General features: G+C 43.0%; 2 protein-coding genes, 1 long non-coding RNA gene and 3 pseudogenes across 3 annotated transcripts; 1 reads left to right on the top strand and 5 right to left on the bottom strand.

Annotated features, from left to right (window-relative positions):
- Window positions 1-11,840: 11,840 nt before the first annotated feature.
- Window positions 11,841-14,791, bottom strand: LOC133754897 (dehydrogenase/reductase SDR family member 2, mitochondrial-like). The gene is made up of 3 exons (XM_062185245.1): window positions 14,738-14,791; window positions 12,624-12,701; window positions 11,841-12,470 (listed from the first exon to the last, which is right to left on the bottom strand). Exons 1-3 carry the CDS (start codon window positions 14,789-14,791, stop codon window positions 11,913-11,915), a joined length of 690 nt encoding a protein of 229 aa, XP_062041229.1. The 3' UTR covers window positions 11,841-11,912.
- A 14,480-nt stretch (window positions 14,792-29,271) lies between these two features.
- Window positions 29,272-31,578, bottom strand: LOC133754907 (nucleolin-like). The gene has a single exon (XM_062185253.1). The coding sequence runs from the start codon at window positions 31,452-31,454 to the stop codon at window positions 29,301-29,303; it is 2,154 nt and encodes a 717-aa protein (XP_062041237.1). The 5' UTR covers window positions 31,455-31,578; the 3' UTR covers window positions 29,272-29,300.
- A 3,295-nt stretch (window positions 31,579-34,873) lies between these two features.
- Window positions 34,874-39,375, bottom strand: LOC133754908 (uncharacterized). The gene is made up of 3 exons (XR_009865333.1): window positions 39,343-39,375; window positions 35,359-35,413; window positions 34,874-34,934 (listed from the first exon to the last, which is right to left on the bottom strand). It is a non-coding gene; the product is annotated as an uncharacterized LOC133754908 (long non-coding RNA).
- On the bottom strand, window positions 35,586-36,876 carry LOC133754912 (ras GTPase-activating protein 4-like; annotated as a pseudogene).
- Window positions 39,376-54,618: 15,243 nt separating the features above from the next.
- On the bottom strand, window positions 54,619-64,192 carry LOC133754896 (putative zinc finger protein 286B; annotated as a pseudogene).
- On the top strand, window positions 59,260-59,371 carry LOC133754914 (U2 spliceosomal RNA; annotated as a pseudogene).
- Window positions 64,193-72,089: the final 7,897 nt, after the last annotated feature.

Below are 72,089 nucleotides of genomic sequence, written 5' to 3'. Positions count from 1 at the left end.
CATCTGTTTCTGTACCAGTACCATGCTGTTTTGATAACAACTGCCCTGTAGTATGTCCTGAAATCTGGTATTGTGATGCCTCCAGCTTTGTTTTTGTTGTACAAGATTGCTTTAGCTATTTGAGGTCTCCTGTGTCTCCATATGAATTTCAGCATCATTTTTTTCCAGATCTGAGAAGAATGTCTTTGGTATATTGATTGGTATTGCATTGAATGTATAAATTGCTTTTGGGAGAATAGACATTTTGATGGTATTGATTCTTCCAATCCATGAGCATGGAAGATTTTTCTTTAAGAAATTCTGTAATTCTCATCGTAGAGATCTTTAACATCCTTGGTTAAGTTTATTCCAAGGTATTTGATTGTTTTTGTAGCTATTGTGAATGGGATTGATCTTAGAAGTTCTTCCTCAGCCATGGCATTGCCTGTGTATACAAAGGCTGTTGATTTTTGTGCATTGATTTTATATCCTGCTACTTTGCCAAACTCTTCTATGAGTTCCAATAGTCTCTTAGATTCTTTGGATCCCTAAATAAAGAATCATATCATCTGCAAAGAGGGATAGTTTGAGTTCTTCCTTCCCGATTTGTATCCCTTTAATTTCTTTTTCTTGCCTAATAGCTCTGGCTAAAACTTCCAGAACTATATTGAATAGCAGTGGTGAGAGTAGGCATCCCAGATCTCAGTGGAACTGCTTCCAACTTTTCCGCATTCAATAGGATGTTGGCTGTGGGTTTTTCATAAATTGCTTTGATTGTATTGAGGAATGTTCCTTCAATACCCAGTTTGCTTAGAATTTTCATCATGAAAGGGTGTTGTATTTTATCAAATGCTTTCTCTGCGTCTATTGAGAGAATCATATGGTTTTTCTTCTGCAGTCTGTTAATGTGGTGTATCACGTTGATTGTTTTGCAAACATTGAACCACCCCTGCATACCAGGGATAAATCCCACTTGGTCTGGATGATCTGATGTGTTGTTGCATTCTATTGGCCAGAATTTTATTGAGGATTTTTGCAGCTATGTTCATCAGGGATATTGGTCTGTAATTCTCTTTCAATGCTGCATCTTTTTCTGGCTTAGGAATTAAGGTGATGCTGGCATCATAAAAAGAATTTGGGAGGATTCCTTCTTTTTTGATTGTTCTGAATAGTTTGAGAAGAATTGGAGTCAGTTCTTTAAATGTCTGGTAGAATTCAGCAGTGAATCCATCTGGTCCTGGGCTTTTCTTTGTTGAGAGGGCCTTTATTACTGTTTCAATTTCTGTGTCAGTTATTGGTCTGTTTAGGTTTTCTATGTCTTCCTGGTTCAATTTAGGTAGGTTGCATGTGTCCAGGAATCTATCCATTTCTGATAGATTTCCCTGTTTTCTGGCATACAAGTCCTTGTAGCAATTTCTGATGATTCTTTTTATTTCTGTAGTGTCTGTTGTTACGTTTCCTTTTTCATCTCTGATTTTATTGATTTGGGTCTTTTCTTAGTTAGTTGGGCCAATGGGGTGTCAATTTTGTGTATTTTTTCAAAAAACCAGCTCCTCGTTTGGCTGATTTTTTGTAATTTTTTTTTATTCAATCCTGTTGATTTCTTCCCTGATTTTAATTATTTCTCTTCTCCTACTAGATTTGGGTCTGGTTTGCTGCAGATTTTCTAGATCCTTGAGATGAATTGAAAACTCATTTATTTGATGCCTTTCCAATTTCTTGATGTAGGCACCTATTGATATAAACTTTCCTCTTAACACTCCTTTTGCTGTATTCCATAAGTTTTGGTATGTTGTGCTGTTATCCTCATTTACTTCCAGATTTTTTAGACCTGAGGTCGCCCTGCTTATGACATATGTCCAAAATGGCGCCTGCTCCTTGTCTTGCTCACCTTTGAGAGGTGAGTGGAGAGAGAGAAACTTGTGTCCATATCGGTCACTTTTTTTTTTTCCTCCCTCTTCTAGTTAGCCTGGTGAATTTTTCCCCATGGGATTTCAAGCCTCGTTCCCTCTAGTCTCCTCTTTCTACTTGCCCACTGGTGTCTCGGGCTATTGAGGTTCAGCTTGCCTCATGTTCCAGTGCTGGTGTGTTGATTCTGCCACTGGTGTCCTGAACTGTGGGCTGCCACGCTCTCCATGTAGGTCCACTGTGAATCACTAGTTCCAGAAGAGTTTACTCTGCTATTTATTCCCCCATTCTTCCTTGAACCTGCAGTATCTCCACTTTTATGAAACTGTCTCTTCCCAGACTATCAGTGTGCTCCCTTCCTATTCTGCCATCTTGCCCTGTGAATCCATCCTTCAATCCAGGTTTCCCACACTGGCGTCAGGGACCCAACCAGTTGAGCCATCTCTGCCACTTCCAAGAGTCGTATGAGTAGGAAATGGGTAGGAGACAGAATCAGGGGCTGGAACCCAGAGGCTCTGATGTGGCTTGGGTATCTTAACCAGAGACTTAGCTGCAGAGCTAAATGCCTGCCCCTTGGTGTGGGACTTTATGCACATCTTGCTGGGAGAAGGTCTTAATGTTTCCTGCATCTATAGTGCCTGAAGCTCCAAGTTCCTACACTTTCCTTGCTGAATCGCTGTCCCCAGTATCTCAGGGTTTTCCTCACCACTTCCCACACAGAGCCTCCTTGCTGCTCTCTCAGCTGTGTTTTCTATTATTACATTGAAACCCCATCATTTTGTGGTACAAGGTGGGAGAATAAAAACATTCTAGAATCATGTGATTCAATTCAGTTCAGTTTCTGTCCACCTGAGCCCCTGGATGCTCACCTTTAGAGTTATCACTTTGTGTACTCTTTCTCCTAAGACAGCAAAGCCAGATGGGACTGGAGTTGTCCACAGCCTCATCCAGGTCACACAAGGCTCTGGCAGTTTCCCACTAGGGCTGTGACTTGTCAATGAGGATCACCTGGGAGTACGTCAACCTGGCTATTCCCCCCCCCCACCCAATATTTACAAATGAGGATTTTCCCTCTACCCTGGACCCAGGAGATTTTCTTCTACCCTTCACCATGGGCGCTAACCCTATGAAAACACAGTGGCCCATCTTAGACTGGAATGTCATGGTTTTTTGCTCTGAAGCTAATGTAAACTCAGCCTTGGCAATCCATCCAAATTCCCATTTGAATATTCCTACCAATGACAAGTTCCACTGTCTTCTGCTTTAGCTGATTTCAGCTGTGGTTCTCAGCATTTGCCTTCTGGAGGTTGAAACTGCACGGTGGTCACTTCCAGTTTGTTCAACTGTCCTTGTGAGGATAATAGAGATGACATTCACAATCTTTTTATGTCCAAGTGAAACTTGCAGAATTGATAACTTTTTATTTTATGGACATATAAATGAGTTTCCCCTAAAGTCACCTGTTTCCATATGCGATGACAGTAGTTTTTTATATCCACCCAGGTATGCAGACATCACCAATACTTTAAGAAGCACGTTGTCACCCAAAGGAAAACAAATCCCTCCACCAGTCCAGTTCCACTTGCTTCAGTCTTATGCCCTGGCAACCATGAAGGGGCTTCCTGGCTTTCCTCACTATCACTCCATGAATGGATAGTATACATGTCGTATACAAATACAGGAGACGCTATGAAGACACAAGCATGAGTTGAATTTTTATTCAGAATACAACACAGATGGACACAGTAAAACATGCTTATGAAATACAGCGGTCACAGAAAGCCAGTGAGCATTTCTTTACAATACAGTACCTACAACAGACAAATTCAAAAGAAGGGGAAGTAGAGACATATGTTTGTGTTGTAATTCAGAATTTGTGTTGGGCACAACGCAAATTGTTGGTGCATATGGTGGCGATGGGCACATGGTATGTCATTGTAATTAATGTCCCTGAAATCTACTAAAAAATTACAGAACAGTCAATATTACATATCATACACACTGTAACAACTAAATGCCCAATGGAATCCATGGCAAACGTGGTAGCAGTTCACGTAGATCCGCACAAGCCAAATGATCTTGGGACAGGTCAGGAGAAAAGCAGGGATTTCCCTGCCTGCAGTGTGGGCACCAGCAGGGAGAGATGCCCTCATCGTGTCACACAGTGCAGAGAGCATTCACCAACTTCTACATTGGTTCTTTTTTGTTTGTTTGTTTTGTTTTTTAATTTTTTTATTTTTGACAGGCAGAGTGGACAGTGAGAGAGATACATTGGTTCTTTCATACCGTTTGGTTGTCTATAGCAAGAAGGCCAAGACTTCATTTCTCACCACTTCCCTGATCCTCTCCTGGGGCTTCTTGACTACACCGAGGACGACGACCCAGCAGTGCCTGAGTCTGACTGTTCACTGACCACCTCCACACAACCTAGTCCCATGTCCGCAGCAAAAAGGCTCCTTGCCTAACTCTTCCACAAGACCAATTCACTGACAGTTACCCTGTGTTCTCCTAGTTGTCCCTGAGGACCTGGTGGAAGAGATTCAAAGTGAACGGCCAGGTGAGGAGGACACATCTCTTGTCAAGGTTGCCTTTCTGTGTCAGACACAGAGATGTTGTTTATTTTTGGCATCCTTTTTTATATATAAAAATATGTTCGTGCATATTTAACATGGCCTAAGCTTTTTCCTCAGTGGGGGAGATTCAAGTGCAGATCTATTATCCATTGAGACTAGATTCAAGATACTATTCAAAAATGACAGCCTGAGCCTACACCTCAAGTCCAACTTTCACCTCCCTCTCATTCCTAAGACCTCCACATCACAGCCACTGCTCCTGCACTCAAAGGGCAACATGGCAATGTGCAAACAGAAGGAAGTGAAGATTTGCAGGGAACTGAATTCCTCTTGACAGGTGATGATTCTCATCCTGAAGGACCGGCGTCACCCAGGCAGTGGATACACTTGTACTGGGGATGCAGCCCTCCTCTCTCACTTGATGAGCTGCCCTCACTCCTGACCCCCAAGTTGCACTGTGATGTCATGCTGAGCAACCTAACTGGCCCTGCAGGAGCTGTAGCAGGAGCAGGTAAGCTGGGCCCCACCAAGCTCAGAAGAGAGAAACCCAGGGAGTGTGATGGTGGCTTTGGTGCCCTCAAAACAAGGCTTAGCCTGTACTGCAACATTTGCAGCATGCAAAGAATGCTTGCTGTTTTCATTCCAGAGGTCTACATGTTCTCTCCAAGTGAATTACCCAAGAGCATGCAGGACATAGAAAACCTTGACCCAGAGGAGGGAGAGGGAATGTGAGGAGCAGGCAGATAGGGGTAGTGGTGAGAAGTCCACATGGACTCCACTGCTTCATGTGCTTTAAAGCACATCACGCAAGCCAAGGAAATGGAACTCCAAACTGGAAAGGTGACCATCTTGCCTAAACCAGCAAGAGAAGAAAAGTGGTTGTACAGGATCTGGGTAGGCAAGAGAGATATGTACCCTGGGAAGGTGCCAAGGCCAAATCCCCATTCTGTGTATGTCCCTAGGCCTGCTTGGCTGAGCCCTCCAGTAACCCTTAGGAGAGTCCAAAGGTCCTGGTAGGATCAGCAACTGTGTGAGAGCATTGAGGCCATTCCTAGAGGTTTGTGTGCAGAGTAAAGGCAGAGCTCTCAGACATCTCTGTAGCATTAGCTGTAGCTAATGCTTCACCTGCCCAACCTCACCAGTGGGGCCTGACCCAGTAAGTCACTGCAGTTTGTGAGATATGGGAAGATGCCCCTGACCTTCCCTATCTCTGGCCTCTTGGGAAGAGCATGAAGCACAGAGAGGTCCCCAGATCTTGGCTGAGCACTGTAGCTCTGTGGGCACTCAGTGGCTCCTGACATGACCTGGGGGAGATGACAGAATACAAGCACTACTGGCATTTGCCCAAGACCTGGGCTCCCCTCAGCCCCTTGAAGGATGGGGGTCTCCTCATGGCACCTTTCTTTTGAGGATCAAGGGAGTTTTCTATGTATAGGTCTTTTTTTTTAACTTTTGATATGATTAAGGTTTCTCTCTCTACCCATCAAATTCACTCATATCACTTGATGGCAATTCACTGCAATGTTCCTTTGAGTGAATTATAGGAATAGGACCACAGATCAGTTATGTTTCCTACATTTGTTTCCTAATTCTATATTTAAGTAAAGTAAATACTACTGGCTTCATTACTCTTTAAAAAGAAGTGTCTCAAATTGTCCATTTCACTTCAATTGACTGCATTATAGACACTCAGCAGTTATTTTGGATCAAGGAAAACATATTTGGGCTGGTTGTTTATAGCCCTCGTGTCTTCCATTGAGGAACAGTCCCTTTTTCTTCATATTATTTGTTGAACTCTTACTTAGTGTGGGGTTAACTTTACAACCATTAAGTGAACTGAAAATAGATCTTTGTAAAAATTAACAGTGGGAATGGGAGAGGGAGGATGAAGAATGGTTGGTGTGTTGATGGGAGGGAGGGAAAGGTGGGAATTATTATATTCCTTAATCTGTATATATAAGATACATGCACCTTGTATAACTTAAATATTTTTTTAAAAAAATAAGTGTCTTCCATAACTCTGTTGGTGCTGTAATATACTTCAGTGTCTTAAATACAACAACACAATTATTTTTCAACAAAACATACAGAGATCAGTTTTATGGTGCAGAGAGACACAACTTTACAGATGAGAAGAGAAAACCAAAGAGCTCTGGCAAGTTTTCCATAGTCAACACTCAGCTCTGTGAGGGATCGCATGGGCAGGAGCTGGATGCAGCAGTGAAGTCAGCACATGGGATGCCCACAATCCATACCTCAGTGCCTGGTTCTGATGTGGGAAGGGAAGTAGTGAGGGGAGGAGTCAACTCATGTGGCACTATGAGCCACTGCTGGGCAGCTCAAGCCAACACATGCAGCAGTGCCAGCCACTACATGACTGCTCTGGCCCAACGCATCATGGGATGGCACCATCGGGGGAATTGCGAGTTGACAGCAGCTGCAGCTCACCCCTGCAGGACAGCCTGGGCCAGCCCACAACTCAACACTCCCTTTATGTGCAGCATCCACTCACACTTCCCATGCACCACTAAGCCCACATACTTCCAGGTAGCAAAAGGAAACACAAAACCCACACAAATTCCTCAACGCAGCAAATGTACAACCAGTGCTAGCTGCAAATATGCAATACGGCTGCAGGGTATGTCCCCACAATACCTTTAGGTCATTATAATGCCATTATTTTAAATTTACCATGGCCAGCACTCCCATTCCCATCAAGCACCTGAAGTCATGACAATTTGATAATTTTAAATTCAATTAAGTCCTACCCCAGACACCAGCTCCCACACTTACCAATAGCATAAAAGCATGGTCTGAGCCTTGTTGAGGTTTCTGCAGTGTTGAAGTCTTTTTTCTATTTTGTCTGTGTGTTCACTCTCTCTCTCGAGCTGGCCTGACTTAGCTCTTAAATGTGCACTTTTCCTGTGCTTTACATGAATCCTGCATTTCTATGCACTTTTTGTCTCCACTTTGAATTCTTTCACATGTGGAGTGAAGAATCTGGAATAATCCCAGCCTAGGACCCCACTGCAAACAGTTTGAGTCCAAGGTTCTCTGCTTCCAATCCAGTGTCCTCTAATGTATACCTTTCAGTCTAGATGCCCAAAGGAGTTTTCTTCAAGGTCAAGATTTTACTGGAATATCACTTGCAATCAGTTACTCCCACTGAGAAACCAGTAATCTATTCAGATGGAATCTGAAAGTATATTTCCATTGACAGAAAAAATTGAATTATTTTCAACATTACCTTTGTATCCCCATTTTGTTTTTTTCCCCCAAGAACTTCATTTATACTTCACATTTCCTCTGGTTCCATCTGTATTCAACTATTTCTCTCAAATAGTAAGGAATCTTCTACCTGATTTCTATTCTTAATGTTCTCCAGGGTTATACAAGCACACTCCTGGCTTCCTGACCTGGGGATGCTCTGCTGCTCACTAACCATGGACTCCCTCTGGTGGGGCAGCTGCACCAGGATCCTAGCTGCATCTGAAATAACCCCCGGCATCGCTTCTCAGCAAGAGACAAGAGTTACTTCACACAAGCCCTTCCCACCTCTGGCACTCCATACCAGGGACAGGTGACCTGCCACAGAAGAGGCTAGTACAGGTTGGAAGGATGCATGGATGATGTGGTGCATCCTGGGACTTCAGAAATGCAGGCAGGGTAAGCAGTGGAGGTACTGGTCACGCAGAGTGGGCAGTGGAGGCACTGGTCTGGCCTCCTGGTGCACATGTGCATGACAGAGACAGTCTGGAAGCAGCAGATCCACACGTGAAGACAGCAGTGGGTGCAGCAGCAGCTAAGGCCTCATGAGACACAAAGAACTCCCATGGGCGCCCTCCAGAGTGTGCACTGGGATCAGGCTGATCTGTCCATCCAGGAACCTTCCCTGTGGAATCTGTACAAACAGAAATGTCCAACCTGAATGTGTGCCCAGACACATCCCAGCACTCAGTTTGGTCAATTAATTAATGCAAAGCAAAAATGCACAAATAGCCATTGTTAGGACATCTGGGAACTACATGAAAGCTTTTCAAATAGTTTAGAATCTCTGGCTTGAAAATTACAGCAATATTCCAGAGTAAATATCCACAAACTTACAAATAGTAAATTCTATTGAAATATTGCATCTGGGAGAAAAAAATGTTTGTTTCAAAAGCCTGTGTGTGAGAGGAACTATGTATTAATGGGGAAGACAATTCTAAGATTAATATTTCAGTGATTAAGGTGACTACAAAGCATTTTGAATTGTATACTAGAATCTAAGGTCACTTTTAAACTATGGCCTCTATAATGAAGGGCAGTGTTAGAGAAAGCACTAGATTTCAAAGCATGGATTTACATTTTAAATTAAATTCACAGGACGAAGGCCAATCAGGAAACTTAAGCTGACTGTTCCATAGTAACACCTACAGTGACACTGCAGTTACTGCCAAAATGCTCTGAAGCTCAGAATCGGCAGAGAACCTGAAGTACCAGGCACAACCTGAGAGCAGTCACATTTATAAGGGGTAAGAAGAGCAATTTCACTTACTGTGCATCATCCCCTCACCAATCTGGGTTTAGCAAACACAGACAAGGCTGCCTTCACCCCTGATTTCTGCAGGAAAGAACATGAAACTGCACAGCACACCTGGCCACCTGGCCTCTGACCTGCTCATGTTGCCCTCCATGGGGTCAGGGTATGAGCTGGCTCTTCCTGCACAGTGAGCAGCCCACAGAGCCTGACTGATGGGATAAGCAGAGACAAGAGGAAGGTCAAGGCCTGCACTCAGAGCCAGGGATCATCCTGGATATTTCAGTGAGGTTCAGAACTGAGTTCCTCCCTGTGAAATGGGAAGGGGAGCAGTGATGGGGACTTGCGTGTGCCCAGCCTTACAGAGCACACCCTAGGCTAAGTCTCTGTCTCGCCTCCAGCTGATCACTGCAGGGTTCTGTGGACATGCCCCATGAAGACTGTGTATAAAGAGTGGGAGTGGTGGTTGCTTCTCTCAGTGCTCATGGGGAGCGAAATGCACGATAACAAATCCCTAGTAACGGACCCAGAAATGAGAAGATCTGCAAATTGTTGAAAGAATGTCAAAAAGTCACTTGAGTGGAAGCTCACTGAGTTACACAAGGCATGCATAGACTAGCAGATAAAGTCAGGAAAAAGTACATATATCAGAACTCTTCAGATGTTAATGATAAAGAAGAACCATGGGGCCAGTGTCCTGGCTCACTTGTTAATCCTCCACCTGCAGCGCCAGCATCCCATATGGGTGCTGGGTTCTAGTCCCAGCTGCTCCTCTTCCAGGCCAGCTCTCTGCTATGGCCTGGGAAGGCAGTGGAGGATGGGCCAAGTCCTTGGGCGCCTGCACTCATGTCGGAGACCAGGAAGAAGCACCTGGCTCCTGGCTTCAGATCGGCACAGTGCGCTGGCCATAGCAGCCATTTGGGGGGTGAACTAACAGAAGGAAGACCTTTCTGTCTCTTTCTCTCACTGTCTAACTCTATCTGTCAAATTAAAAAAAAAAAAAAAAGAAGAAGAAGAAGAACCACACAGAATTACTGGAGATGAGGAATTCAATATTAATTTTTAAAAAAATCTTCTAAGGAAGTAAAAAAAAAAAATGGCACTGGAGTGGTTGCTTGGCCTTGCAGCTGAGATGCAGGGAAAGAGGCTCGATTCCATGCGCTAATGCTTGGCTTCAGTTCCCAGATCTAGGTTTGAGCTGCTGCGGACACTTGGAAGCAGCAGATCAGGGCTCCAGCAGCTAGGGCCTTGCCACTCCTGGACTGAGTTCCCAGCTCCTGATTTGGCCCCAGTCCACCCCAGCCATGGCAGGCATTTGGGGACATAAGCAGTGGATGGAAATGTATTTTCTTCCCACCCTATCCCTCTCATTTGGTCAAAAACAAGTAAATTTAAAAAACTGTAAATGTATTTTTCCTTGTGAGAATTACCTAAATAAAGATGAGAAAAACTAACATCCAGTTTACATGAAATTGTTTTTTTAAAGAGTAAAATCATTTATGAAAACGTATATTTTGAAATAACTAATCATAAGTTTCCTCTATTGGTGTCATATTTTACAAAATATTCTTCACAGCTGTCCTAATGTTTGCATGAACAAAAATATTGTTAAATCCCAAAGCATTAAAATGATTTGGACAGAAGCTGCATGTTGGGCCTGCTGACCCAGGTAGATGTGCAAGCAGGGAGCCTAATTACAGTCCCAGCATTCAAGGGTGAAGAGTGTCACTCTAGCTAAAGGAGGTGTGTGGGCACTATACTGCCCATATACAAGGCCAGGACAGGTTAGGAAGCAGAGCCTTGTTCAGTCCAGCTCCTCTCTGAGTATAGCCCAGTGAGGTTTCCAGATGTCTCCTGGATCATCAATAACAGGTCACAACCTGCATGGTGGGACCAGTGTTGTGATGCAGTGGGCTAAGCTGCCACCTGCAATGCCAGCAACTCATATGGGCTCTGGTTTGAGTCCCAGCTGCTCCACTTCCAATCCAGTTCCCTGCTAATGTGCCTGGCAAAGCAGAAGATGGCCCCTGCATCCATGTGGGAGATGAAGTTCCTGGCTCCTGGCCTTGGCCTGGCCCAATTTAGGCTGTTGGAGCCATTTAGGGAGTGAACCAGCAGATGGAAGACCTCTCTCTCTCTCTCTCTCTCTCTCTCTCTGTCTCCTCTCTGCCTTTCAAATAAAATAAGTAAATGTTTGGGAAAAAACCTGTATGGTGTCCCTATTGAAAACATGCTCTTGTGGTAACACTTAGTTGTGTGCACTTGTGTAAGTGGATAGAAAAACTGAAGGAACTCTAAGGTATACACAAAACTGCAAAAATACTAAAATGAGCCTAGATATAGAGAAAGTTGCCTTACCTGTGTAGCTGTATCCTTGGGCCAGCGTGCTTCAACAGCCTAGAAGGAAGGGATTTATTACTACCATAATTTCTAGAAATGTATACACACAAAATACATATACACGTATTATGTAATAATATAACTGGACATAAACCTACATCTCCTAAATACCTGAGTTTATAACAAGAAACTATACACATACACTAGATATACATGAAAAGCATGTATATATATATATATATATATATATATATATATATATATATATATTTCCCCCCCCCCCAGGGCACATTTGAGTTTATTTTAGGAAAGACATGTTCAAAGCAACAAATTACAGAGAGAAGCAGCTGAGACCCCGAGCCCTACACCTTGCCCTTGAAGTTCTCCCAAAGCACCAGCCCCTCAAACCATTCAGTCCCACACGGCCCCACACCAAGATCCACTGAATGCCCTGGCCACGTACAGGAGGCACCGGGATGGCAGTGCCAGAAGAGCTTCTGCCTCCTCAAGCTTGGGACAAGTGAGCCCACAAACAACCACGGCTGCCACCATCCCAAGCCCAGGCCCATGGTGGCACAGCCGCTCCCAGCCCCTCAGAGCCGAGGGGAGAAGCCGGCCACCACGATGCTCTCGCCGGTGATGTAGCTGGCATCCAGGGAGCACAGGAAAGCCACAAGTCCCGCGCAGTCCTCTGGCTGCCTGATCCTCTGCAGCTTCTGGTTTTCCTTAAAGAGGTTCCAGAAAGCCTTGTTTTTGTGTAACACTTTGCTGAAGTCCGTCTCAATCAGCCCTGGGACGAGGCAGTTCACCTGGATGTCCCTGGGGGCCAGCTCCAATGCCAGGGTCCTGGTGAGGCCCAGCAGGGCAGTCTTGCTGATGTTGTAGGCTCCCAGCTCCACTTGAGGCATGTAAGCCGAAATGGAAGAGACCAGGACAACGGCATCGCTCCCCCTCCACTCCGTGTGGGGCAGCAGCAGGCTCAGGAGCAGAGCTGGGGACTTCACGTTCACGCTCAGGATCTTGTCCCACACCTGCTCGCTGGCCCCTAGGGTGCTCCCCACCAGAGGGTTGACAGCAGCATTGCACACCAGGAAGTCGATGCCTCCGCAGCGCTCCAGGGCCGTGGCCACCAGTCTTTCCTGGTCCTCGGCCTTCCCTCACACTCATCACACACATTACACACATAGTAATGTTTATGTCAGGCAATACTGGGCCCACCACTCACCTGATAAAGATCATGGGGGCATAAACACCCAGAGTCCCTCTGCTGCCAGACACAAGGGACCCTGGCAGACACCAATCACCAGGTCCACATCACTGAGACAACTGACACCAGATTTGTCACTCTCAGTGTGGAACTGGCTACTTCCCAAAACTGTCCACTGGAAGGAAAATGCATCCTCTCAATAACCTATCAGGTGTTCAGGTTCTCAGGTGCCACAGAACATTCCCTCATTCTGTGTTCTGAGGTGACCATGGCAGCAGTGCATGTACACATGAGCTCAGATGGCTAAAGGACAACTCAGCCCGGGTGCCAGTGGAGAGTGGGTGTTTGGGGACTTTACAGAGCCAGGGAAAGGCCCCATTCACTGAAGGCTACATGGGATGACAGACTTTGGTCTCAGAGTGGAGTCGACAAGGGGTACTTTTAACTTCATGCAGAGCCTAAACTGTGTCTCTGAGATTTACCTACTCTGGAAAAGTCTGAATTCTTCAAATGAATTCATAGAGCAGAGGCTGATTCAATTGGAATCTCTTCCTGTTATTGAAAAACAAGGAATGAGAGCCCACATCTTCAAAGCATACTACATGGTATGGTTTCCTTGTAAACCTCATTCCTGGAGCCCAGAGCAGCCCTGAGCACCAGGCAGTACTGAAGAGGTGGGGCTGAGGGTGCCTTGTCCCAGTGGAAGCTACCAAGGGATGCTATCAAGGACAATCTCCCTGCAGAAGTTAGCGTCACCACAACTGGGGACATGGCAAGAAGCAGCCTCACATTTGTGGGAGTCAGAAAGGAGTCAGAAAGAAAGGACTCCCAAGGAGTCAGAAAGGAAGTCTCTGGTAAGGGCCATGGGAGAGGTTTGAAGATAGTATTATAGCAGTTAGGAGTGAGTAGGAGCCCCAGGAAGGGGGAAAGTCACCTTGGAGTCTATGGGGAAAGCAGAAGATGCTGCCGAAGATGAGGTTTTCGGCACTTGAGTCAGTAGAAAGAAATCAGGGGGCTGGCAACATGGAAGAGTGGGGAAAACCACTGCCACTACAGATCCAGCTCTCTGCTGTGGCCTGGGAAAGCAGTGGAAGATAGCCCAAGTCCTGGGGCCCCTGCACCCACATGGGAGACCAAGAAGAAGCTCCTGGCTGTTGTGGCCAACTGGAGAATGAACAAGTGAATGGAAGATCTCTCTTTCTGACTCTTCTTCTCTCTCTGTGTAACTCTGACTTTCAAGTAAATAAATAAATAAATGTTAAAAAAAAAAGAAAGAAAGAAATCAGAAAAGAGACCAAGGAAAATGGTAGCATGTATCAAAGTAACCATACAGATGGCTTTTGGTCACCTCCTCATTACAAAGTCAGCTGCTATATGGGTGGGGAAGGCTGTGTTTAAAGCCTGAATGGGTACTGTTAGTATATCGGGCATCCTGTAGCTAGTTCATGTTTTTGAAAGGTCCAAAATCTATCTGGTTTCTTCACTGGATCTGTCACTGACAAATGATAGTGCCGGGTAGTGTTGGTCTTGCACTTGCATCTCACTTTCCTGATCATATCTATAAAGTACAATTCTCACTGTGTGTAGGCCAGCAATGGTACTGAAGCCATAACCCATTCACCAAGTCCTAAGAGACACATGGGATGGAAACAAAGGGCTTCACAGGTGGCTACTCCCTTTCATAACTAAATTGCCTGTGCTTCACTCTGAAATGGTGTGGGCCATGCATGTGCCCTGTCATCCACCTTCATCTGAAGATGTGGGGTGGAGGTTACATGCAGCACTCAGAAACTAAATATTTAATGGTAATTATAAGTATCCAAATTTCACTTTCATCATTGACCTCAGTGATTTTATTTTTGAAATTTCACAAAGCAAGTGGCCCAGAATCTAAGAGATTCCTACAGAATGAACCCTAATTCTATCTTATAGTATATTAGTCTTTTACTCAAAATGAAATCCACATGAACTACACTGGAACAAAGACAGACACTATGAACAATAAATGAGGTCACAGGACAAGATATTCTCTCCGTGGGATACAATGAAGTGCAATTCCTGTGCACTGTCCCTGGACCCACCAAATTCTAAAGTCAGAAAAAAAGAGTTGTCTGGTACCTCACCGGTTAGTAGGAATCATTTTTTCATTTCTTCTGGTCTATGGATCCATCTGGGACTGCTGGTAGGCTGGACACAGCACTACTTCCACACCCAGGTCTGAGTTCCAGACATTGTCTCAGACTTCTGGTCTCCAAATGGAGACATCTGGCCCTGGTTGAGTCTAATTTGTGTCAGAGTCTATTTGTCTGGTAGTTCCTTCTGTATTGTTGTGTTTGTGTTGTCATTGTCATAGGGATGGGGCATGGATCATTACTCCCTGCTGATCCACCATTGGGTTATTTTTGACAAAATTTCAGTGAATTTAAAAGGCACACAGCCAGATCTTTTATTTCACCCTAAATACTTATGATTTCCAGCTCTTCTGTGAATGAGAGTGGCTGTCAGGTAGCCAACACTGAGTTGCCACTGGAGGGATCTACTAACCTTTCTATAGCTTCATAGGTCCAAAAGGTGATCTACAGAAAATCTGGTCAACCTGACCAGATTCCATACAGTGAAACCTGGATTGATTTCCTTTCCAATCCTCACCATGGCTAAAAGGTTACCAAGAAGAACAGGTAAAAATGATAGGGGGATGGCATGTCCTCTCAGCTAAACTGAATGGTAGGTGCCACCACTTCCTGTTATTCAGGGCCCCCTGGGGTATCCATTCCCACTAGACGACCCCCTGTTATGGAACCAGTCCATTGGCCTCACCTCAGGAACCTCCAGTGACCACTATGCCAGAGGCCCCCTACTCTTCACAGATGATGGACTGTCACCAGGTGCGCCATCCTTTCAGCCCCCCACATATGTGCAGTGGATCGACATATCACCTGAAGCTCTAAGGAATACCTGATTCCACACAGCCACCTGAACTGGTCTATGTTCCATTTTCCACAAGTGACTTGTATAATTGAAAAAATAAAAACTCTTCTTTTTCTGAAAAGACAGGGATTAATCTCTCTCCTTGAATCTATCTTTTTCACACGTCAGCTGACTTGGGATGATTGCCAACTACTATTCCAGACCCTCTTCACCTTTGAGGAAAGAGACCACATCTGAAGGGATGCTCAAAAGCTAATCATAGGACCAGATGGTCAATCAACCTCTGAACCAGCCCAGTTGGAGGCAGTTTTGCCTGCAGTCTGACCCCAGAGGGACCCAAATGATGACAGAGGTACAGAGGCTCTTGATTGGTATTGCCAGACTCTAATGAGAGGGGACTTAGTGGTGGCCAGGAAACCAACAAACCTTTCTAGGGTGTGTAATTCTTTTTTTTTTTTTTTTTTGTATTTTTGACAGGCAGAGTGGACAGTAAGAGAGAGACAGAGAGAAAGGTCTTCCTTTGTCGTTGGTTCACCCTCCAATGGCCGCCGCGGCTGGCGTGCTGCGGCCGGCGCACCGCGCTGATCCGATGGCAGGAGCCAGGTGCTTATCCTGGTCTCCCATGGGGTGCAGGACCCAAGTACTTGGGCCATCCTCCACTGCACTCCCTGGCCACAGCAGAGAGCTGGCCTGGAAGAGGGGCAACCGGGACAGAATCCAGTGCCCCCCGACCGGGACTAGAACCCGGTGTGCCGGCACCGCTAGGCGGAGGATTAGCCTATTGAGCCGCGGCACCAGCCATGTGTGATTCTGTCTAAAGGCCGGACAAGTCTCCCTCAGCTTTCCTTGAATGACTCCTTGAGACTTACTGCTTATATACCCCTAGAGATCCAGAGACCCCCCCAAAATAGGGGTGCCATAAATGTAGCCTTTGTTTCTCAATCAGCACCTGATATTCAGTGTAAATTATAGAAATTAGAGGGATTTGAGGAAAAGCTTCTGAGTTGGTGGAGATAGCCCAAAAGGTTTATAACAGGAATGATCCTGTTACCTCTCAGACAAAAACGATGGCCAAAATGTAACTCAGGGCCATCTTCTCTAGACTTGTTCTGTGAGCAGGGCAGCCACCAGCTGGCTAGTAAAGACTCCTCGATTTGATTTTATTGATTAGAGTGGTCTCTGTTTGATGTGCCCCACAACAGAAGTTAATATAGAAACAGTACACAAATTGCATGGACATATTATTTGCATATAATTATAAATACTTCTTTATGATTTATATCCTGCACATTATATCACTTTCTCTTATGTTATGATCATTGTCATGAATTTGTGATATTATTATATCTGTTTTCACAAAACTAAACACAAAATACCTTATTATGAGCTCTAGTCACTGTGCTGTGGAACATTAAAATTTATTTATTCTACATTTTTATATTCCTTATCTAACCTTTCTCTAGCCTACCCTGATAATACCCAGTCTCTAGTAACCATTATTCCAATTTCAGGTCTACTTTTACTAAACTTTCATGTAAGAGGGAAAAAAGGTTGTATTAAAATTTCTATGTCTGATTTCACCTAATATAATAACCTCCAGTTAAATCTACTTTGTGGCTAATGTTAAGATTTGATTCTTTTTATGGCTGAATAATATTCTGTTGTTTTTATATGTTGCATTTTTTTATCTATTTACACATAAATAGGCACCTAGGTTGGTTCCATACTTTGATATTGTGAATTGTGCTGGATATGGGAGCTCAGGTGTTTCATGTGTTTATTTCATTTCATTCAAACACATGACTAGGTATGGGATGCTGGATCATAGATCAGATCTATGTTGAATTTTGTGGGGAACATCCATACTGGCCTCCAAAATGGCTGTACTAACTTTCATTCTCACCAGCAGTTTATGAGGACTCTTTTTTCTCCACATCCCCACCAGCATTTATTTTTTATCTGAGAACAGCTACTGGAACTGGAGTTGTAATTTGCATAATTAATTCTTGGGGGAATAGAGATCCTAAACAGACCAATAACCAAGGCAGAGATTGAATAAGTAATAAAGAACACATACAATCTAACACAATTGACTCCTGAGGCCACAGAAAACCAAACAGACAGAGATTCAATCAGTAATAAAGACCCTCCCAAATAAGAAAAGTCCAGGAGTGGATGGGTTCAGTGCTTAATTATACCAAACTTTTAAGTGGTACTAGTTCCAATTCTTCTCAAACTATTCAAAACAACTGAAAGGGAGGAATTTCTCCCAAACTGCTTATATGAGGCCAGTATTACCTTAATTCCAAAACTAGAAAAAGATACAACAAAGAAAGATAATCATAGACCAACATCCCTAAAGAACACAGATGTAAAAATCTTCAACAAAATGCTAGCTAATAGAATCCGACAATACATCAGAGATCATTCATTCACCTAGGCCAAGTGGGATTTATCTTTGGTATGCAGGATTGGCTCATCACATGGAAATCAATAAATATGACACATCACATTAACAAATAGAAGAAAACCATATGATTATCTCAATAGATGCAGAGGAATAACTTGTTAAGATACAATATCTTCTCATGATAAAAACCCTTCATTCATTAACATATTCAAGGCACTTTATGACAAACCCACATCAGCCTCATACTGAATGGGCAGAAGTTGGAAGCATTTCCACTAAGATGAAGAGCCAGGCGAGGATATCCATTCTCATGATGCTAGTCAATATTGTTCTGGAAATTTTAGCCAGAGCCATTTTGACAAGAAAAAGCAACCAAAGTGACACCAATTGGAAAGGAGAAAGTCAAATTATCCCTGTTTGCAGATGACACAATTCTATATATGGTGAAATCAAGAGTCTCACCAAAAGACTACTAGAATTCATGAGAGTTGATAAAGTTGCAAAATATAAAATCAACACACTGCCAATAGTCTTTGTACACAATGCCATGGCTGAAAAAGAACTTATAAAAACAGTAGCATTCACAATAGTTACAATAAATTAAATACCTTGAAATAAATTTTACCATGATGTGAAAGATTTCTACAATGAAAATTACAAAACATTAAAGAAAGAGAGGACACAAAAAATGGAATACACTTCCATGCTTGTGGATTGGTAGAATTAATAACATCAAAATGTTCATTCTACCCAAAGCAATTTGCAAGCTCAGTGCAATCACAACCAAAATACTAATGGCATTCTTCACAGACAAATAAAAAAATGATGTTAAAATTCATGCAGAGGGGTCAGCATTGTGGTGCAGCTGGTTAACACCCTGGCCTGAAGTGCCGGCCTCCCATATGGTTGCCAGTTCCAGTCCCGGCTGCTCCACTTCCCATCCAGCTCTCTGCTATGGCCTGGGATAGCAGTGGAGGATGGCCCAAGTCCTTGGGCCCCTGCCCCTGTGTGGGAGACCTGGAGGTAGCTCCTGGCTTCAGATTGGCATAGTTCCAGCCAATCAGAAGTTGTGGCCAACTGGGGAGTAAACCATTGGATGGAAGACCTCTTTCTCTCTGCCTCTCCTCTCTCTGTGTAACTCTGACTCTCAAGTGAAAAAAAAAATTCATGCAGAAACAAAAGAGACCCTGAAGAGCTAACTTAAACAACTAAAACAAAACCAGAAGCATCACAGTATCAGATTTTAAGAACACATTTATAGGACAGTTATAATCAAAAAAAGTCTGGTACAGGTACAAAATAGACATGTAGACCAATGGAACAGAATAGAAACCCCAGAAACTAACCTACATACACACACAACCAACTAATTTTTCATAAAGAAGCTAAAATCAATGCCCAGAGAAAGGGCAATATCTTCAAAAATGGAGCTGAGAAAATTGGATCCATGTATACAAAAGTATGAAACAAGATCCCTATTTACACCTTATATAACAATCAACTCAAAATGGATATAAGATCTATGACATGATACCATCAAATTAACAGAGGTAAATGTGGGTGAAGCTTTGTAATGCCTTGGCATAGCCAAAAACTTCTTGGAAAAGACTGCAGAAGCACAGGCAACAAAAGCAAAAAATAGGCAAATGAATTATACTAAGAAACTTCTGAACTACAAAAGAAACTCTTAACCAAATAAAAAAGCAATCAACAGAATGGAAAAAAATGTGAATTATGCAATAAAGAAATAATATCAACAACAACAAAAACAAACTAGTTAAGAAATGTGCATAGAACATGAAAAGGCATTTTTAAAAGGATGGAATTCAAATGGCCAATAATGGAAAAATGCTCAGGATCACTAGTCATCAGAGAAATGCACATAAAAACCACAATGAGGGGTTGGTGCTGTGGTACAGCATGCAAAGATACTGTCTGCACTATCAGCATCCCTGTGGGTGCCAGTTTGAGTCCCAGATGCTAAACTTTTGATCCAGCTCCCTGCTAATGCAACTTGGAAAGTAATAGAAGATAACCCAAGTCCTTTCACCTCTGTACCACGTGGGTGGTCCAGATGAATCTCCTAGCCAAGCCTTGACCATTGTAGTTATTTGGGGAGTGAACCAGTAGCTGGAAGATTCTCTCTCTGCTTCTGTCTCTCCTTCTATGTAACTCTTTCAAATAAATAAATAAAGCTTTAAAAAATAAACAAAATAGGCCGGCGCCGCGGCTCACTAGGCTAATCCTCCGCCTTGCGGCGCCGGCACACCGGGTTCTAGTCCCGATCAGGGCACCGATCCTGTCCCGGTTGCCCCTCTTCCAGGCCAGCTCTCTGCTGTGGCCAGGGAGTGCAGTGGAGGATGGCCCAAGTCCTTGGGCCCTGCACCCCATGGGAGACCAGGAGAAGCACCTGGCTCCTGCCATCGGATCAGCGTGGTGCACCGGACGCAGTGTGCTACCGCGGCGGCCATTGGAGGGTGAACCAACGGCAAAAGGAAGACTTTTCTCTCTGTCTGTCTTTCACTGTCCACTCTGCCTGTCCAAAAAAAAAAAAAAAAAAAACAAATGTTTGAGAATTAAAAAGTCTAATGATCTTGTGTTACTAGACATGATAGTTATCTTAATGAGAAAGCCCCAGAGGCCTAAAGGGTTAAATACTTGTAAAATCCTACAGGTGCTTTCAAAAATACTGTGAAGTAAGCAAGTGCCTCTTGTTGGCTGATGAGTTTATAATTTTAAACATGGCGACATAAAGTCTTTTGTCATCCACAGTTATATATGATTTGCTGCTCATAAAACTAAAGCATTGTTGGTTTTGTGTTTAGCTGTCCTCCTATAGGTTCCTATGGACTTTTTCCAGCCACTTCTATGTATTCAGTACTTTGGGATGGCTCTGTAAACGGATGAAGCCAATAATGTATTAACAGTACCAACTGAGAGAAAGTATGGTTAACTGAGGTTACTAAAAACAAAAAGCAATTCAAATCAATTGGCAATCTACACAAAGAGTTAAAGATTTTAAAAGCTATTATTAAAATTGCTATATTGGTCTATTATGCTATGTTATATCTGCGTACATATTGTATGTCCACATAGGAAATTTTATTAAGAGTTTTATTTTAAATGGCTTATAGATAAGATTGTCCATAAATTTAAGCTGCTAAAATCAATCAAAGATACATTTTAATTTGTGTGACCTTAATCTCTGTATCATATGTTTTAAACTTATTGGTAGAAAGAAACTAAAACCATTTTATATGGTTGTGCTTAAGTTTACTGGTTAAACAAACTACACCATGTTAGATATTTAAGAGGTGTTTTCAAATACATGATTCTTAAAATTTATAGAAGGCATTGGACCTTCTGGTAAATGTTAAGTTGTTATCTAATGGTTGAAACGGTTTGCTAAGTATTCATGTAATATTGCTATTGTTAGCAAGTGATCTAGGACTTGCTCCATCAATTCTCTATTCTAAGCCCAACTTCTTTCATTTCTCTATTCTCTTCAAAGTAGGAAACTAATTCTATTATGAAGGAATCTGTAGGACGCACAATTTAATCTTTAGACCTTATAAAAGAGATGGCTAACATTTTTCTGTAATAGCATAGCCAAAATAAGAACTTAAATAATAATCTCATAGCTAGATTCACTTCGCCATCAGTGAAGTATACAGTAAGTAGAAAAAACCTCCCTGTCAGACCAAAGGGAAAGAAAGTTTTAAAGTGAGAATATAATTTTCCTCATGGGCATTGTCTACCTTAGAAAAACTACTACAGAACATGCCTCTGACTATAGACTTGTAGTTCAGGCCACCAAAGATTAGAGATGGGACATGGGCACTCCCTTGACTTGCATCCTCTGGTCTGCTTTAACACAAACCAGGAGGAAAAGAAAGCTAGGCATCAGAAGCAATGGGTGGCAGGCCTATTAATGGCTGATCTGTGCAGTGATCTGCCCTCAAGGAGACCCAACAGGCCAGTCCACTGCAGTGGCTTTCAATGTGGTAAGCCTGGGCTTCAGCAGAAGTCAGCTTGTGAAGAGCCCTGGCAGCTCTGCCAAGAGTTGGATCACTGGAAATGGACCTGCCCTGGAGTCGAAGGATGCCCAGGTCAGAGCCACAGATCTTATTGGCTCTAAGCTGAAAAGCCCTTCACTCAGCCCAACTTCCAAAGTGACCACTGTAGCTGAGGGGACGGCCAAGTAGGGTCAGCAACATTGCAGGCAGAACTGTAAATTTCTTGTTAGAGATGCCACCTGCATTTACCTGGCCAGCTCTCCTCCCAGGCCAGCCAAGTAATGAAAGTCAACAGAGTGCCTTCCCCTAGGAGGTTCACACCTCCCTTAGGATATACCCCATGGGAAGAGATAGATAGGTCTGGGCCTCTTAACTTACAAGGCCTAAAGCCCAACAGATTATAATCAAGCCCCTTCTATCAGGTTCTATTTGCCTCTCAATCAGAAAACTTAATTGTAGCTTAGACAGCACCTTTCTTAGCTCCTCTAATAAAGACTCTGTCCTTTGTTCTAGACCCTGACTAGCGCACTTGGGACTCATTCCTTTATAATCATAACCTCTACTCTACCACCAATGGCTCTACTCCCAACCTGTGTGTACTGATGATCCTCTTCCCCACTTAATGCTGTATAATTGTTCAGACCTGGTAAATGCCACTCTTAGGATCATTGGTTACTATCCTCACTCTGTCTTTTATGACCTTGTCTAAATATGATCAGAGTTGGCAAACTTGGAAGGCTTCCATAGCCTTGGCAACTCATGACGAGAGCCTAGGGTGGTTACTGGCGCCATAAACTAGAGTGTCAATTTGTTGGGTCAACAACAGTAGCTACTGTGCACTTGCTCCTCATGTGGGATCTCTGTCCTTAATGTACTGTACATTTTGATTTAATGCTATAACTAGTACTCAAACAGTATGTTTCACTTTGTGTTTCTATGTGGGTGCAAACCGTTGAAATCTTTATACTAAATTGATCTTCTGTATATAAAGAGAATTGAAAATGAATCTTGATGTGAATGGAAGGGGAGGGAGCAGGAGAGGGGAGGGTTGCGGGTGGGAGGGAAGTTATGGGAGGAGGAAGCCATGTAATCCATAAGCTGTACACTGGAAATTTATATTCATTAAATAAAAGTTAAAAATAAATAAATAAATAAATAAATCAAGAAAGTAAAACACATGTAAAAATACTTCCCTAATGGGGACTGAAATTAAAAAGATCTCTTAGAACATTCGCCAAGAAAATTTGCTTAACTGAAAGTTCCTATTCCTCTAGAGAATTCCAGTTCATTGAACTTTCACAGAATTTCCTATAATCATGAATATATGAACTGTATTTCATCTGAAGTGTTCATTTAAAAGACCAGACTAATGAAAATGTGATAAATTTTGTAAAGACAAAAAAAAAATAAACAAAATAGCCTGTCACTTCATCCCATTTAGAACATCTATAGGCTGGTGCCGCGGCTCACTAGGCTAATCCTCCACCTGTGGCACTGGCACCCCAGGTTCTGTCCCAGTTGCTCCTCTTCCAGTCCAGCTCTCTGCTGTGGCCCAGGAGGGCAGTGGAGGATGGCCCAAGTGCTTGGGCCCTAAACCTGCATAGGAGACCAGGAAGAAGCACTTGGCTCCTGGCTTCAGATCAGAGCAGCATGCTGGCCATAGCGGCCATCTGGGGAGTGAACCAACAAAAGGTTCACCCTCCAATGGCCGCTGTGGCCAGCGTGCTGCAGCAGCACACAGCGCTGATCTGAAGCCAGGAGCCAGGTGCTTCTCCTGGTCTCCCATGTGGGTGCAGGACCCAAGCACTTGGGCCATCCTCCACTGCCTTCCCAGGCCATACCAGAGAGCTAGACTGGAAGAGGGAACCGGGACAGAATCCAGTGCCCCAACCGGGACTAGAACCCGGGGTGCTGGCGCCACAGGCAGAGGATTTGTCTATTGAGCCATGGCGCAAGCCAAAACAGCCTTAAATAATAATCATGAATTTTATTAGCAACACTTCAGTTTTTAAGCTGTGAAATGAATATGTAGCACTAAAAGGCAGACCAAGGCACTAAAGGATACATTTCTAAAGTTAGAGAATAAAAGGACTTCTTGACAATTCCCATATATGTCTTAACTGTTCTAGTTATCATTTTGTTTAGACTTCTATTACCACAGAAAGATTGAAAAATCTCAAAGGCTTGGTAAATATCATCTAATTCTATCCTAGTCAAAGATAAAAGCTCTTAACCATATTAAATTTTGAATTGTTTTAAAAAAGGAAAATGTAGAAAGTAATCTTATTTTGTACGTAAATCTTTGAAGTTTTATTTGAACTCCCTCTTGAAAAATGTGGTGTGGCACACATTGTTGTCTTTAAAATGGGTAATGACATTAATGCACAGTATTCTGAACAGGAAGATTCACTGCATTAGCAGTTCTTGTGGGCCAAATCCAGCTCCTTGCTATTTTTGTGTTTTGTTGGAATACAACCACATCTACTTACTTGTAGTCTATACATATTTTAGGCAACAACAAAGATATTATGGTTCATAAACCATAAAGTATTTACTTTCTGGCTCTTTACAAAAAGGTTTGCCAGTGCTATGCTTAGAAGATCAAAGATCCTTTGATATGCTTTAGTAGGTTTTATCCATCATTCAGAAATGTTTACAGAGTATGTAACACTGTATGCAATCCCTCAACAGTAGTCAAATACTTTGAGTGTCTATTATTTGAACATTAATGCACTGGGAGCAAAACCCAAAAATCTCATGATTAGTCATTTTTTAGAAACAGTAGCATGGGGCTTTTCTTTGCACATCAACAGATATCTCAAATATTACCAACTAAATTTATTAAGTTGTGTCATCAAACCAAAGGCTTTAAATATACTGTAATGATGTGACAATCAGTATAATATAGATCTATACTCATTTGAAAAATGGATACATACATTATTTTATATGTATGATAATTTATTAATTTATTTATTGGCCATTAGACTTCCAACTTTATGATATAGCATCATTAACAATGTCCTTAAGGTTCTGAGGTATATGTATACATGTAATATATGTATGAAATATTTTAACCAATGTAGGCTATTTATATTATAAATATTATCTCATTATGTTATATATAATATATTACATATATCCTTAACATAGATGTGCATATTAATTTATAATATTTCTTATTATTTCTTGTTTTCTGTAGGATATAATTCCTGGGAAGTAGTTACAAAATAATTTTTTTTTTTTAAAAAAAGAGAAGAATCAGAAGCAAAACCCCACACACTGTAACATATCCAGAAAAAAAAATAGGCCAATCTCTGGAAACAGAGTTTAGATTAATGGCATTCTGGGGTTAATGGTGGATGAGGAGTTACTGTAAATAATAGGAATTTAGAGATTAATGAAAATGCATTTATATTAGACTGTGCTTATGGTTATAGAACTCCAAAATTATAAGCATGGAATAGTCACATGGGCAGAGAGGCTCCTGACTTTCACAGAAAAAACTGAAGACAAACAAATAAGACAAGGTTGCACATATTTTGCTCAAAAATATTTAAGACCCTAAACACAGGGGTCTTACAATTCAATGAACAATATTCAGTATGAAAAAATTAGACACATTTAAGAAATTTTTGCACCAAAAATAACTTAACATTTAATTCCATATTTCTTATTTGCTATTACCTAATTCAAATTAATTCCAAATACACTTAAAGAAATACTTCATTTTTCGTATGTGAAAAAAAGTAAAAGAAAGATGTATTTGGCATTAACTTAAGATAAAGTACTACCTTCTAATCGCTCCACTTAGCATAATAAAATACCAATTCTGTTATTTCCAGATTATGTTAGTCTTAATAAACTACTTCCAAAGGCAATAATATTAGAGGTGAAACTAACTTAAATATTTTAACACTGCTTAACCTTATACACCAAGTAAGATGCTGTTTGGAGTTTATTTCTTGGCATTAATTATACATACATATGGCCTACAGAGTGAAATTTTAATTCATGCATACAATGTGTACTGATGAATCAGGGTAAACAATTTTCCCTACTTTGAAGTGTAATACTTCATTATCAGAGCCTTGGAACACCTCTCTTCTAATTGCTCATAAAATATAGAATACATTACTGTGGACTATGTCACCCCACCATTCTATGTAACACTAGGAACTCACTTCTAAAATCTAACTCTGATTTGGTACCAATTACTCCAAGTAGTTTTTACAAATTTCTTAATTAATGAGCTTGAAAAAACAGACACAGAGAGAGAGAGAGACAGAGAGGGAAAGATAATACTCCCATCCACTGTTTTACTTCACGGAGGCTCAGCATTGCTAATCAAGACCACAAGGGTTATGACCTCACAGATGTAAAAATGGCTATTATACAAAAATAAACATGATAACAAGTATTGAACCAGATGTGGGGGAAAGGAAATATATAAAATCGTTTGTGGGAATGTAAAATGGAAAACACTATGGTGGTGTCTCATACAAAATTAAAAATGGAACTAGCAAAACAAAGCTTTCCCACTACTGGATATACATCCAAAGGAACTAGAATCATCTATCTAAAAGATAACCTGGGGATCGGCGCCATGGTGCAGAGGGTTAATCCTCCGTGGATGTCATCGGCTTCCCATATAGGTCCTGGTGGTCACGGCTGCTTCTCTGCTATGACTTGGGAAATCATAGAAGGATGGCCCAAGTGCTTGGGCCCCTGCACTCACATGGAAGACCGAAAGAAGCACCTGGCTCCTGGCTTTGTATTCACACAGCTCTGGCCATAGCGGCCATTTGGTGGGTGAACCAATAAAAGGAAGATCTTTCTTTCTCTCTCTCTCTCTCTCTCTCTCTCTCTCTCTCTCTCTCTCTCACTGTAACTCTACCTGTCAACTAAATAAAATCTTAAAAAATAAAAGTTACATTTCTTCATATGAAGACAAGAACAAGACAAGACTGTGTGAAAAGCCACACAGTCAACAGATGAATACAGAAAACATGATACATACACAATGGTATCACATTCAATACTAAAAAATATATACTATTTTTTCACAGCATGGATCCAAATGTATGAATGTGGACATCAGAATGCTTGAAGTAAGGCACAGAAAGATAAATATCACACATTGTCACTTACAAGAGGAATCTAAGAACATCAAACTTAAGCACAGAACAGAATAGTGGTTACCAGGGGCTGAGAATGAAGGAAATAAGATGGTGGTTTAAGGACACATATTTGCAGTTAGGAGATAAATTAACTCCTTGAGACCTAACACACAGTGCAGTATATTGAATATAAATACGGTATTAGATGGTCACAATTTGTTAAGATCTCAAGTACTCTTCTATAAACATATAATCTGAATTTGTTAATTTGATTGTCCTATCATTAAATAATGTATATGTACAGAAGAAACAAAAAGGTTAAAAATATGATAAAAATGTGAATTTTCCACAAACTTGAAGTCCGCTCACAAAGACGTTTGTGAAAAATAGGATTACAAGATAACGTGAATTTTCCATAATCTTTTAAAAGTTCCCTCACATATCAAAACATCAATTCACAGAATCTGAGTATATACAAATTTTGGGTGTCAATTATACTCAAATTTCAAATATTCTTGAAAATCTACCTTATATTAAATTATAAATTAAAAATAATTTAGGAATCTAGACTTGCATCTTTGGGATTGGGAAGGTTATCAGGGAACAGAAATAATTTTTAAAGCACTCATAATATGATTAGCTGAAATTTCTATTTTGAAAGTTCAAAGAGGGATAATCACCTGTCAAGGTAATGTGTAAGGGCTACGATGACATCCAAGTACCAGGTTACAGTGGCCTCCTGCCCCTCTAACATTTTGACAAAAACCTTGAGCCGAATACCTGGTTTTGTTTTTAATTTCCCAGGTCTATGACACTTATGTCAGCAACATAAAGTGAGGTCAGAACTCCAGAAAGAGCTATGCTGAGAGGCCAAGGTCCGGGACTGAGTCCCTGATTCCGACATCTTTGGGAAACTTGGGGAGTCAGGTCACCCTGGGAAGAACCAAGCACCCCATGAATGACAGCCCCTCACCTGCATGGACCCCATCACACAGCCTGGATTCTCCCTAGCGACCACCTGGTCCCCACTCACTATCGGGGAAGACGCGAGGCTGCTGCTACACAGCTGCCCAGAGACGACTCCCGGGCTCCTGGGCCCACAAGTCCCTGCCAGGGAGGGACAGGACTCCTAGGGTCTGGTGCCAGCCCAGCCCCGACCCTGTGGACAGAGGGGCTGAGGGCAGTGCTGGGCCAGCAGCGAGACGGGGCCACAGACTCCAGAGCCCTCCCCGCCTTCCCCATTTCTGCACGCCCGCCCTGCACTCACCTTCTCACGGCTTCTGAGGGGTGCAGAATCCTGTGGGGAAAGACTCTTGGAGAACGGGGGATGAACCTCCCAGCAGCTCGGCCCCCTCCCTGGACCTCTCTCCGCTGCAGAACTGGACGACGATTATGGCGTCAAGATCCTGCGCGATTACGTAGCGTTTATTCTACTGCTCCTGATTGGACAGTTTAGATAGCTGTGAGCACGTACTAGTCACAAAGGATGCAACCAATCACCATATCCACAGCGCTGACGTGCCAGATAGGAAAAAATAAGAGGGAGACCTGGGTTCAGTACAGAAACTTCCTTCTCCAGGGCTCCACCTTGACTACAGAAGGAGGGCTTTTCACCCCTGGTCCTGCCTCACGCTGGGCTCCCTCCTGCTCCCTGGTCCCTGCCACTCAGAGGATCCTACCTGGAGGGTGCAGGAAACTGCTTCAGATCAGTTACAATCTACTGGCTGTGTACTGAAATCTGAGCCTTCCTTTCAAACTTACATGTGACACATTTTTCTGTTGAGTCATTTGTGTTTTTTTAAATATTGATTTAAAGAATATTTTTAAAACATCATAGTATCACTTTGCTCCTAAATCCGTATATATGAAGCACGTGAAATCTGCTCACTTTATTTAATTTTTTTTTTTAAGAGTTTAGGACCTTTAATTTGTCCTAAAGTCACTGAAGCAAAAATCATGATAAAACATTCTGTTTTCCTTTACAAGCCCCCAACGGGAAAAAAAACCCAACTATTTGTAGGAAAAAAAAGTTTTGTACATGGGATGAAACAATGTAGATTCAAAACTTACAGATAGGGTTAGCTCTATCACTCATCTCTTTAAAAAGTTTATATGAAAATCCAGTCAAAACCGACAGGGTATCGCCCTTGAAATGTTATCTATATGACTTCCAAGCAGACCACAGGACTGCACACTGTCTTGGAATGTCCTCAAAAGGCTCTGTCATCGAGCAGGTTAACAGAGTAAAAACCCCAGAGTCCTTTCTTTCAAATGGAAGAGGGAGACAGGGACAGAAGAAATTATTCAAACTTCGTCTTCTTTCCTTGTGGCTTGTGGTCTCCGCCGCCGCCTCTGCCGCCTCGGAACCCTCCTCGCCCTCCGAAGCCTCCCCGGCTGTGGCCTCCAAATCCACCACGGCCTCCTCTGCCACCACCTCGGCCTCCAAAGCCACCTCGGCCTCTGCCATGGCCCCCGAAGCCACCTTCACCCTTCGGCTTGGCCCAGTCCAAAGTGACTTTGTTGCCATCAGTCTCCCCATCCTCCATGGCCTCCTTGGCGGCTTTGGTGTCCTCCTCACTGTTGAAGTCTATGAAGCCAAACCCTTTGGAGGATCCCGTCTCCCGGTCCGTCACTATCCTCGCCCGGACAGAGCCGTCAAACGATTCCTTTAACGTCTCCTCGGTGGTCTCCTCAGACAAACCCTTGACAAACAAGGTCTTGGTTGGCTGGCTTCTTGCATTGGGTGACCCTCTGGGTGCTTGCAACTCCAGCCGGATGGCTCTGCCCTCAATTTCCCTTTTATTACAGGAATTTAAAGCTTCCTTAGCATCTTCAAATGAGGCAAATTCTATAAACGCATACCCTTTAGATTTGCCATTTTGGTTCTGTGGCACTTTGATAAAAGTCACCTTTTCAAAGACTTCCTGGAGAGTTTCTTCTGTTGCACTGTAGGAGAGATTGCTCAAAACCAGAGTTTTTGATTCACCGCTCCAGGTGCTGTTCTTTACCCCTCTATGGTCTTGGTTTTGACCTTTCTCTCCAGTGTAATACAGGGAAACAGACCGCCCGTCGATCTCTGTTCCCTGCTTCTCCTCAAAGGTTTTCTCTGCGTCAGCTTCTGTTTTAAATTCAATATAAGCAATCCCTTTACTCTTCCCATCCTTGCTGACCAGTCTGATCTCCACAGCATCTTCAAACACTTCTTTTAATTCATCCTGAGTGACTTTGTAAGGGAGATTTTTGGCCAGAAGTGTTCTTGCATCTCGATCCTTCTTGCTGTCTTTTCCTTTTGGTTTCTCCAGTTTAATTTCATTGCCAAAGACTTTCAAACCAGTCAATTCCAAGGCTTTTTCTAGGTCCTCAGCAGATTCAAAATCCACATAGCCAAACTTCCTGGTTGTGCCAATTCTGACATCCACAACAGCAAGGTCGTTTTTAGCAAAAACATCACTGATACCAGTTTTTAATTCAGGAGCAGATTTGCTAGAATTCAGGTTTCCAACAAACAGATTGAAAGATGTGGTTGGTTCTGTGGCTTCCACTTTCTGTTTCTTGGCTTCAGGAGCTGACTTCTGTTTGGTCATTTCCTTCTTCCGTTTTCCAGGTGCTTCTTTGATAGGCTCTTCCTCCTCCTCCTCCTCCTCTTCTTCATCCTCCTCCTCCTCATCTTCCTCCTCCTCCTCCTCGTCGTCGTCATCTTCCTCATCCTCATCCTCTTCATCCTCGTCCTCCTCCTCCTCAGCCACGCTCTTCGCCTTCACGGGGGCAGCTTTTGCAGGAGCTTTCTTCCCTTTGGCTGGTGTGGTCTCCATGGCTTCTTCTTCAGAGTCGTCGTCCTCGTCCTCCTCGTCTTCGTCCTTGTCCTCCTCGTCGTCCTCGTCCTCATCGTCGTCGTCCTCGTCCTCTGAGGCGGGGGCAGCCACTGCTGCCTTCATCACCACCGGCTCAAACTCCTCCTCCTCGTCCTCCTCATCGTCCTCGTCGTCCTCGCTGTCCTCCTCGTCCTCGTCGTCGTCGCTGTCCTCCTTCTTGGCGTTCTTACCATTCTTGGCCCCCTTGGCGGGGAGGACCGCTCCCTTCTTCCCCGAGGCTGCTGCCACTGCTTTGCCCAGCGCGGCCCCCTTCTTGCCCGACGCCACCACTGCTTTGGCTGGGGTCACGGCCTTCTTTGCTGGCGTGGCGGCAGCTCCCTTTTTATCTGGCGTGACGACTGCTTTCTTGGCAGGAGTGGCAACCACAGGCTTTTTTGTTGGGGAAGCCACCGCCTTCTTGGCTGGAGCCGCAGCAGCTTTCTTCCCCTTCTTCTGTGGGATGACTATCTCTTCTCCGCTGCTGTCATCCTCGTCATCTTCCGACATCTCCTCGTCTTCGCTATCTTCCTCTACCTCCTTGGGAGGAGGAGCCATCTTCTTGGGCTCACCTTGGTTTTTACCAGCCTTAGCGAGCTTCACCATGATGGCGGCTTATGACGGCGGCGGCTGTGGCGCAGACGAGCCTAGAGGAACCCGAGCGGCGCCGATGGCGGCCGCGGGTGACTGAAGATGCCGGAGCACGTACGCCGGGCTGCCAGCGAGAGCTAGAGACTCACTTTATTTAAATATTTTTAAAATAAAAATAAATTAAAGGGAAATGAAAACTGGATTTTCAATAGTATCAAAAGGAATAAATACTTAAAAATGAAGTAAATCAAGGAAATGACATATCTAAAAACTGAAACTTATAAAGGATTATGGAAAGTATTAACGATTGAAAAAATATGTAGAAATTTTTAGTGTGTTCATGAATTATAAAATATATATGTGAATTCATTAAGATTCTAAGTGACCTATAAATACAAATGATTCTTTATAACATCCCAGTAGTTACTTTTAACAGAAAAACTTAAAAAACTGTAGAGAAATTCATATGGAATATAAAAGGATCCAAATACCCACAATAACTCAAAAATAAAATCAAAGGGAGGATTCAAGATGGCAGCATGGAAGGAAGCTTACCACTCTAGTCTAAGAGAATATAGTTTTAAAAAAAAATGGATAGAGTGCGATCTCTGGGAAGGGGAAGGGAGACAACAGCAGAGGAAACTCCATGCAAATTGGGGGCCACTGTGGACATACGTGGAGGGTGATGAGGCACAGAGCTCAGGACCCCAGTAGCCAAAGGCCTCTGCACCAGCTCTGCAATGAGATGAGACCAGAATGCAACAGCCCAAGTCACTGGTGATAAAGCTATGGGAAGAACCTGGCATGGGCCTGGTTTGGAGCACTGGGCTGGGGGGGGGGTACAGTGTATCTGCCTACTTGGAAGAAAAAAAGGGGACACATTTCTCTCTCCCCAGTCATCCAGCAGTGGCATTATGTAACTAGCCAAGAGAAGGTGGGCATCATTTTGGACATATGTAAGAGCTGCACCAGCTCATGTCTGTGTGCCCAGCAACCAGCTGAGGGAAGAGACGCCTGCATCTGGATGGGAGAACTGACGGGGGCTGAATGCTCATGACTGTGGGATGCTAGGGTGCCAGGACTGTGGAAACACGGTGACTGTGTGAGAGGGTGCAGGGTGTGTCAAGACCTTTGGCCAATCACTGTGGGTGGCTCCACATGCATGGGGCTACCTGAGTTCCTGGTGGGGTCATTGCAGCAGAGTCCATGTTCACAGGGAGGACTGCATAGATTCTTTGTGTTGTTCTTGTGGTGGTGAGGATGAAAACTATACCCACTGGGGCTCATACACAGGTATTGTTCTCCATTGAAGAGAGCAGGTGAGCAGGAGAATATGCCAACAGAACAGAACAAATCTCCCCTCTAATAAAAAAGAGATTTACCATGTCCATCTTGGGTGTCACCCTGGACATCCCCTTAACCTTGAAGCACTGTGCAGAACTCCCTAACCACACCCAGCATTCACCTCTGGGTATTCACTGAAAGAGCAGACACTCTCCTAAGCCAAAGACAGACAGTTCAAAGATACATCACAGAGGAAAAAAAAACAAGTATCACCACAAATGATAATAATAAATGAAACAATTCAAGAAAGAAGATTATGACAATCCCAAAAGAATAAAACTCTTCAATAATAGAATGTGAAGAAGTGATTAAAGAAATGCCAGAAATGGAATTCAAAAAATTGATCACAGAATTGTGAGTGATAAAAAAACAAATTTGTGAACTAAAGAAATCCATAAGAGGAAGGCGTCTTGGCATAGCAGGTGGAGCTGTTGTGTGCAGTGCTGGCATCCCATACAGGTGCCGGAAGGTGTCCTGGCTGCTGCACTTCAGATCCAGCTCTCTTGTGTGGCCTGGGATATCAGTGGAAGATGGCCCAAGACCTTGGGTCCCTGCATGTCCACCGCAAGACCAAGTCCCCCATGTGGGGACGTGGAGCAGAATCCTGGTTCCTAGCTTTGGATCGGCGCAGCTCCAGCCCTTGTGGCCAACTGGGGAGTGAGCCCCATATTGAAGACCTCTATTTCTTTCTCTCTCTGCCTCTCCTTCTCTGTGTAACTTTGACTTTCAAATAAATAATCTTTTTTTAAAAAAACAAGAAATCTGTACATAAGAAAAAAGAAAAGTTTCCCTGTGAAATTGAGATTTTAATTTGAAATCAAAATGAAATATTGAATATGAAGAATTCATTTGAACAAATACAAAATACAGTGGAAAGACTTAAAAACAGACTTGATGAGGCACAAGAAAAATATGAGTTAGAAGACAAATCTCTGGAAATTTAATATACTGCTCAAAAAAAAAAACCAACAAGAAGAAGAAATTAGAAAGCTTAAAACAGTGTCAGAGATTTATGTGATACTATGAAATGACCCAACATACAGGCTTTATGAATTTCTGAAGGTGTGAAAAGAGAGAATGGATTAAAATGCCTATTTAGTTAAATAATTAGAGAAAACTTGCCTAATTTGGAGAAAGGAAGGGATGTCCAAGTACAGGAAGCACACAGAAAAACTAAGGGTATGAACAGAAAAGATCTGCATTGTGACAACACAAAGATTGTAAAATGTGCACCAGAGAAACACCCAGTTTACTTTCAGAGGTTCTCCAATTAGACTCACATTAGACTTCTCATCAGAAACCCTACAGGCTAGGAAAGAATGGCAAGATATATTCCAAGTCTTAAGAGAAAAAAAAAAATGTCAACCCAGAATACTACACTCTGCAAAGCTCTCATTTATGAATGAAGGTGAAATAAAGAACTTCCATAACAAACAGAAATTGAAAGAGTTTGTCACCGCTCTTCCAGCCATACAAAAGGTACTTTAGGATGTGATACACACAGCAACACAGAAATAGGCATAGATATTTTAACACTTCTATTCAACAGTGTAATGGAACATTGTGCTAAAGAAATCACACACACAAAAGAAAAAAACTCCAGATTGCATACAAAAGAGCAAACATGACTTGTAATATCTAAGACACATTTACAAGCAAAAGACATTCTGAGGTATTCACTAAAATCCTTAAGAAAAACTCAGATGTTCAGAATATAAAGATAAAAGCATCAATCATATTTCTGTGCAGTAGCAATGAACATCATGAAAATACAATTAGCATTAGCATTCAACGTAGCATAAAATTGAAAATATTACTAAGAAATTTAAAAAAATGGATTTTATATTAGAAGAGAAAAATACAAGAACACAATTTTTAAAACAAAGCAGGGATTTCAGTAAGACATTTTAATACAGCAAAAATATGATTACTATTAGTTATTAGAAATGCAATCAAATCTAGGGAAATATATCAATTCCTATACAGTAAAATGACTGATTCAACCACAGATAAATGTTGCCAGGGACATGAAGAGCATGGAACCCTCATAAACTTCCAGTGCAGCCACTATGGACAGTAATCTGGCAGTTTCTCAGCTTGTTCTACATAGGACTGCTTATCGCCTCAGTAGTTTATCCCCCAGGTATGCCACTAAAAGATACAAAATCAACATGCCCATAAAGGCTCACTGCAGCAGTATTCATGAAAGCCAAATATGAAAGCAACCCAAATACTAATGTGTAAGAAAAAAAAGTGTGCAGTATATCTTTTATAATGGCATACTATTTGGCAATACACATCAATTAAGAAACAAAAGACCACAATAATAATGAAAGTCAAAATATTTTAAGAAAGCGAGGAAATCAGAAGCAAAACCCCACACACTGTAGCATATTCAAAAGAATGGCCGATCTCTGGAGATAGAGTTTAGATTAATGCCTGTGTGGGGCTACTGGTGGACAAGGAGTTATCGTAAATAATATGAAGAATTTGGTGATTAATGAAAATGCATTTATATTAGGCTGTGCTTATGATCATAGAACTCCAAAAATCTGACAAAGCATGGAATACTCACTTGAAACATCATGGCTGGGCAGAGAGGCTCCTGACTGTGGGCTTCATAGAAGAAACTGAAGACAAACAAACATGACAAGGTTTCACATACTCTGCTCATTTGGTTAAAAAATATTTAAGACCATAAACACAAGGGGTCCTTACCATTCAATGGACAATGTTTAGTATGAAAGAACTATCATTTAGGAAATTTTTTGCACCAAAATTAACAGCACTTAATTCCATATTTCATATTGGATCTTGCAGACAGCTCCCGACACTTCCCCGTGGCGCAGGCTCCACGCTGCGCAGGTGCCAGGAGAGGAGCTGGGCCTCCAGGTCGTGGTCCAGAGGGTCGCTCCAGTGTCGCAGGGTCCCCCGCACCCGCGTCCTGTAGCAGCCCCCACCTGACTTGTCCCTCTGGTGGCCACAGCTCCGCAAGACTCCGGGGTGGCAGGAGACCAGAAGGCCGGGTTGTTGGCGCTCACTTCCGCAGCCCCACAGACATGGCTCAGCTCATTCACACACTTGCACTGCAGGGGGCAGTTTGGGGCCGCCCGCGTCCTCCTTGTAGATGACCCTCAGGACGCGGGAGCTGCCCAAGCTCTTCTCCTCAACCTTTTCGGCCGCCTGGATGTGGGCTAGCTTGACAAGGGCGCTGTTCCTGGAGCCGGGCGTCTGGGCGCGGCTGAGGGCCTCGGTGGGGAGGGAGACGCGGAGCTTCTTGAAGGAGGCGGCCAGGGGGCCCTCGGCCTTGGTCCTGTGGAGGAAGAGTGGCCCCTCCTTCAGCGGCAGCACCTGCAAGCTCAGAGCGGCTGCAGGTGCAGCTCCTCCTGCTCCTCCATGTCCTGAGCTCGGTGACTAAGTCCCTCAGCGGCCCACGCCCGGCGCACTGTGGGCTGCAGAGGCTCCATCCACGCCTCCTCGGCCCTGGGCGCCAGCATGTCCATGCTGCCAGCGTTCTGAACAGCCTGGGCCAGAGGAGCAGGGTGCGACCGGTACCGGCGTCCGCGTGCTGCTCCTACAGGAGGAAGAGCTTGGGCGACATGATAGCCAGAGAGAAGAAGCGCACACACAGGAAGCTGGTGGCGGTGAGGAGTGGCAGGTTCTCCTGCTGGGCGCTGGGGAAGCGCTCACACACGTGCACGCGCAGGAAGAACGGAAGGAAGGTGGCACGGCCATGGCGGGGCATGCGTGAACGGAGCGACAGTATGCGCTCAGCAGCGCCCTCAGGTGGGCGCGCAGCGTCTGTGCACCCTGCTCCAGCACCTCAGCCTTGGTCTGTGGGCGGTGCAGCCTGCAGTCCCCTTCGTCCTTAACTTCCACCTTGCTGGGGTCCAGCTCCACATACTTCTCTTCAAACACCCTGTCAAGGATGGTGCGCAGCACGCCATGCATATACCGCAACCCCCACCTTCAGAAAAGACTCCATGGAGTTGGAGGCCACAGAGTTGCTGTGAAAGAGGGTGTTGGCCTTGCTGGGTGCGGCCCAGTCCAGCTGGAACAGCAGGGCCAGGAATTCCATATATTTTAATTCCATATACACTTAAAGAAACACTTCATTTTTCTTATGTGAAACAATTTAAAATAGTAACTTCAAGAGCAACATGTAGGAGCAAGGAAAATACAATACCAACAATAAATAATTTTATGTCAAACTTTCTAACAAAGCAAAAGAGAAAAGAGTCTTACTTTTATCATATGCAGGAATAAATAAATCAGGTTTGATCATCATTGCTATTTTCAAGATTCTGTGTCACTAAAATCTATTTTGGAAGGTGTCAGTACGAGAGAAACCCTTTGTGTTGATGATAATAGATTTTTCAGTACATAATGCAGAATTACAAAGTGTTGCATTAAGCGTTGCTCCTGTGTTAAACCATTGTTAATCCTCTCTGAGGTAGGTAGCATACTAGGCATCTTGTAAAGGAAGTAACTAGGTACAAGAAGGCCAAGTGATTTGCCTAAACTCAGCCCACCGGCAGCAGACCCTCAGTTCAAATCCAGGACTTCTGGCCAGCAGACAGGTTTTAACATGTACAGTAGATTTTACTTTTAAAACTAATTTTGAAAAGTAATTTTTTAAAAGTAGATTTTTACTTTTAAGGGTTTTAAGTAGGAAGAATATATAAGGTATGATAAAGAATAACATTAGTAACATTTTGGACTTCTTAGGATTTAAATACACAATAGATATCCAAAGAGAGATCTCAAGTAGGCAGTGTGATATACTAATCTGAAATGAAGGAGGGTTCCTGGGCTAGAGATACAAATTTGGAAATCATTAGTACATACACGGTAGTAAAAGTCATTAGAAAGAATATCAAAGATTGCACTCTAGAAAAATGTCATGTTTAAAAAGAGGGAAATGAGAAAAAAAAAAAGAAACAGACTATGATGAATACATTAGAAAGACAATAGAAATCTAGATAAATGAGTGATAGTTTTATGCTTGTTTCAGAATACTTATGATTAAGGCCAGCATTTGTCATTTTTGATTTATGGATGATAGCCATGCTACCTGGGAGAGGTGACACCTCATTGTGATTTTTATTTGCATTTCCCTGATGACAGCGATCCTGCATTTTTTGTCATCTGTCTGTTGGTCACTTTTATTTCACCCATTGAAAAATGCTTGTTCATGCCATTTGTTCATTTTTTAACTGGAGTGTGTTTTATTGTTAAATTTCTTGAGCACCTTATATATTCTGGATGTTAATCTAGTAATGAGTGCTTACTGTTTCCAAATGGGGCTTTTCTCCCTCTCCCTCTAAACAATACTTCAGGAAACACACCAGCTGTAGAGGCCATTTGGGGAGTGAACCAACGGAGGGAAGACCTTTCTCTCTCTCTCTAACTCTGCCTGTCAAAAAAAAAAAAAAATGACAAAACAGACCCTAAGGCAAAAACCATTAACAAAGATAAGAACTAGAATCCACTTGTCTTTCCAAGACCATGATCCTAGCCAAGTTACTATCTTGCCTATACTGTTTGAACAACCTCTTAGCCTAGCCTGCTTTATGCCCCTCAAACAGAGTGGTTTCCTAATAGTCTTTCATTGAAATATTCCATGCTCTGCACTCACTCAGATTAGAACCCAAGCTCCTGACCATCATCTACAAAGCCCTGCAGGGGCAGCTTCCCCCCAGCTCCAGCCTTACTCCCTCCCAGTCTCCCCCTCCTTTGAGCTTCCATAGCAGCAAATCCCTCTGATTTCTAGGATGTATTACAATCCTTCTCCTATCAGGTATTTTGCATTGCTATTCCCATTGCCTGGCAAGATGATCTCTCCACTTCCCCAGGATGGCTGCTTCTGACCCTTCATGGCCCAGTTTAAAAGTCCTGTCTCCAGAAGCCGCCCTTGTCCACCTGATCTGAGGGAAACACGTTCACCCCCACCCCAGTTACTCTTTCATATTCTCCAGCTTGTCTTAAAACAAAAAGGCATTAAATACTAAGTAAGTACTGCATTTTGATTCTCAACTGATTGATTTCTTGTTTGTACTCTCAATTAGTGAAGAACTGGAGGGGAGAAAGAGCCCCTCAAAATTTCAGCAGGCTTGCAAGTAAAAAATTAAACCTTAAGCTTTAGTTTGGACTAGGTTTAGCTGAAAACAAACAGATTTAGCTTAAAAGAAATAAGGTTAGCATAAGAAAGCTTTTTTAGGAAATGAAGGAAGGCCAGATAATGGTGAAACAAATAAGAAAAACAGAATTAACTGGAAAGGATAAAGTGATAGGGATATTTGTGCATGTTCTAATAAAAAGGAAGAAAAAATTCTGAAAATTTAGAAAGCAGAGTAGGAGGGGATAGGAAACCAAAAGTAGAGAACAGAGAGAGGAGAGGCAGAGAGGAAGAGGATGGGGCAGCGGGGGGGGGGGGGGATTTTTTCCTTTGCGACAACGTTGAGCAGAGGTACACCCCAAATATTTCAGATATACCGTTGAACATTCCCCAATGATATTATTTGAAATAAAACCTTTTTCATGATTCTGATTAATTTACCTGGATAGGGGCCTCTTGAAATTTCTCTCACCATTGTCCATTCTCCAAATGAGATATCATATCTGGTTTGGAAACTGCAAGCCCTGTTCAAAAATAAATAAATAGGATTTGATTGATGTTGTGAGAACTACTGACAAATTCAGTCTCAGTTCTCAATTTTCTACGTAGAGTGGCTATTACTGGAAGATATAGAGCTGCACTGTCCAATACAGCTGCTAATAACAACGTATGGCAGTTTAAACCAGACTTAAATTAAAACTCCAGTTCTTTAGGTGGAGCAAATTTGAACTGCTCAAAAGCCACAAGTGGCTTGAATGTGCAATACAGGCTAGCAGAGATACAGGTTTCTGTTTTGTTTTTGTTTTTGTTTTAGGATTTATTTATTTATTTGAAAGTCAGAGTTACACAGAGAGGGGAGAGGCAGGCACAGAGAGAGAGAGAGAAAGAGAGAAACGTCTTCCATCCGATGGTTTACTTTCCAATTGGCTTCAACAGCTGGAGCTGTGCTGAACCAGAGCCAGGAGCTTCCTCCGGTTCTCCCATGTGGGTGCAGGGGCCCAAAGACTTGGGCCATCCTATACTGCTTTCCCAGGTTATAGCAGAGAGCTGGATTGGAAATCGAGCAGCCGAGTCTTGAACCAGCACCCATATGGGATGCTAGCACTTCAGGCCAGGGCGTTAACCTGCTGCGCCACAGCGCTGGCCCCATAGATTTCTGTTTTTTAGATTTATTTTTATTCATTTGAATGGTAGAGTTACAGAGAGAGTGAGGGAGAGATAGAGAGGTCTTCCATCCGATGGTTCACTTCCTAACTGCCTGCAACGACCTGAGCTGAGCTGATCCAAAGCTAGGAGCTAGGAGCTTCTTCCAGGTCTCCCATGCGGGCGCAGGGCCCAAGGACTTGGGTCATCTTCCACTGCATTCACAGGCCATAGCAGAGAGCTGGATTGGAAGAGGAGCAGCCGGGACATGAACCGGCATCCATATGGAATTCCAGTGCAATAGGCGGAGGCTTAGAGCCTACTATGTCACAGCGTTGGTTCCCAGATTTCTACCATAGCAGAACATTCTATTGCACAGTAACAATCTAGGGAATTATAAAGGTATTTATCTCAAGAGAGCTTAATACTATGGTTTCATGTGATAATGAATCATGGGAAAGATTCAAAATGGGGGGGCCAGCACTGTGGCGTAGTGGGCAATCTACTTCAAATCCAGCTCTCTGCTGTGGCCTGGGAAATCAGCAGAGGATGGCCCAAGTCCTTGGGTCCTTGTATGGGAGACCTGGAGGAAGCTTCTGGCTCCTGGCTTCGGGTTGGCACAGCTCCACCTGTTGTGGTCATCTGGGGAGTGAGTCAGCAAATGGAGGGCCGCCCCTCCCCTGCCTCTCTGGAATTCTTATTTTCTTTTTCTTTTTTCTTTTTTTTTTTTTTTTTTGACAGCCAGAGTGGACAGTGAGAGAGAGAGAGACAGAGAGAAAGGTCTTCCTTTGCCTTTGGTTCACCCTCCAATGGCCGCTGCGGCTGGCACACTGTGGCCGGCGCACCGCGCTGATCCGATGGCAGGAGCCAGGTGTTTATCCTGGTCTCCCATGGGGTGCAGGGCCTAAGAACTTAGGCCATCCTCCACTGCACTCCCTGGCCACAGCAGAGAGCTGGCCTGGAAAAGGGGCAACTGGGACAGAATCCGGCGCCCCGACCGGGACTAGAACCTGGTGGGCTGGCGCTGCAAGGCGGAGGATTAGCCTGTTGAGCCACAGCGCTGGCAGAATTCTTATTTTTAAATAAATAAATATTTTTTAAAAAACAGGTGTAGGTGTTTGTCATAGTGGTCAAGATACTGCTTGGGACACCCCCATCCTATCAGAGGCCTGGGTTTGAATGCTGTCTCCATTTCCAATGTACACCCTGGGAGGTAACAGGTGATGGCTCAAGTAGTTGGGTCCCTGTCATCCATGTGGGAGACCTAGGCTGAGTTCTGGATTCCTGGCTTCAGCTTGGTCCAGCTCTGGCTGTGAGACATCGGGAGAGTGACAAGTAGATGGAAGATTTCTTTCCCTCTCGCTCATTCTGTTTTTCAAATTAATTATTAATTAAAAAGAAAATGAACACATTTGTGTTCTTTCTTTTTAGAAGCACTGATAATTCCTTTATGGAATAGATGAGAATAACTTTGGAACTAGATTCCAACAAAACATATGAAAGGACTTCAAAAAGTTCACGATAAATGGAATTAAAAGACACAAAAAATAAAATGTGATTTCTCAACATGAGCTTACAAGTTGAAGATACTTGTAAACAAGGATACCAGCCACTTGGTCCAACATGAAAGAACTGAGAGCTCTGGGATTTTAACCACATCACTATAGCTTTTTAACTGAAGAAAAATGGGCATTCTTTAAAGATCTTTTAAGATTAGGAAACAAAAACAAGTCAGAAGGAGTGTCAGGTGGAAGCCTGATGATTTCCCTACAAACACTCACAAAACCGCCCTTGTTCGACGAGCGGGATGAGGAGGAGCAGTACTGTGGTGAAGGACACTCCGGGAAAGCTTTCCGGCATCGTTTTTTGGCTGAGCTTTGACCAACTTTCTCAAAAACACTCTGTAAGCAGATGTTGTTGTTCTTCAGCCTCTCAGAGAAAGTCAACAAGCAAAATGCCTTACGCATCCCAGAAACCAGCTGCCATGACCTTTGCTCTAACGAGACCACTTCCACCTTCAGTAGTCGTCGCTTTGACTGTGCTGTGTCTTCTGGATCATCCTGGTAAAGCAATGTTTCATCTCCTTTTACAATTCTCGAAAGAAATGATCTTGATCCAGTTTTACAATTTTCTGTGGTAGCCTCTGCTCTTATCTGGGGCTGACCTGGGGATCGAGTGCAAAGTCTGCTCCACTTTGTTTTTCAGTCAGAGCTAGGCAGACTGTTGGTGCTACTGTCAGTCCTCTTTAATTCAAGCACAAGCAAGGTTAATTTTTCCCTTGCAAATTGTCATGGATTGTCTGCTGCTAATGTGTTCACCTTGCTGCTTCTTAAAATGAGTTTTCTATTTGTAAACTGATTTCTCTGGAGGCACTGTCCCCAAAAACCTTTCTTTTTTTTTTCTTTTTTAATTTTATCTATTTATTTGAGAGGGAGAGTCACAGACAGTGAGAGGAAGAGACAGAGAGAAAGGCCTTCCTTTTGTTGGTTCACTCCCCAAATGGCTGCAATGACCAGAGCTGAGCCAATCAGAAGCCAGGAGCCAGGAGCTTCTTGAGGGTCTCTCACACAGGTACAGGGGCTCAAGGACTTGGGCCATCTTCCACTGCTTTCCCGGGCCATAGCAGAGCGCTGGACTGGAAGAGGAGCAACAGGGTCGAGAAGTGGCATCCATATGGGATGCCGGCATTGCAGATGCAGGATTAATCTACTGTGCCATGGTACCAGCCCCCCTGAAAACTTTTCATAAACATGAATGATTTCATCATTCTTCTACCCCATGCTTCACCATAAATATGATGTTTGTTTTGTTTCAATTTTAGCAGAATTTGGAATCCAGGTGCTCTGTTAGGGTCTCCTTTCAAACTGATGTCTTATCCTCAAACTAGAACCTATTCAGACATGTTACAGCACGTCAGTAGGAGCTTATTTTGGTGTAAAAATGTGAAATCCATGTAGTTTTTTGTCATAATACACATTTCCATTGCATTTGTTATTCTACAATAAGCATATCATTTAGTTAATGAAGGACAGCATGATGACCAACAATGTTCTCCAAAGATTCAGAGAGTCTGACACCTAAACTCAAGACTAAAATTCAGCTAGGTACTGTAGAAGCTCTGTGTCCTCAGTAAACTGGGTCAAGGGGGCAAATGTATCAACACAGAAGAGGAACTGACCTCGCCCAGGGAGACAAGATTCCTGTCATTCTCCAGCATCACATCCTTGTGCAGGTTCCTCTGTGTAGGGTCCATCAGTCTCCAGGCCTCCAATGTGAAGTCTATAGCCACATCTTTGAAAGTCAGTGACTCCTAGAATAAATAAATTGTGATCACCCAGAGACTATACTATCAGCCCTGTTAGGCAGAATACCATGTATAAAACTGGAGAAAAACTCCAGAAATTAGAATCACCAAATGATTATGTATGCCAACTCCTTAATCCTTACAGGATATACAGGTCTCTCCAGTGACAAGAACTTAAAACCATAAGAGGAAGCCTATTCCATCTTTGGAGTTCCACCTGAGAGTAGTTTTACCAAACTAATTCAAATCTGGTTTTCTAGAAACTCTACATATTGCTCCTACTATACTTTCTGGAGCCAAACAGCATGGCTTCTTCCTTCTCTAGAAAGTCTTTAAAAATTTGTGTACAGCTAGTGGTTTCTACCCAAATAATCTGCTATCTCAGAAAACCCTGACTTGTGTAAAAGATCACCGTCTTTCAGTTCTAATCTGTAGAATATGGCTTAACAAAAGATACTGCATCAATCAGACCACAGGTACAGAATGTTATAAGCTCTCTCTGAGACAGAAAAGAACACATAGGAATTTGGGGGCCAGTTCTTTGGTTAGGATATGAAATATGTACAAATGCTTGTACAAAAAATGGAAGAATGAGTCCAAAGTATTTTTAATGATGAACTACTGAGAGAAGGAGGAAACAGAGTGGAGAAGACTGAAATAGGACCTAGGCTCTTTTGAATGGTTCTTATTTTGCATATTTGACTTTTGAACTGCAGAAATATTTTATATTGTTTTAAAACAAGGATTAAACTTCAAGAAAGCAATTTAGTAGAGTACAACCAGCTGGAATAGCATACCCATTTATCAGAGAGGAACTATTCTGAGTGATTTTCAAACACAGTCATTTTTCTGTACCTCTGAATAAGAACTCCGAAACAAAGACAGTAACAAAAAGAAGACATTTTCTGTAAGCAATCTTATTGGTGGTAGAAGTAGAAATGATATTCTGTAACTTTTGTGTGTGCAGTGCTGCATAAAGCAAATTAGCCTATCACTTTTCCTAAAAACTAATCAATTTGGTATGGGAGAACAAAGATATAAAGAGCATATAAATGATGAGATTAGGTTAAAAACTCCATGGTTCTGAATTTGAAGTCTCAGTACACCCTCATGAAATATTTCATGTTCAAAGGAAAGAACTAGCTTTAACAATATGAAGAAAGAATGCATTATGCTGGGGCTGGCATTGTAGAGTAGCAGGTAGAGTCGCCGCCTGCAGTGCCGGCATTCCATTTGGGCAGTGGTTTGAGTCCAGGCTGTATCACCTCCAATCCAGCTTTCTGCTATGGCCTGGGAAAGCAGTGGAAGATGGTTCAAGTCCTTGGGCCCCTGCACCTGCATGGGAGACCCAGAAGCTCCTGGCTTTGGAACAGCACACCTCTGGCCATTGCACCCAATTGAGGAGTGAACCAGTGAATGGAAGACCTCTCTCCCTCTCTGCCTCTCCTTCTCTCTCTGTGTAACTCTGACTTTCAAATAAATAATAAATCTTAAAAAAATTAATAATGATATGAGCCTTAACCTCGAAAATTAGGGATGTGTGTGAACAGGCTATGATACACTACTAAACCAACATAGTTGGAACTACTGATCAAGTGTTTCTTACAAAACTTATATTTCAAAGTCACTGTTAAAACACTTTTTTAAAAATCAGATTAATATCTATTCCAAACACACATACACTTAAATGTCTTTAGGTAAAATTAAAATATTCAGCATAACATCTAATTTCTAGTCTTGTCTTTTACAGCTTTCCAACTTGATTTGGTAGCTTAGTCACAGTTCACTACTTCAAAGCCTGCCCGTAAGCTCTCTTCTCACCAGGATACCCTCACAAATACTTTTGACAAGTTAAATCCCACCTGTAATTGGTAACAGCTTAAATCTATTCTCACAAATTTTCTGTTGACCAACTTAGCTAACACTAATGTCCCAACTGAAAGATTCTTTAAGAAAAAGATCTATTTAAAATTTTTTTTCAAAAATTACTGTTTATTTTATTTTAGCAGATATGTCCATCTGCTGGTTTATTTGCCAAGTGTTCCAACAACCAGGGCTGCACCAGGCTGAAGTCAGGAGCTGTGAATTTTTGGAAAGATATTTGGCTCAGTATCAAGAGTGAATCTTCTAATAGATTGTATTCTACCATGATGAACCCAAATTTCCTGTGTCAAACTGTTAGGTTCAGTTTCCAGAGAGGGTTTGGGTGAGGCAAAGTTCCAAACTTCAGTAGAAGTAGAACATGCGCAACTCAAAACAGCAGGTGGGAAACAGAGGAAACCTTAACTCACCAGAGGTCCAATGGAAATAAACACAGCAGCCATGATCTCTGCTTCTGTGTTTCCCTCTCCAGAAAGAGTCGAGTCTGGCAAAGACGTATCTGCAGAAAACAGGAATTCACACAGACCAATCTCGCTTGGGAGTTTCAGATACAAGTGAGCATGGTCTCCCTAAGGGAACACAAGAGTAACGTTCAAGATGAGAAAAGACCAAAGACTTTTGGTCCAAGATCTTGAAATCAGTTGTAATAATTACTTTTTGTAATTGTTTTAAAAATTGATTCTAAAGGCAGAGAGAGAGAGAGAGAGAGAGAGAGAGAGAATATCTCAACCACTGGTTCACTCCCAAATGCCTGCAAAAGCCAAGACAGGCCAGGTCAATGTTGGGTGCCAGGAAATCAATCTGTCTCCCATATGGGTGGCAGAGACCGAATTATTTGAGCCATCACCTGCTGCTCCCAGAGTGAGCATTAGCAGGAAGCCAGAACCTGGAACAGAGCCAGTACTTTATCCCAGGCACTACAATATGGGATGCAGGCATTCCAGGCATCTTAACTGCTACACCAAATGCCCAGCCCAGATCTCGAGATTTTAATACTATTACAGGTAGTTACAGTTAGCAGGCCAGACACTGTACAAGGAGTTTCTTTTTAAAGATTTATCTATTAACTAGAAAGGCAGAACTACAGAGAGGTGGGGGGGGGATTTCATCTTCTCCAAATGGTCACAATGGCTGGAGCTGAGGCAACCTGAAGCCAGGAGCCAGGAGCTTTTTCCAGGTCTCCCGTGTGGGTGCAGAGGCCCAAGGACTCAGGCCATCTTTCTACTGCTTTCCCAGGCCACAGCAGAGAGCTGGAATGGAAGTGGAGCAACCGGGACTCGAACTGGTGCCCAAATGGGATACCAGCACTGCAGGCAGCAGCTTTACCTACTAAGCCATAGCACTGGCTCCAGAGTTTAAAAAATACTTTTGGGGCTGGCATTGTTTTATAGTGGGCAAAGCCACCACTTGTGACACCAGCATCCCACATGAGCATTTCTTCAAGTACCAGCTTCTCCATGTTTCCACCCGGGAAAGCAGTGCAAAGTGGCCCAAGTACTTGGGCCCCTGCCACCGATGTGGGAGATCCCTGGCTTCAGCCTGGCTCAGCCCCAGCCATTGTGGCCATTTGGAGAAGTGAACCAGTGTATAAAAGATGTCTTTCCAGATGGTGCCATGGCTCACTAGGCTAATCCTCCACCTGTGGTGCTGGCACCCCAGGTTCTAGTCCTAGTTGGGGCGCCGGAATCTGTACTGGTTGCTCCTCTTCCAGTCAAGCTCTCTGCTGTGGCCTGGGAAGGCAGTGGAGGGTGGCCCAAGTGCTTGGGCCCTGCACCCGCATGGGAGACCAGGAGAAACCACCTGGCTCCTGGCTTCAGATTGGTGCAGCGTGCTTGCTGTAGCGCCCATTTGTGGGGTGAACCAACGGAAGGAAGACCTCTCCCTCTCTCTCCCTCACTCTCTAACTCTGCCTGTCCAAAAAAAAGTCTTTCTCTCTCCCTCTCTTTTAAATAAATATTTAGATTAAAAAAAAAAAACTCCATCATTTAATGTTCACATCAAGTTAATGGAGATTATATTTCTATTCCATATATAAGGCAAGAGAGGTTTACAATAAGGAAACTACTTATTTAAGGTCATGCAGATATATGACTTCTAATCAATGTAATTTCTTTTTTTTCCCTTAAAAGATTTATTTATTTTATTTGAAAGGTAGAGTTACAGAGAGAGAGAGAGAAACAGACTGAGAGATCTTTCATCCTCTGGTTCACTCCCCAAATGGCTGCAATGGCTGCAACTGACAGATTAAGCCAGGAGCCAGGAGATTCTTCCAGTTTTCCCATGTAGATACCGGGGACCAAGCACTGGAGTCATCCTTCGCTGCTTTCCAGGCCATTAGCAGGGAGCTGGGTCAAAAGTGCACCAGAGGCAGAGGGTTAACTCAATACGCCACAGTGCCAGCCTCTAATCCATGTAATTTCAAAGCTCATACTTTGCCCACTAAATCAACTTGCTGTATAATGTGGAAGAAAATTTAATCTCTTTGGCACAGTCACCCTCTCATCAAACAAAGAAATATTCCAAGGATATCTTTTTCCTTCCTTTTGTGTGAACAGTCAATGTTTAATAAATATTTCTGTGTTTATTTGGAAGAATTAGAGAGAGAGAGAGAGAGAGAGAGAGACACCTTCCATCTGCTGGTTCACTCCCTAAGTGGCTGCACTAGCCAGAGCTGGGCTGGGCTGAAGCCAGGAGTTTCATCTGGCTCTCCCATGTGGGTGCAGGAGCCCAAGGACTGGGGTCATCTTCCACTGCTTTCCCAGGCTATTAGCAGGAAGCTGAGCTGGAAGTGGAGCAGCCAGGAATCGAACCAGTGCCCATATGGGATGCCTGCATGGCAGGCAGCAGCTTTACCCATTACACCAGAATGTTGGCCTTGAGTCAATTTCTTAAAATTTCCAGAGACTTCAGTTTCACTAAAGTGAACACAACAACTTCAAAATTTAAATATTGGATACCTTCACAGGCCCCTTCTAATCTTATATTCCAATAATTTTTAATCTATCTTTCTATATAAGGCAAATCCAAATAAACAAGACACGGGGATAACAATAATAATAGAAAATAAAATGGAATTCAATGCACAAAGCATTGAGCAGTAGTCTTTTTACATTGAAAACACATGCCCATTCAAGGTTTTATTCTATGGAGGAGTAGGGTGGTGGAGATCTTGTTCAGACATGCCTGGCACTGATTCTACTTTTCCACCTGTATAAAGGAGGTAACTTGCTACTGCTGAGTCTGATTCAAGAACCAGAAGCACCCGATGTATAACATTTCCTTATACACCCTGGTAGAGACTGCTAACACAAATTCTTCTAGGATGGGACCGTAAGACTCAGGAACAAAAGGGCAATGACAGAAAAATATTTTTCAAAAAGATTTATTTATCTTATTGAAAGGCAGAGAGAGAGAGTGAGAGAGAGAGAGAGAGATCCTCCATTCACCAGTTCTCCTTAAATGGGTGCAATGGCAGGAGCTGGGCCAGTCTGAAGCCAGGAGCCAGGAGCTTTATCCAGGTCACTCATATCCGAGCAAAGACCCAAGTACCTAGGCCATGTTCACTGCTTTCTCAGGTGCATTGCAGGGAGCTGGATTGGAAGTAGAGCAGCCGAGACTCAAACCAGTGTCCAACGTGGGATGCCGGTGCTGCACATGGTAGCTTTACCAGTTATACTACGTCAGCCCTGAAAGAACAAGTATTGAGTTTTGGAAAACTCCAACTTGTGTAATTAAATGTTCCCTCATTTAGGGACTCTGTTATGCTTAAACATACAGAATCTGCACCTGCCATGAATGGGCCCCTTACTCCCCATAAGGTTTAATAGCTTGCCCTATAAATAGAGGAGAACTTAATCTAACTGTAATATAGTCTATGCCAATCAGAACCTCATCTGGATGATACTTGCAATAGTTAACCAGGACATTGCTGAAAAGCAAGAATTAAAATATATAAAGCAAGACTCTCATCAATGCAAAGAACATTAGAGAGTCAGAAGTTAAGCACATGTGAGTACAGTAAAACTAACATCTAAAAGTTATCTTCAGGCACTCAGGGAGCATTTGCTAAGATCTGCCACAAAGACCATAAAGAAAAAGTTATAATCAAAAAGAAGAAACTACTGCTGATGCTGAGGCGTAGTGGGTAAAACTGCTGCCTGCAGTGCCAGCATCCCATATGGGCTCCGGTTTGAGTCCTGGCTGCTCCACTTCTGATCCAGCTTTCTGCTATGGCCTGGGAAAGCAGTGGAGGATGGCCCAAGTCCTTGGGACCCTGCACCCTTGTGGGAGACCTGGAAGAAGCTCCTGGCTCCCAGCTGCAGATCAGTGCAGCTCTGGCCCATGGGCCAGATTGGGGAATGAACCAACAGATGGAAGACCCCCCTCTCTCTCTGTCTCTCCTTCTCTCTCTGTGTAACTCTTTCAAGTAAATAAATAAACCTTAAAAAAAAATGAAATTGAATGGAGTGCATTCTCTAAACATGATGCAATAGAATACAAATGTAAATGGAAGTTTGGGACAGGGGGAATTTTTTTTTTTTTTTGGCCTTGACCTTAAAATAGGTACTCCTTAGTAGCTACTAAGTAAAATGTAATTGGCAGTGAGTTAGGAAATGAAAGTATTATACATTAGACATACATGATTGCTGCCAAAGCTTTAAGGAGATTGAATTGATATTCCTAAATACTTTCAGGTAGGATTTTGGGAAAGATTGAAAACATTACGTGTTCAAAATAAAGAAGAAAAACACTTAGCAAGGTAGCCATAAGAAAACTAAGAGGTAAAAATGATAAAGGAAGAAACTAATGAATTAAAAAAAAAAAAGCAAAAAACAGGTGACAAAGCCAAGATCTGATTCTCTAAATAACGAAATCCACAAACCACTGGCAAAAGTTGGAAAATCAAAACAAAAAAACAGAAAAAAGAGGCTATAATAAACATTTAGAAACTGCATGCCAATAAAAATAAACTTCCCAAAGGATAATTTGTTTAAAAATGTTCTGTGACTGGGGGCAGGTGTTTCGTGCTGCTTGGGAGGCCAGGGACCCATATTTGAGAGCCTGAGTTTGAGTCTCAGGTCCCGATTCCAGCGTCCTACTGACGTGCAGCCTAGCAGACAACAGGTGAAAGACGTGGACAGAGTTCTGAGCTGCAGGCTTTGGCCTGGCCCAGCCGCTAGGGCTAGCAGGCGTGTGGGGGGAGTGTCTGTCTTCCCCGCCTTTCCAATTAAATAGTTCGATCTGTAAAGATGAATACAGTCCCACTTGGCAGCACACTCTGTAGATGATGCTTGTAACATATTTTTCACTACCAGGCTGTGCAATTAGCACATTTAAAATTTTAGGCGCAGAAGACGTCATGCTGGTTAAAATTCAGTATTTTTCGGCTTTCTATCAGCCGTATCTACACACCCACAGGAAGAAAAGGCTGCAGGTGACCCAGCCAAAACTCTCCTGAGACCTGCGCTCCACGGGGCTGTTACCCACTCCTCATGTTCAATGCGGTCCAGGAGGACAGTGAGAAGCGGCCACATACAGTGCGGAAAGAGCCTAAAGGAGGAGACTTCCCTCGCTTGTCCAGACCCCAAGTCGTTGTGGTCGTCTAAGAGCGACGAAGGGCCCCGCGTTCCCGAAGCAGCCTGCAGCAGCCAAGGACGCCGCCTTCAGCTCAGGGGGCGACAGGTGGTGTCCACGTGATTCTCCGAAACGCCCCCAACACGGGCCGCGAGGAGGAGCGGCGCAGGCTGCCCGAGGGGACACCCAGGTCCTCCCGCCGGCCTCGCCCTCTCCCCCTACCCGCTCCGGGCTTCCCCTCCGGGAAGGGCCAGCCCCAGCCCAGGCCCCGTGTCCGGAGCCCGGCAGGACCCCCGACCCCGGAGAGGGGGCTCGGGACCCGGGCGAGCGGGGCGCCCAGGACGAGGGATGTCCGGGCGGAGCCAGAGCCTGCGCCCGGGGAGCGGCCCAGCCCAATCATCTCCCTCACAGGTGGGCGGGACCGGGTAAACCCCGGTACGGGGGCGCCAGAGCGAACGACCATGGCCGGGACGCCGCCGCGAGCCAAGCGCCGAGGGAGGGGCGGGGGCGACCGAGGCCTGGCGCCCGGGGCAACGACTACCTGGCGGCCACACTGAGGACAACCGAGGAAGCTCGCAGAGCAGGGCGGAAGCGCTTCCAACAATGTCGCCGACTTGCAGGGCGAACTGCCAAGCAAGCCAGTGCGCCTGCGCCAACATGGAGCAGGAACTACAATGCCCAGAATGCTCCGCACGTATGGCCCCGCCCCCTTACGTCGGCTTTTGTGAGGGAGTTGACTATGTGCCCCATTGCCCATGCAAAGGGAACAGTGCCTGTGCTTGGCCTGAGATTCAGTACTACATGACAGAAACCACCCTCCTCTCCTCCTCAACTTATAGATATGAAGGCTCCCAAGGGCATCGCCATCCCATCTTCCAGATGAACAATCAGTAATATGATTGGCTTCCTGGATATGGAAATAATTCATGTTGGTCCTTCTTTACATCATAAAAGATTCTATATTAGGTGAACTTAAAAGCAATTTACACAAGTTCCTGTATATATATATATATATATATATATATATATATATATATATGTATATATATATATATATATATATATCCTCATGACAACCTTATGAGAAAGGCATGACTTATTTCCATTTTATGAATAAAGAAACTGAGACTCAGAATAAGTTGCCTCCTAAGGTCACACAATTGCTAATAGGGTTGGTAGATTTTAAGCTCAACTTTCAAACACCCATGTTGGGCGTGCATATTTCGTTAGTGTAAATGTGGCCCCCAAATGAATTTCTTTTCACTGAACCATATGGTATATTTAAAACATTTTCACAGCTTCAATTCTCTCCACAACACATGGTAACATCCTAAGTTAGGAACATTTTGATGCATTTCCCATCTCTTTTATTTTCATTTCACACAAACTCACACGGTTCTGTAATCTTAACAATAAACTAGAGGGACAGGGCTACTGCTATGGAGTAGTAACAACTCAGTGTTCATCTGCATTGCTCTGCTTACCAGTCTGGTACATGGAGGTCACTTCAATGGCTTCAGTCCCTAGTGCAGGATTGCGTCATCATCACTACAACTTCTCCAATTCCTCTGACTGCTTTATCTGTCTCTACCTCACTTCCTGACAGATGCTCTAGCACAGGAGCTAGCATTTTCTGTAGAGCCAGAGAGTAAATATTTTAGGGACATACAATCTACTGTTGACTGAGTGTCCAAAATCCATACCCTGAAACCCAGTCAATACCTATGTGATGGTCTTTGTAGGTGGGGCCCTTGTGAATGAGATTAGTGTCCTTATAAGATGGGCCCCATTCTACCTAGTGAGGACACACTGCAAGGGTGCCTTCCTACCAGGAAGTAGGCCTTCATTAGACCCCAAATCTGCCAATGCCTTCATCTTGGGACTTCTTAGCTTCCAGAACTATGAGAATTACATCTCGGCTGCTTATAAATTACCCAGTTTTATTTTGTTAAAGCAGTCAGAAGACACAATTTCTGTTGCAGCTACTCGATTCTGCCACTGCAAGGAAAGGCAAGCAAAGACAACATGTAAAGGAATGTGTGGCTGAGTTTCAGTAAAATTTTATTTAGAGAAATGGACTGTAGGCCCAAGTTGATCTATGGGTCTGGGCTACAGTTATCTGCTCAAAACTATTAATACTGAATATTAAGGTGGTGAAAGAGTGCCTTTTCCTATATTGTGATGAGTCAGCCATTATCCTACCCAAACCCTTCAGACCCAAGTTTTTCCTCCCAACTCAATCTCCTTCAATGTTTTTTTTGTTCATTCTACAATCTCTTTGTCAAGAGCCCTTTTGTTCTCATTTCCATCATTGCTAGATTTATATTCCATGAATCCCTAATGATAGTGCTCTTCACTATCCCTACTATCTTCCTACTTTTCTCCCATCATAAAATTAAGTTCCACTGAGAGGGAACTGTAGGTAACTGGGATAATGTGGAAGGGACAAGAGTATAGACTAACTGATAATTGATCATGAAGGATAGGAGTCAGGAGAGAAGAAAGTAGAAATCTGTATTTTTCTATCATTTTACATAATTTTCTTTATATAGAATGTATATAGAATAAAAATGGCATTTACATAGTGTTTGACTATTTATTTGAACTTTTGCTTTTGTGTTTTCAATCCCACCACTGGTCTTGGTCACCCTTGTAACTTATGCTAATATATTACTGTGATTTCATGCCTTGTCCATCTTTAGAACTCTGGGATAAAGACCAACCAATACATGGAGAACAACAATAACAACAACAGGGTAAACATTAAGGACAGAGAAACTGCTTTTTCAGCGGCTTATCTCAGTGAGTTGCTCAGGACTGTCCTGTGACTATTTTCCATACCTGACAAGAATGCATGAGCTGCTGTCTCACAGTTGCTTCAGCTCTTCTTGACTGGAATCTTAAATATAATAACACATTGATCCAATGCACCAGCTTTCCAAACCCTCAATAGCCATGGGGTCTTTTCTCAAAGTGACACAGCACAATGTACAGAACGCTAAATAGTAAGAAGAAACAATGTTTCCTGAATATTTGTGGACATTAGAAAACCAGAAAACCAAGGATTTATTCAATGCCAAGGATAAACAAAGAGGGGCTTGATCAACACTTAAGATTCTGACCAACTCTGTCTTTCAGGCTAACTCCAGGAAAAAGTAGAAAACGAAGGTAGATTTCTATAGACAGGGATAACAGTGCCTCAATTTATAATCAATATAACTCATATGACCATAACTCAGAACCTGCTGTAAATTCTTTGTTTATATTCATAAAAGTAGATAGCAACTTTTGGGAGATAGGAAGGAAATCCAAAACAACTTTTAACTCTTAGCTTATTTTAGCTTATTTAGCTTTTTTGGATAATAGAAATCACATTTTCTGGAGAAATGATATCACCTGTACATCTGGATCTCTATTTTAGATTCAAAGATTAATAACTTGGTGAACTCTTCATGATACGGATCTACTATAAGCTATCAACCTAACATATCAAATAAGAATTTCCTTTCCAAAGTGAGAAACTACAATAGGGCTCCAATATGACCAGGAGAAGGGAAAACAATTTCATAATTTATAATGCTACCCTCTCTGGGATTGCATGAATTTCCTTGGATGGGTATTTGAAAGGTTGAAGGTTCAAATTTTGAGATCTCCTGTCAGAAGTTTTAGTAAGCAAATCAATGGACCATCCTGTCTGTGGTTCAAAACTATGTATGATGTGAGTGAAATTAGATGCTTATGCAAAATTAGTCCTCAAGTGCATACAATGGTTTACATCTAAACACTCAGGTACTTAACACAGTTATAAACCCAACTTACATTATTTCACATTCAGGGATGTTCCAGGATTGTTCCTCAGTGTGAATTCTTTGATGTCTGCTGAGGGATGAACCACACGTAAAGCTTTTCCCACATTCATTACCTCTAAAGGGCTTTTCTCCAGTATGAGTTCTCTGATGTTGAATAGGAGCTGATGAATGAATGAAGGCTTTTCCACATTCACTACATTCATAGGGTTTCTTTCCAACACGAACTTTGATGTTTAGCAAAATTTGAGCTCCAACTAAAGGTTTTCCCACATTCACTACACTCACAGGGTTTCTCTCCAGTATGAATTCTCTGATGCTGAACAAGATGTGTGCTTTGACTAAAAGTTTTTCCACATTTCCTACATTCATATGGCTTTTCCCCGGTATGAACACTCTGGTGCTTAGTAAGGGATGAACAGTGGCTAAAGGCTTTCCCACATTCTTGATATTTATAGGGTTTCTCTCCAGTATGAGTTCTTTGATGTTTAATGAGTGCTGATAAATGAAGGAATGCTTTATCATATTCATACAGGGCTTCACTCCAGTATGAATCAACTGATGTTGTACAAGATGTGTACTTCAGTTAAAACCCTTCCCACATGTGGTGCATTCATATGTTTTTTCTCCAATGTGAATTCTCTGATGAATTGCAAGGGACGAGCTTTCTGTGAAGGTTTTCCTGCATTTGTTGCACTCAAAGAGAATTCTAGTACGAGTTCTCTGATGCTTTGTTAAATTAGCTCTGTGGCTAACAGATTCCCCACATTCACTGCAGGTATAAGGTTTCTCTCCTTATACTGAATAAGTATAGAATAGAATAAGTACTGAATGGTAAGTGAAGAGTTCACCACAATCATTGCACTTATGAGGTTTTTTTCCTCTTTAAAAGTTCTCTGCATTTTCATTAAGCTCAACTGTGTTTCCATCTTTTATCAAGTGTATGAAAGGAACAGGATCCTTTGGGAACTCTGTCTTGAGTGGTAAGAACAGACTTCTGACTGTAGTTCTCCCAGTCAATGTCATGTCCATGATCTGTTTCTTCAGGTAATGAATTCATGTGAGTGAACATTTCTCTCAAGTGTCTCTCCTGACTTCCTTGCAGATTCTCTAACAAGCTGTCACATTCAAGAGCTGTTTCCAAGCCATTATTCTTTGTCAGTCTCTCTATTACTGCAACCTTGCAGGAATCTTCTTTGGAAAAATCTTGCACTGAAGTTGAATCCTTGCTCTTGGGACTTGTGTCCACATCTGAAAGACACTGGAAATGCAAATTCCCTTCGTTTTCTGTGCTCAACAGAAAGGCAATTCTGTAATAGGTAAAAGTTAATGAAAGTGAAAGGCATGCCTTTACGGAGTAAGTGGCTCTGACTCATTAGATGATTTGTAAAGAGAAGCAAATGGAGGGAAACAAATATTCAGTATACACAGAGAAAATGAGTATAATCCATCCAGGAGAGTCCCAAGAGGGAAAAGACATCCAGAAAGATAGGAAAATGTGGGTTATATATGAAGCACATATCCATTTATGAGCAGACAATGAGTACATCAGGTCAGAGGGGAGAAATAACTTTTTATACAACACACATTACTGCAACAAATATCCAGGTAATTATCTCAGCATATAGTTATGACTTCTAAGTTCTCTTCTTCCAATCTTACCACTTCCAAATTTAAAACCCACTGCCAGTTTAATATTCCTAACAATGCTTTTCTACCATACCCCTCATCAGAAACCTTCTACAGTCTCCCAAAGTAATTTGTAAGTAAAAAAAAAAGTATAAATGAGCATGCATGGATTGCTTTTGGTGTAGGAAAAAAGGGAAGGGTAGCAATAAAAATCTTCAAAAAGATCATAGAAAATGCATATCATGAAAAAAACCAAACAGGGTTTTCAAATCTTGCCACAGCAAAATAAACATCTTTTGGGGGCGACACTGTGGCGCAGCAGGTAAAGCCGCTGCCTGCAGTGCCAGCATCCCATATGGACACCGTTCGAGTCCTGGCTGCTCCACTTCCTATCCAGCTCTCTGCTAAGGCCTGGGAAAGCAGTACAAGATGGCCCAGGTCCTTGGTTCCCTGTACCTATGTAGGAGACCCGGAAGAAGCTCCTGGCTCCTGGCTTCCCATAGGCGCAGCTTCAGACATTGTGGCCAATTGGGAAGTGAATCAGCACATGGAAGACCTTTCTCTCTCTCTCTGCCTCTCCTTCTCTCTCTGTGTAACTCTGACTTTCAAGTAAAATAAATAAAGCTTTAAAAACAAAACAAAACAAAACAAAATAAACATCTTTAATTCTATTTTCCACAATGTTTGATGTACCCTGTATATACAGCATTTGGTTATATTTCCAAACACCAAAGGATGCATGAAAAACTAATGAAAATGATTACTTATAGAGAAAATATCAGAACATAAGCAAGAGGGCAGGAATGAAAGCTAAACTTTTCTAAATACCTTTAATATAAATATACTGCAATTTTTGTATCTAATAAATTTTTATAAAAACAAAATAAACTGTGGTTCAAATGAATAAATATATTAGTGAAATAGAAGAGCAAGTTCAGAAGTAAATTCAAGTATATATAAGAATTAAAGATAATATGAAGGAGGTATTTCAGTTAGTGAACAAGATTTGTCTTTACAACAAATGGTGCCATGACAACTAAACATTTGAATAAAATTAAGTTAGATTTAGTTATATCTCTCCTTTTACTGCACCCAAATAAATTCTGTTCACCCATTTATCTACTATTTATCGATTTTATTCAATAGTACTCATATCTAATGAATATACACCATGTGCTACATACACTGTTAGTCCCTGAGGAAAACCACATATAGTTCCTATGTACATGAGGGAGAGAGAATTTAATCTAACATTCACAAATACAAAACCATAATTGTTAAAAGTACTGAGGTACTGAGAAGTCAAAGGCATATGATGCTATGAAGATAGAAAGAGAGCAGGACTATGAGGGAGACACTTCTCTGAAGGAAGTCCTTCACTGAGCTGAACCAAAGGAACTGGAGCTGGGGCTTTGGGATGAGTGTTTGAATTAACAGGTACACAAGTGGGCCAGCACTGTGGTGTAGCAGGTAAAGCTGCCTCCTGCAGTGCCAGCATCCCATATGGGTGCTGGTTCAAGTCCCAGCTGTTCCACTTCCAATGCAGGTCTTGCTGTGGCCTGGGAAAGCAGTAGAAGATGGCTCAAGTCCTTGGGCCCCTGAACCTGTGTGGGAGACCCAGAAGAAGCTCCTGGCTCCTGGCTTCAGATTGGTACAGCTCTGGCTATTGTGGCCATCTGGGGAGTGAAGCAGCAGATACAAGACCTCTCTCTGTCTCTACCTCTCTGTAACTCTATCTTTCAAATAAATAAATACATCTTTAAAAAAAAATAGGTACGCAAGCACTGATGTGAGTGCCTTAGGTGGAGGGAAGGAAATGTAGGAAAGCCCTGTGGGGAGGGGGACATCCAGGAAAAGCACAGTGCAAAGATGGGCTCAGCCATCAGAACATATGAATCTGAATCCCAGCTCTGCCATTACAGGGCAGCAGGGACCTAAGCATTTGAGCCATCACCTGCTGCCACCCAGGATCCCCTCTAGCAGGAAGCTGGGATTAGGAGCACAGCCAGGAACTGAATCCAGGCTCTCTGATATAGGATGCAGGTGTCTTCACCACTAGGCCAAATGGCTGTCCTTGTATCTAATCTTTAATCAACTGCCTCCTGCTTAGTTAGAGAGTCTTAGAGCAGAACAGTCATAATTATATCTGACAAGGATTGTAAATATAAAATACTTCTCCCTTTTCCAACTATTTCTCTAGGTAATAGTGGATTTTCTTCATACACTTAAACTAGAACAACAGCATATCACAGGTACTGGCACTGTGGCACAATGGGTTAGGATGCGGCCTGTGATGCCAGCATGTCTTATCTGAGTGCTGGTTAGGATCCCAGTTGCTCGGCTTCCAATCCAGCTCCCAGCTAATGTGCTTGGGAAAGCAGTGGAGGGTAGCTCAAGTACTTGGGCCCCTGACACCCAAATGGGAAACCTAGATAGAACTCCTGGCTTTTGGTTTCAGCCTGGACTAGCTACAGCCATTGTTACCATCTGTGCAGTTAAAGCAACAGATGGAAGATCTCCCTCCCCTTCTCCTTCTTCAAATAAATACATCTTTAAAAAACAAACAGAAAACAACCCCAACATATCACAAAAAACTAATTCAGAAGCAACTATCAGAATAATTATCTTTGATGAAGCCATATTTTGGAGAGATTTGCAGAAATGTGAAATCCTGTATGGGTGTTGATTTGAGTCCCAGCTGCTCCAATTCTAATCTTGCTCCCTACTAATGAGCCTGTGAAAGCAGCAGAGGATGGTACAAGTCCTTGGGCCTCTGTACTCACATGGAAGACCTAGAAGAAGCTCCAGGCTCCTGGCTTTGGCCTGGCCCAGCCCCTGTCATTATGGACATTTGGGAAGTAAACTAGCAAATGTAAGACCTCTCTCTTTCTCTGTAACTCTGCCTTCCAAATAAATAAAATAAATCTTTTTAAAAAGTCAAGAAAACTACAAAAACCCACCACTCTTTTAGGTGACATATTTTTGTTCATGAAATTTTCTTCATAAAAATTATAATGCATTATCGCTTCTCAGCCTTTTGGCTAAGATCAAGTGTAGTAAAAGTTGTAATGCAGTAGAGGGTAATGGGTTTATAATTGTTTTAAAATTAATAGCTAATTTTTGCTCAGTCTTAATTTTTTTACTATTTTCTCTTTTTTTGATTTATTTATTTACTTGAGAGGTGTAACTACAGAGAGAGGGAGAGACAGAGAAAGCAAGTTATCTGCCATTCACTGGTTCACTCCCCAAATGGCTGCAATGGCTGGAGCTGGGCCAAGCGGAAGCCAGGAGCCAGAAGTTACATCCTCATCACCCACATGGGTGCAGGGGCCCAAGCAGTTGGGCCATCCTCCACAGCTTTCCCAGGCCATAGCAGAGAGCTGGATCAGAAGTAGAGCAGCTGGGACTAGAACCAGTGGCCATATGAGATGCAGGCACCACAGGTGGATGCTTAACCTACTGTGCCACAAAGCTGGCCCCTTAGTTTTAATTTCTAATGTGGTAAATTTTGGTAGATATCACCTGTATGGACAAAAGCTCTTTACAGTCTTCAATAATTTTTAGTTACACTAAGTCTTTGGATGCAAAAACATTCAAGAGCTGCTAAGACACAGCCCGGAGGAGGGAAAACAGGGGAGATAAAAATGTCGAAGTGAGTAAAAGCAGAGTTTTACAAGATTTTGTCAGCCTCAAGGATTTTGGTCATTAAGCCAATGGGTGTGAGAATCCCTGGTGTTTGGAGCAAAGGGAGAACTTGATTGGACTTGATTTTGCAAACATCACTCTCAGTACCATGTAGAGAGTGGAGTGCATGGTCAAAGGCAGAACTGGGAGATCCATCATAACCGTTCAGGCAAACAGCAGGCCTGTGGGTGTTAACAGTGCATGAGTACTCACTCATTACATTAAATGTAAGTAAGTAAATGTGTTCATGTAAAAACTGTCCACAGAGTTCTGGTGTGTACAATCACTAAGAAGAAAAGATCTAATGGGGAAAGTTGATCTGGATCCTGGAATCCATATATACATGATTAAACCTACACTCAGTGGAATTAACTGCTGGACAAATAGAAATAAATCAAAACAAACAAAAAAAACCATAAACCACTGCTTAAAAGGAGGTAAAATACCAAAGGAGAAAGAAAGAAAGCATAGGAAACAGGAATATAAAAGTCACTTAGTGGGGCCAGCGTTGTGGCATAGTGGGTGACATGCTGACATCCCATATGGGCGCCAGTTTGAGTCCCAGCCGCTACACTTCCAGTCCTGTTCTCTGCTATGGCCTGGGAAAGCAGTAGAAGATGGCCCAAGTCCTTAGGCCCCTGTACCTACGTGGAAGATCCGGAAGAAACTCCTGGCTCCTGGCTCCTGGCTCCTGGCTTCAAATTGGCTCAGTTCTGCCTGTTGGGGCCATCTGGGGAGTGAACCAGTAGATGGAAGATTGATTTCTCTCTCTCTCTCTCTCTCTGCCTCTCTGTAACTCTGCCTTTCTTTATTTTTATTTTTATTTATTTTTTTATTTTTTGACAGGCAGAGTGGACAGTGAGAGAGAGACAGAGAGAAAGGTCTTCCTTTTGCCGTTGGTTCACCCTCCAATGGCCACCGCAGCCGGCGCGCTATGGCCGGCGCGCTATGGCCGGCGCACCGCGCTGATCTGATGGCAGGAGCCAGGTGCTTCTCCTGGTCTCCCATGGGGTGCAGGGCCCAAGGACTTGGGCCATCCTCCACTGCACTCCCTGGCCACAGCAGAGAGCTGGCCTGGAAGAGGGGCAACCGGGACAGAATCCGGTGCTCCGACTGGGACTAGAACCCAGTGTGCCCGCGCCGCAAGGCGGAGGATTAGCCTAGTGAGCCGCGGCGCCAGCCAACTCTGCCTTTCAAATAAATAAATCTTAAAAGTCATTTGGCAATAAGAATTTTAAACATATATATTAAATGTGAATGAGCAAATTTCTTTATTAGAAAGTTTTTTGTTTGTTTTCGAAAAAGCTGTATCCTGTTTACATAACAGGCCACCCGAACAAAATATTATTGCCAAGGCTGGAGACTAGAAAGGAAATGGAAGGAAATACAATAGATGCCTACAGTAGTGCAAGCTCAAGCAAAAGTATGGGAAAATATACATCAGTAGGGAGAGGTGAGAAAGTAATATTACTTCTAGTCTCTGCTCTTCTTTCTTATTAAATAGGCTAGAAAATCTTGTAAGTAAAAGATAAAAAATAGCCTAGTCAAATTCTAACAAGAACAAGGCTTGCAAAAACAGAGGTGTTTGTAATTTCTCTAACAGTTTCCAACCATCCTGATGCTACAACAATCTTGAATCCAGTATCGCAGGGTTGGAATGGATGAAGTAATCACCCTCCCTCTACTACCTGAACCCTGATGTTCCCTCTGGCCCTGATCCCTGGCCACTTTCATTGAGTGGGTATAGTCTGGGTAGCACTGACTCTTGGGTGAGATGTGTTTGTAGGGTATGTGTAAGTCTATTCCACGCAGAGTTACACTTAGAGTTGACCAGTAACTGGCTCAGATACGGGCAAATTAACTTGATAGAATTAACCAAAGCACTTCTGCCAGAATTTCTAGGAAAGAAGCAGCCTCCTTTCTCTGGCCATACATGGGAAGATGTAAATCAGCCTAAACCTGTTTGTAGCCAGTGCTCGAGGAAAAGTGTGCTTGAGAGCAAAACCCACAGAGAAAAAGAAAGCTTTGGGAAATGAAGAGAACAGGTCTTAGCATTATTTCTTGGGCCCTACATCTGGCCAGACCTCAATTTTTCAATAACATTTTAGTCAATAAATACCTCTCTTTGCTTAAGCCAGGTTTTTTTTTTTTTTTTTGCTTTGTAGATACTTTTTTTTTATTTAGTAAATATAAATTACCAAGGTACAGTTTATGGATTACAATGGCTTTCCCCCACCCATAATTTCCCTCCCACTCGCACCCCTCCCATCTTCCACTCAAACTAGCACTCTGATACATGATGCTCATGTCAGAAGCAGAAGTTTAACCCACTGTGTCATAATGTTAGCCCCAACAATTCTTAACATTAGCTATTCTGGCCCTTTGGGAGGAAGGGCAACAACTTAAAAGTTGCAGACATACTACCTCAGCATTCTTTATCTTGGAGGGCTGAATTCTAATTGTGACCATTGGATTCTCATAGGCCTTCCTTTTAACTATCTGGACACTTGTTTTTAGAATCACATCAGCATTTAAGGTGCTTTCCTAAATTCCTTCAAAGGCATATGTGTGTTGTTTCCCCATAGAGAAACAAGTTTTAAGTGACATGTACCACATTATCTGCAAACTAGTTTCCCACATGACCAAATAGAAATTAGCACAGCAGGTAGAAAGAGGAAAATACTGCTTATTTGTCTGCCAAACAACAATGAATACGGATGGAGAAGAAAGGTACCATGGGTAAATAGGAGACATTTTCTACTGAGCCCTTTGTAATCTCCTAGAACTCAGCTCTCTCTAGAGTGGCTCTAGTGTCACAAAGGAATGCACCTGTACTTTGAGAAGTAAGGTGGGATTTCTGCAGTCATTAGTGCTCACACTCACCTGGGATCTGGCTGTGAGGTGCAGAGTTGCCATTTCGCCTTCTGCACTCTTTTCTTGGGAAAGGGGAGACTCCTGGAACGACAGAGCTAAGGGCAAGGAAGCAGTAATGATGGGACCTCAGCAGCTCTTGTCCTCAGAACTGCAAGTCTAAAAACCCTGCTTCCACACAAACTGTGCTCCCTACAAACACTGAGACTAAAGGAAGCCCAAATCAACCCACTGCCTCGCAAGACCATGGAAAGTGCCCGTGAATATTGCTACTTGGGGTTTATATCTGAACACATTCTAGAAGGTGGCACTCTTTGATTCAGAAATTAGTATACATCAGTTCCTTTTGTTGGAGACGTAGGCTCCATGGCCCTCCAAAACTATTCCACATGCTTATTTAAAAGGTAGACTGCTGGAGCTGGTGCTGTGGCAGAGCAGGTAAAGCTGCCACCTGCAGTGCCAGCATCCCAGTTGGACACCAGTTTGAGTCCTGGCTGCTCCACTTCCAATCCAGCTCTCTGCTATGGCCTGGGAACACAGTAGAGATGGCCTAAGTCCTTGGGCTCCTGACCCACATGGACATCTAGAGGAAGCTCCTGACTCCTGGCTTCCAATTGGTGCAGCTCCAGCCGTTGCAGCAACTATGGGAGGGTGAAGCAGTGGACGGAAGACCTCTCTCTCTCTCTCTGCTTTTGCCTCTCTGTAACTCTGCCTTTCAAAGAAATAAATCTTAAACAAATAAATAAAATGTAGGCTGCCAAACCCCACCTCAAATTCACTTTCACTGGTTGAGCCCGGAGTGCAATCTAGAAGTTTCTCAAGTATGAAAGAAGGAAGAGAAATCCCACGTAGAGATCACAAACCAAACTTCAAGTGACCATTGGTGTAGCAGAATTGGAAGTCGCTGACCAACTTCCACGTCTGTTTTCTTGTATGCCCAATGACAAAATTCGCTTGTCTTGTATGTCCAATGACAAAATTCTCTGTACCGAAATCATAGGGTAATTGTACGGATAAAGCGGGTAGCAGGTGTGGGGCCGTGTAAACCTGAATTCTCAGACCACCCGATGGAGACCGCTGGGACAATAAGTTGGGAGGAAAACCTGAGAAAAAGTAATTGAGGACACTATGCTCACGCCTCTGGAGCTTAGCATTTTGCTGTTTTTGGTGGGTCTACCAGCACCCTGCAGGGCTATGGCTCCATCCCAAGCCCTGCGTACTCCAAAGGGCCCATGCATCCCCAAGAGGATGGCGACAGCCAAGCAGGGATCTCCCCGAGGCAACCATTTTCCCTTCCAGAGTAGAATCCCGCCCTTCCACACGTTCACCTCGGCATCAGTCCTACCTCCTCCTCGGGCATTTTGGCCAAATCTGTCTCCATGACCACCGCCTCCTCCATGCCCGCAAGATGCTGTGCTTCTCCCCAGCTCAGGACTCTGCGGGCAGAACAGCCAGAAGTCTTCGGGGGCCTCGCGGTCGTCCTTGCTGCCTTGCCGTGGGGGGATCTGCAGAAAGGCCACGGTCAGGTCTGGACGGCGTCTGGCTCACGGTGGAGCTTGCCTCAGTCCCACCGAGCGGGAGCCTGGAAACCCGGGGGCGGCACCCTGAGGCTGGGTCTCTATCCGTCCCTACCCTCGCAGCTGTCCTGGGGCTGGGGGTGGGGGCCCGAGATGATGCGGGGGCCGTCCCCTGGGCACAAGGAGCGTGGACAAGTCTGGCTCCGCTCCGGAGGCTGTCCCCAGACCCGCGCCTGCCCCGCCCATCGCGCGCCGGTGTCCCACAGGGGAGGGCTTCCAGCTCGCAGACAGTCCCTCCAGCCCCCTTTCACAAACGCAGACTCCAGTTCGGACTCCTCACGGAACAATCCCCGGGCCCACCACCCAGCCCGCACACCCAACTCACCTCCATCCCGGGCCTGACAAAGCCTAGGAGCTTCTTGGGCCAGCTAGGTGTCGCGCATGCGTAAAAAACAGAGGCGCGAGGCTGGCGGGCCTTTTCCCGCTCGGAACTACAGTTCCCAGCAACGCCCGCGCCCCGCCAGCCTGTTTCTCCACAGGTGGGAGCGCGCATGAGACTCCGAGGTTCCAGCAGGACCCTTCCCTCTCGCGAGAGTTTTTGGCGGCGTGTTTCGCGTGTAATAACTGAGTCGGGGAGTGTGATAACTGAACGTGGGTTCGTCCTTGGGCTTTGTCTACCCGTGTGCTCATAGCGCGGCACTTAGGACTGCTGAGTTCAAACCAGGTTAATGTGCTGTTGGAGTATTTGGCTTTTATCCGTGCCTGTGCCCTCCTCAAACTCATCCTTTGCCTTCAAACAACGTGAACGGTTTTAGGTTTTTAGGAACAGGGTCTTGGTTGCAGACTCCATCGGATGTTCTGGCATCTGTAGGCTACCTGTAATACTTCCGCTTGTGGCCGCGGAAGACGCCGGGGTGGCAGGAGCCCAGCAGGCCGGGTTGTTGGCGCTCACTTCCGCAGCGCCCACAGCCATGGCTCAGCTCATTCACACACTTGCACTGCAGGGGGGCAGTCTAGGGCCGCCCATGTCTTCCGTGTAGATGACCCGCAGGACGCGGGAGCTGCCCAAGCTCTTCTCCCCCTTTTCGGCCGCCTGGACATGGGCCAGCTTGACAAGGGCGCTGTTCCTGGAGCCGAGCGTCTGGGCGCGGCTGAGGGCCTCGGTGGGGAGGGAGACACGGAGCTTCTTGAAGGAGGCGGCCAGGGGGCCCTCGGCCTTGGTCCTGTGGAGGAAGAGTGGCCCCTCCTTCAGCGGCAGCACCTGCGAGCTCAGAGCCGGCTGCAGGTGCAGCTCCTCCTGCTCCTCCATGTCCCGAGCTCGGTGACGAAGTCCCTCAGCGGCCCATGCCCGGCGCACTGCGGGCTGCAGAGGCTCCATCCACGCCTCCTCGGCCCTGGGCGCCAGCGTGTCCATGCTGCCCGCGTTCTGAACGGCCTGGGCCAGAGGAGCAGGGTGCGACTGGTACCGGCATCCTTGTGCCGCTCCCGCAGGGGGAAGAGCTTGGGCGACATGATGGCCGGAGAGAAGAAGCTTACACACAGGAAGCTGGTGGCGGCGAGGAGCGGCAGGTTCTCCTGCTGGGCGCTCACACACGTGCACGTGCAGGAAGAGCGGGCAAAAGGTGGCGCGGCCACGGCAGGGCATGCGCGAATGGAGCGACAGCGTGCACTCAGCAGCGCCCTCAGGTGGGCGCGCAGCGTCTGTGCACCCTACTCCAGCACCTCAGCCTCTGTGGGCGGTGCACCCCGGAGCGCCTTTTGTCCTTAACTTCCACCTGGCTGGGGTCCAACTCCAGGTACTTCTCTTCAAACACCCTGTCAAGGATGGGGCCCAGCACGGCGTGCAGATACCGCACCCTGCCACCTTCAGAAAAGACTCCATGGAGTTTGAGGCCAGAGAGTTGCTGGGAAAGAGGCAACATTCCATAATGATTCCATATATTGTAATTCCATATACACTTAAAGAAATACTTCATTTTTCTTACATGAAAAAATTTTTAAAATGTATTTAGCATCAATTTAAGATAAAGTGTTACCTCCTAAGTGCTCCACTTAGCGATTTGATGTACAGTAATACTCTCCAAATGGGGTCAACTTCAGGAGCAACATGTAGGAACAAGGAAAATACACTACTAATAAGAAATAACTTTGTCAAACATTCTAACAAAGCAAAAGAGAAAAGAAAGTGTTACTTTTATCATATGCAGGAAGAAATAAACCAGGTTTGATTGTCATTGCTATTTTCAAGATTCTGTGTCACTAAAATCTATTTTGGAAGGTGTCACTATGAGAGAAATCCTTTGTATTTATGACAGTAGATTTTTCAGTGCATATTACACAATTACGAAGTGTTGTATTAAGCATTGCTCCTGTGTTAAACCATTGGTAATCTCACAGTTCTGTGAGGTAGGTAACATATTAGGCATCTTGTAAAGAAAGTAACTAGGTACAAGAAGGCCATGTGATTTACCTGAACTCATACAGCCCACCTGCAGCAGACCCCAAATTCAAATCCAGGACTTGTGGCCAGCAGACAGGTTTTAACATGTACAGTAGATTTTACTTTTAAAACTAATTTTGAAAAGTAATTTTTTAAAACGTGATTTTTACTTTTAAGGGTTTTAAGTAGGAAGAATATATAAGGGGCAGGTATGATAAAGAATAGCATTAGTAACATTTTGGACTTGTTAGGATTTTAATACACAATAGATATCCAAAGAGAGATATCAAGTAGGCAGGGTTCCTGGGGTAGAGATACAAATTTGGAAACCGTTAGTACATACACGGTAGTAAAAGTCATTAGAAAGAATCTCAAAGATTGTACTGTAGAACAATTCTATGTTTAAAAAGAGGGAAATGAGAAAAAAAAACAGACTGTGATGAATACACTAGAAAGGCAATAGAAAAGAGAGAAGAAACCTACCATGACACAAACAAAGCAATATATGAGTAAACCACAGGCAGCATCATATTGAAGGGGATAAGCTGGGAGGAATTCCACTAAATCTGGAGCCAGTGATGACCATTTTCACCATTCTTTTCAATATGCTTCTGGAAGTTTTAACCAGAGACATTAGGTCAGAAAAACAAATCAAAGTGATACGAATTGGAATGAAAGAAGCACAATTACCCCACTTTGCAGTTGATATGACCCTTTATATAGAGAAACCAAAAGATTCCAATAAAAGACTATTAGAGGGGCCAGTGCTGTGGTGCAGCGGGTTAACGCCCTGGCCTGAGGTGCGGGCATCCCATATGGCTTATGTTTCAAGTCCCAGCTGCTCCTCTTCCAATTAAGCTCTCTGCTATTGCCTGGGAAAGAAATGGAAGTTGGCCCAAGTCCTTGGGCCCCTGCACCCATGTGGGAGACCCAGAAGAAGCCCCTGGATCCTGGCTTTGTATCGGCACAGTTCCGGCCTTTGTGGCCAATTGGGGAATGAACCAGTGGGTGGAAGACTTTCTCTGTCTCTCCCTCTCACTGTAAATCTACCTCCCAAATAAATAAACACAATCTTTTATTAAAAAGAGAAAAAATAAATGACACAAAAATGGGAAAATATCCCATGTTCATAGATTGGAAAAATTATTATCCTCAGAATGTCCATACTATCCCAAGAATTGATTCAAACAATCCTTATCAAGACACTAAGGACATTCTTCACAATTATAGAAAAAAAATGATCCTAAAATTCATATGGAAAAATAGAAGACCTCAAATAATTAAAGCAATCTTAAATAAAAATGAAGCTTGAGGCATCACAATACCAGATTTCAAGGCATACTAGAGGGCAGTTATAATTAAAACAGCCTGGTACTGGAACAAAACTAGACATGTTGACCAATGAGACAGAATAGAAACACCAGACATGAACTCACACATTGGCAACTAACTAATATTTGACAAGTGAAATAATATCACTCCCAGACAGAAAGATATTTGGAAAACAAATGAGGAAGCTATTTTGGAGAAGAGTTTCTGTTCAGAACAATACTACTGACAGGTTACATAAAATGACATTGAAGAAATACCCTCTAATTTTATAGAAATAAGTGTTAACTTGGAGAGAACAAGTTTTGATGGGATCCTGGGATTGGAAGTTACTGGAATGAGTTAAGGAGTAAAGGGAAACGATATTTACGACAGTGAGGAAAGGCAGTACTCTCACCAGTATTTTTGCTGAGTGACAATCATACATGATCTAATTTTCCTTTATCTGTGTTTTTAATCCTTAAATAATAATTATGAATTATATTTGCAACACTTCAGTTTTTAAGCTGTGAAATGAATATGTAGCACTAAAAGGCAGACCAAGGCACTAAAGGCACTAAAGGATACATTTCTTTCTTTCTTTTTTTTTTTTTTTAGCGGCCCTGAGAAAGGCCTTTGGGGGTCTGGGTGCGGCCACTCAGCCGCCGAAGCCGTAGAGCGTGCACCCCTGGCGCTTGAGTGCATAGACCACGTCCATGGCCGTGACCGTCTTGCACTTGGTGTGCTCTGTGTAGGTGACGGTGTCGCGGATGACGTTCTCCAGGAAGACCTTGAGCACGCCGCGGGTCTTAAAGGATACATTTCTAAAGTTAGAGAATAAAAGGACCTCTTGACAATTCCCAAATATGTATTAAGTGTTCTAGTTATCATTTTGTTTAGATTTCTAATACCACAGAAAGACTGAAAAATTTCAAAGGCTTGGTAAACACCATCTAATCCTATCCTAGTGAAAGATAAAAGTTCTTAATCATATTAAATTTTGAATTGTTTAATAAAAGGAAAATGTGGAAAGTAATCTTATTATATATGTAAAGCTTTGAAGCTTTATTTGAGCTCCCTCTTGTAAAATGTGGTGTGGCACATATTGTTGTCTCTAAAATGGGCAGTGACATGCATGCACGGTGTTCTGAACAGGAACAGTCATTGCATTAGCAGTCCTTGTGGGCCAAATCCAGCTCCTTGCTATTTTTGTAAATACAGTTTTGTTGGAATACAACCACATCTATTTACTTGCAGTCTATGCATATTTTAGGCAACAACAGAGATATTATGGTTCATAAACCATAAAGTATTTACTTTCTGGCTCTTTACAAAAAAGTTTGCCAGCACTATGCTTAGAATATCAAAGATCCTTTGATATGTTTTAGTAGGTTTTATCCATCATTCAGAAATGTTACAGAGTATGTAACATTGTATGCAATCCCTCAACAACAGTCACAATAATTTGAGTGTCTAAAATTTGAGCATTAATGCACTGGGAGCAAAACCCAAAAATCTCATGATTAGTCATTTTTTAGAAACAGATCAGAAAGCCAGAGTAGCATGGGGCTTTTCTTTGCACATCAACAGATATCTCAAATATTATTAACTAAATTTGCTAAGTTGTATCATCAAACCAAAGGATTTAAATATACTGCAATGGTGTAAAAGATCTATCCTCATTTTGAAAATGGATGCATACTTACTACATTATTGTATATGTATGAAAATTTATTAATTTACTTATTGGCTATTAGACTATCTTCCAACTTTATGATATAGCATCATTAACAATGTCCTTAAAGTTCTGAGGTATACCTGTAATATATGTGTGAAATATTTTAACCAATGTAGACTATTTATATTACATACAATATCTCATTATGTTTTCTATAATACATTACATATGTCCTTAACATAGATGTGCATATTAATGTATAATATTTCTTGTTATTTCTTGTTTTCTATAGGATATAATTCCTGGGACGTAGTTACAAAATAATTTTTTAAGGAAGAGAAGAATCAGAGCAAAAGCCCACACATTGTAACGTATCCAAAAAAATGGCCAACCTCTGGAGACAGAGTTTAGATTAATGGCAGTCTGGGGTTAATGGTGGATGAGGAGTTATGGTAAATAATAATAATTTGGGGATTAATAAAATTGCATTTATTTTACACTGTGCTTATGATTATGGAACTCCACAAATATGACAAGCATGGAATAGTCACTAAAAACAGTATGGCTAAGCAGACAGTTTCCTGACTTTGGGCTTCACAGAAGATACTGAAGACAAACAAATATGCCAAGGTGGCACATATTTTGCTCAATTTGGTTAAAAAATATATAATACCCTAAACACAAGGGGTCTTTACCATTCAATGGACAATGTTTAGTATGGAAAACTATACATTTATTTAAGAAATTTTTGCACCAAAATTAACTTAACATTTAATTTCATATTTATTATTTGGTATTGCCTAATTCAAATTAATTCCAAATACACTTAAAGAAATACTTCATTTTTCTTATGTGAAACAATTTAAAAGATGTATTTAGCATCAACTTAAGGTAAACACTGCCTCCTAATTGCTCCACTTAGCATGACAACATACCAATTCTGTTATTTCCAGATTACATTAGTCTTAATAAACTACTCCAAAGACCATAATATTAGACGTGAAACTAACTTAAATGTTTTAACACCCCTTAACTTTATACACCAAGTGAAATGCTGTTTGGAGTTTATTTCTTGGCATGAATTATACACATATATGGACTACAGAGTGAAATTTTAATTTATACATACAATGTGTACTGATGAATCAGGGTAAACAATTTTCCCTACTTTGACATTACACTTCATTATCAGAGCCTTGGAACACCTTTCTTCTATTTGCTTGTAAAATATAGAATAGATTACTGTGGACTATAGTCACCCCACAATTCTATGTAACACTAGGAACTCACTCCTAAAATCTAACTCTGATTTTACCAATTACTCCAAGTAGTTTTTACAAATTTCTTAATTAATGAGTTTGAAAAAACAGACACACAGAGAGACAGACAGAGAGGGAAAGATAATACTCCCATCCACTGTTTTACTTCATGGAGGCTCAGCATTGCTAATTAAGACCACAAGGGTTATGATCTCACAGATGTAACAATGGCTATTATACAAAAGTAAACATGATAACAAGTATTGAACCAGATGTGGAGGAAAGGAAATATATGAAATTGTTTGTGGGAATGTAAAATGGAAAACACTATGGTGGTGTCTCAAACAAAATTAAAAATGGAACTAGCAAAAGACAAAGCTTTCCCACTTCTGGAAATACATCCAAAGGAACTAGAATCACTGCCCTGGCGCAGTGGGTTAATCCTCTGCCTGTTGTGTCAACATCCCATATAGGTCCCGGTCTGGTCCCGGTGCTCCTCTTCCAATCCAGCTCTCTACTATGGTCTGGGAAACCATAGGAGGATGGCCCAAGTGCTTGGGCCCCTGCACCTGCATGGGAGACTGGGAGGAAGAACCTGGCTCCTGGCTTTGTATCCACACAGCTCTGGCCATAGAGGCCATTTGGGGGGTGAACCAATGAAGGGAAGAACTTTCTTTCTCTCTTACTCTCTCTCTCTCTCATTGTAACTCTACCTCTCAACTAAATAAATAAAATCTTAAAAAAATAAAAGGTACATTTGTTCATGTGAGCATTATTCAGAAGACAAGAACAGGATATGAAAATAACCACACAGTCAACAGATGAATACAGAAAACATGATACACACACACCATGAATCACATTCAACACTAAAAAATATGTTCTTTTGTCACAACATGGATCCAAATGTATGGATATGGACATCAGAATGCTTGAAGTAAGACACAGAAAGATAAATACCACACATTGTCACTTACATGAGGAATCTAAGAACATCAAACTGAAGCATAAAACAGAATAGTGGTTACCAGGGGCTGAGAATGAAGGAAATAAGATGGTAGTTTAAGGACACATATTTGCAGTTAGGAGATAAA

The sequence above is a fragment of the Lepus europaeus genome, unplaced genomic scaffold (genome assembly GCF_033115175.1).
Source record: "Lepus europaeus isolate LE1 unplaced genomic scaffold, mLepTim1.pri SCAFFOLD_30, whole genome shotgun sequence".
NCBI lineage: Eukaryota > Metazoa > Chordata > Mammalia > Lagomorpha > Leporidae > Lepus > Lepus europaeus.
This window is presented reverse-complemented; position numbering and strand designations above follow the sequence as displayed.

Bases quoted from the DNA above. Each gene is read 5' to 3' on its own strand.
- LOC133754907 (XM_062185253.1), bottom strand. From the start codon at position 31,454: ATGGTGAAGCTCGCTAAGGCTGGTAAAAACCAAGGTGAGCCCAAGAAG.
- LOC133754897 (XM_062185245.1), bottom strand. From the start codon at position 14,791: ATGTCTCCATTTGGAGACCAGAAGTCTGAGACAATGTCTGGAACTCAG. The intron at 12,702-14,737 runs GTGTGGAAGTAG...TTTTCCTTCCAG, and splicing joins TGTCTGGAACTCAGACCTGG to TGGACAGTTTTGGGAAGTAG. The intron at 12,471-12,623 runs GTGATTGGTGTC...GTGTGAGGGAAG, and splicing joins GTCTCAGTGATGTGGACCTG to GCCGAGGACCAGGAAAGACT.